Raw genomic sequence first — 72,089 nt, forward strand, 5'->3', positions numbered from 1 at the left:
TAATCTGTAACATAATTTCCTAAATTCAAAGATATAAAAATGAGCTTGTTCAAATAATGTATACTCAAATTGTTTAAATAAAATGAACAAAACCTGATACAAGCATGTCAGAACATGAAAAAAATCATTCATGTCTTCATATCTCCCAGAACAAAAAATAAATTTGCAAACCCCTATTTTTGTCATTATAGGGTTTTTGAAAAAAAAAAAGAAAGAGAAGTGAGAAAACAAAAATGTGGAGAAAAAGAGAAGAATAAAGGAAGGGTGTTTTACTTGCTCCTTGAAGAATTTCAGTGAAGTGAGAGTGAGAGCAACGTCAAATGAGAGCAAATATCGTGAGAGTGATTTGTGAGAGCAGAGGTTACTTTTTTGGTATACATAGTGAGTGAAGAGAGTATTTTAATTTTCAAGGTTTCATAAATAAAATAATATATTAAAAAAATAAAATTAGGTAGGTGGGTTGGTGGGCCAACCCGGCTCACCACGGGTTCAACCCGCATGAGCCGAGTCTAAATGAGCCGGGTTGAAATCTGACCCGCATATAAGTGAGTTGTATTTTTCAAACCCATTTTGACCCATTTTGACGAGTTCGGGCCGGGTTGGCTTGCGGGTTTTGACCCATTTTGACGACTCTAATATAGAGCATTCACACATATAAGCATGCAAGTCATCATTTAACATAAACATAGAAATTATATTCATGCAACTAACCAAATCAAGTATCCTATCATGTTATGACCCCTAGACTCGTCCGAACTTCGAATGAATGTCGATTTAGGGTGGGTTGTGCACTTGTGGTGGCCTCTACTGCCTTGCAAGGCCATTGCCAATGAGTTTCACCCTACCAAACACAAGGTTGGTCTGTTACCGCGCAATAGGCCTTCCAAGAAGCGCCTACACTAGGACCTCCTACTGCTCTCACCACACGTGTCAATCCTCTCTAAGTGAGAATGAAAGACCGTTAGAGTGTTAGGATAATCCCCCATATGGAAGCCTCTTACATTCATCCTAAACACTATAATGATCTCACCTAAAGATCATACTTTGATACTATTTACATTGAAATCATTCCACGTACATTACCAAACAATAACAGACTCAGAAAAACCACTAAACAACACAAAACCCCGTAAACTCATACTTAGATAAAGAAAATGACTCTTAAACCATCACCAACAATTTCAGAAAGTTCCAAAACCCCCCAAAACGACCTAAAGAACGTCCAAAAATGAAACCCAGAACCTCGAAAACCACCCAAAATTGTCTTGGATTATTTTTCGACGACAATAATTGATGATCATATGTCATAATCGATTATTTACGAGAACTTTGAAGAAAATATGACGTTCTAACTAGAATAAGCGATTATCAAGTGAGACAATCGATTATTCTTATCAGTTTTTGACAACAACCTGATTTTTTTGATTTTAGTGCATCTAAAACACTTTGATGAGTTTCTAACACTCCCAACTTGATCTATATGATGAATTAAACTTGCTTAATTGATAACACCTCCTAACCTCATTATCTAGTGGTTATGCATTGATTTGTATTCAAAAACTTAACTTTCATTAACTTAAGGACTCAATTCTAGAATTACCTATTAGAAACTATTTTTACTCATTTTGACACTTCTATCAAGTCCCAATTTACTTACCTAATGTATCTAAAGAGACCAAAACCACCAAAAACACCAAACTCTAAATTTGACTACCTTAGTTCCTCTTTTAAGGCCTTAAAACTCAACTTTTCTATAAATTTCTGAACTGATAACATGTTTAATAGAATTCCATTTTTAACCAATCACTCAAATCAACATCAAGCCTTCTCTATACCAGCTCATAACACCATTCCACAGTTTCCTTATTTATTAGTCATCTAGCAGTCAAATTCACATACATGAATTCCCAAATTTTCAATACAAACAACACTCATACCCAAAACAGATCATGCATGCATTATTTCAGTACATAGTTCACATATTAATAATTTCACTAAAATAGTTTCATATTCACATAGTTACATCACCCCAAGCAATAAACCCCCAATTTCATGCAAACCCCAAATTCCCAAAACAGAAAAGTAAGGAGAACCTAAGCTTCCCTTACCCCTAGGTTGAGGAGTTCAAGTTATTGGACGATCCAAGTAACCCTTGCACCACCATAAATTTAAAGACCCTACAAATCATCAATTGATGATGGAGAACAAACTTTAGAACGAAATTGAGGCTAAAATTGGGAAGGGAAACACAATGGGCTACATGCAACAAGACTTGCTACATGATCATAACCTTAACATTACACAGAAACATGGAGAATGGCTTACCGGAGGGAAAATAGAAAAGTTGATCGGATGAGATTGTTGCTTTTGAAACGTGGATCTCCTTTGTAGCTTCTGATCAACAAACTACTGGTTAGGTTTTGAAATAAGATGGAGAGAAGGTAGAACAAAAAAGAAGAATGCTTTGAAGAGAGACAATGCTTTTCAGATAATGAAAGTGAACTCAGAAATTTACAACATTTTACTAATAATGGTTCAGCCCAATATCTACTGCCACGAGTGCATTCTCCCAATGTTGTCTTTTTATCAGTCTTTACATGTTCAACTTTGTTTACATTGTTCTGTTGAATTAATTAAATTTATATCTTATTACTATACTATCATTATTATTTCTATTTTGTATGTATATTAGTATTTTGATTTGTTATTATATTTAGGCTTAATCACTAGTGCAAAAAGGACATTAGACGTCTGTTATTTTGGGCTTTTAACGTCTGTTCTCTGTCCGACGTCTATACCGATGACGTTAATGAGACGTCGAACCCTTTATGGTCAAAAGTCTCTATAAACGTTAGACCTATATAGGACAAACGTCTATATAGACGTCTGATCCATACAAGTCAGACGTCTTTGAGGTTGTTCCTGACTAATGGTATTTCGAGTTTACAATTTTATATTTTAGTTGAAGAGAATGTATTATATATTTCTTTTATTGGATGGTTTTAAAAACGTAGTAGAGGGAATTGGAGAGTGCAAAACGCAAGAAATCGCCGCCAAAGAACGCCGCCCAAGCACACGAGAATAACTGCACCAAAACCCAACGAAAACGCATTTTAATTAGTTCAAATGAAAGATAATGCATAAAAGAGTGATGTAATCAGAGTAAAACTAATTTAAAACGGTGCAAAAGTGAGAAAACGAACCTGAAAAGCGTAATCCGTAGAGAGAAAACGCGACAAATAATTGCACCAAAACTCAATGAAAACGCATTTTAATTGGTTCAAATGAAAGATAATGCATCAAAGAGTCATGTAATCGGAGTGAAACTAATTTAAAATGGTGCAAAAGTCAGAAAACAAACCTGAAAAGCGTAGCCCGTAGAGAGAAAACGCGACAAAGATGATGGACAATGAGTGCGCATAACGACTACCTCGCGATCGTGATGTTTTAATGCCGACATATAGAAGTCGGATCCCCTATAACAGACGTCTAAAGGGCTTTAGAAGTTGGTTTCCCCCCATAACAGACGTCTAAAGTGCTTTAGAAGTCGGAGTGGCAAGATCAGACGTCTAAATGGAGTCAAAAAGTGACTGAAAGAAATGACTTTTCACCCACCTATCAGACATATAGACGTCAGTTAGGAGGGGCCCCGACGTCTAAAATATTATAAACGTCGAGGCACCTTCTAACTGACGTCTATATGGAGCTAAAAGGTGACTTTTTAAATTTTTGGGTTTAGGGTTTAGACGTCGGTTCCCCCAATAACAGACGTCTAAAGTGCTTTAGAAGTCGGATTGACGGGATCAGACGTCTATATGGAGCCAAAAAGTGACTTTTTAAATTTTTGGATTTAGGGTTTAGACGTCGGTTCCCCCAATAACAGACGTCTAAAGTGCTTTAGAAGTTGGATTGGCGGGATCAGACGTCTTTATGGAGCCAAAAAGTGACTTTTTAATTTTTTTGGTTTAGGGTTTTGAAGTTGGTTCCCCCCATAACAGACGTCTAAATAGAAAAAAAATTATTTTTTATTAACTTTTTTGTTTAGTTTTGATGTCTTTTTGGGGGAGCCGACGTCTATCATATTATAGACGTCGGGACCCCTCTTAACTGACGTCTATATTGACAATTTATTTACGAAAGTGCTACTGGTCATTAATTTACGTTGGGTCCCCGCTTAACTGACGTCTAAGGGGTGACGTTAAAAGCCAATTCTGCACTAGTGAATACCTCTTTTGGTCCCTCGAAAGAGAGGGAATATTCAAGTTCGTCTGACGTTTTTTAAAAAGTTCAATGTAGTCCCAACTTGTGAAAAAAGTGTGCAATTAAATCCTTTTTGGTCACAACGTTAATTTTTTAACGGTCTAGTTGACAGTGTAGAGTGAATTGTGCAACGTGTCTATTTTATGTGATTGTATGCCTTCTGAAATTAAAAAGAAATATTTTGAGGGGCAGGGGTTGCTTGCTCTAGATTGAAGAAGATGTAGATGTTCAAGGCACGATGAAGCAATGAAAGAACCCAAGAATACATTCTACATTATGGAAAAAGAACCTTCATAGAACATACCGTGCATTTAAAAAAAGATATGGAGTTTTGAGTCACACCTGAAGCTCGGTAATCAATTGAGACTCTTCTTCACGGGTCACAAGTTGCCTTGATTCAGAACCCAACAAGAACATGCGCAGGGGATCATTTTGATCAAATCCTTCATTTAATTTCTTTTCAAAACGTAACTTTCTATGTAGAAAAGATTTTCTGTCAAGGTAACTTTCTTCATCAAGAAGATTTGACTTTGATGTTTTTCTCTGTTTAGATCGTCTTTCTGTAATTCGTGTTGATCTCACAATTTTATTCCTTTTTAGTGAAGAGTCAGCCAAACTTGTGGAGGCCAAACTGAATGACATACTTTAGCCATTACTCTCAAAAGCAAATTATCCTATAAACAGAATAAACAAATTGAGGATGTCAATGACAATGAGAAAGATAAAACTAACCCAAAAGAAAGTGGATCATCATCATCATCAACTTCAACTGATTAAGCCGCTTGCTTTGAGGCTGACAAAGCTTGCTGAGCAAGAGAAACCGCATTCCTTGGCAGACCATCTGCAGGCCTCTCTGAATCGTTATCAACAGGCTGAAGAGTCAAAGAAGCAACAACTTCCCTAGTAGGATAACAAGTCAGTCTGCAATAGGTACATGCACCCTTTAAGAAGACAACCTTGGACATACAAAGTATAACAGGAATCCCTCAAATTCAGTACATTCAACCCAAGAATACATCTCCAATCTCCCAATTTCCATTTAGTCTGCAAACTCTACACTAGCCATCCGAACCCCCATCCACATCCTGTCTCCACCGCAACCTTGAAGCTCCCACCGTTGTTGCTCACCACCAAGCTTACCCTTGCGCCATCACAGTTTCACCATCTCCTCGCGTAAGCAGCCAACACCAGGCTTCAGGTCTCGTCGTCGCTTGCCTCCGGCCATTCGAAGCTTCCGTAGTTGATGTCGTTCATCATCGTGGTCGTCGCCGGAGACATGGTGTCTCCGGCCTGCTTCTCGTTCTTCTCAGGAGGCCAAACGACCAACACCTTAACTCACGGCTGGTCATCTTGCCACATCCTAAACGCCTCCCTTCTCTTGTTCATTCTCACGGAGGAAACCTAAGAGGGGTTTGGGCTTGGCCCATCTTCAATGCAAGCAAGCAGTCCTCTGATATAATATTTTTTTTAATCTAAATTTTATACGTTACTGCCACGTAATGACATAAATTAGACATGTTATTATGTTTTGTCCACGTTGTCAGTTGGACCGTTAAAAAATTAACGTCATGACCAAAAGTGATTTAATTGCACACTTTTTTTACAAATTGAGACCACATTTAACTTTTTAAAAATGTATGATGAACTTGAATATTCTCTCTTTCGAGGGACCAAAAGATATATTAAATCTTATATTTATTAAAACTTTATGTTATATAAAATGTATAATATTTTATATGTTTATTTAATTATAAATCTCGTGATATTATTGTTTACTTTTCTATTATGTAATATTTCTCTTTATTATCAGTATTATTATTCTTTGGGTTATTATTAGTATTATTTGTATTACTACCATTTGTATTACTACTGTTATTATTATTATTATTAATATTATTTGAATTATTAATAATAATAGTGTTATCTGCATCATTATCATTATCATTATCATTATCATTATCATTATCATTATCATTATTATTATTATTATTATTATTATTATTATTTTAACATCAAATTCATGTTATTTTAAATTTTTTAATAAGGATTACATTTCATTGTATTTTATGGTTAATACCTTTTTAATATATTTGTGTGTTTTAAGCGGTTTATATAAAACATATGTTTCTATCTAAAAGTATTGTATTCTTTTTTAATGGAATGATATTGAATAATATGCAAGTATTTTAATTCTGATAGTCATTATTTATGTTGAGTTTTTTTAAATATGTTTCTTTTTTATTTTGTTTTAATTGGGTCTCTAAATATGATGTAATTGGGTCTTTGCGGTTAATGAAATTAAAATTAAGTTAAGTTATTGTTGTGAAGTGGATTCATTGACGTGGCAAATACAAAGTAAGGTATGTGGAATATGTTAGATTAAAAACTTTAAGAATAAGTTTTTGAATATTGAATTTAGGAATCACGAAATAAGAGTTCTTGAAAACTAAATTAGGAACCACGATCTCTCACAGTCCAATCCAAAAATAGCTTTACAAATGAAGCTTGTGTTTCTTCTTATAACATTCCGTTTTTAAAATAGTAAAATACTACTAAAATGAGATATTACACGTATGAAAATTGAACTTCTATAAGAAAACAAACCTACGAAAGATAAGATCTACACTTGTAGAATCATCTAACTTCCTAACTGCTTCACCCTCACCTCTTACAGAACAACTGAATAGATTGTCTTCCTAAGCTCATACCATTAAGGTGATCATCTCAAAGAGAAAACAACACATAACAGACAACATAAAAGCAATGTTAAACTAGAATACAAATAATTAAATATATATTAGTACATGTTAAACATTCACCTAAGATACACACATCACATCAAACCAAGTAAACACTTTATGTATGACCACACTTTGACTTGACCATCCGGATTAGTATCAATATTGAGCTATGGCAGTTCATGCACTTGTTGTGGTGAAACATCTAGATCACTCGCCTTAGGCCAAGGTAAAATCCCTAAACTAGGACATCCTGTTATTCTCACGACACGTCTCACCCTTCTCTACTTAGGAATGAGTGACCATTAAAATGTCAGGATGAACTCCAAGATTGAGCTTCTCATATTCATACTTGCAATACTTGAAACCACCACTGAGAAGTTCCTCCTTGGAACTCTCTTCCATACCTTTGAAACCATTGAGATCACGTCACATTCACATAGTACACCAATACATGAGACTACTAATAATACATTAAAGAAATAGAAACACCCATACAAGTCATCAGAAATCACACGATAGCATCTTGATACTCACATTTATGTAAGGAAAACAACTTTGAAACCCTCAACAACAGCTCTGGAAGGGTTCAACCCCCCCCCCCCCAAAAAAAAAAAAAACTACCTAAAGAATGTCAAAAATCAATATCCAGAACCTTGAAAACTCCCTACAACTGTTGCAATGTCATCCAGTGGCGCCTGACCATCTAGGATCTAGCGCTCAGTGTTGGCACCACTTGAAACGAGAGCTCAACGCCCAATTTGGGCGCTCAGGTGCTATCAGTAGATACCAAACTCAATTTTCTCACCCTGAACACTTTACCCTCAACTTCTAAAGGTCCCTAGGACCTCCAAACCCTAAGAAAACTCTGAAAATATTGTTGTAACTTAAAATGACCCATTAAAACCCAATTTCACTTCTATAAGCTACCTAAACTCAATTCTACACTTTTTAACCTCCATACCAGTTTACAACCTGTCTAAACAAGTCTAAATACACTTGCTAGCATATTCTAATACCTCATTTTCATCCCAACTCTCCTATTTTCTATTTACAACCCTTAAAACCTCTAAAATGGACTAAAAACTCAACTTATGAAGTCATGAACACTTCCATAACAGATTTTACTGGTTTTAGCTCCTAAGCAAGTCCTAATAGGTATAGTAATAGACATCTAACCTTCCAGAACAATTTATACTCATTACTCCAAAATCTCACTACTCAAAATCCCTTTTTTACACTAAAAACACTTGAAAACTTCAACTACAAACCCTTCCTTTGCTATATAATAGTTTTCAACCATCTAGCCCTCCAAACAAGTCCCAATTTACCTCATGGTAGTATCAAATCAGTTACCATAACACTTTCATGCCTATTTCTCAATTTCATTAACCAAAACCCCCTCTTTTTAAGCTTGAAACCTAAGTGACTTAACCAATACTTTCAACAACCATTTGAATTCAATTTTAAACAATGAAACATCATTTCATACACAATTATAACAGTATCCAACATCACCATTTCATCACACCAATTGTATACAACATCATATTATCAAAACATCAATTTAACATACATAATGTTTACCCAATCACACCAATTTCACTAAAAAGTCTATAAAACGTAAAAATACCAAATTTATACTACAAACACAAGTAAGATAAGGTCTAGCTTCCCTTACCTCAAAAGAAACAACCCAACTCAAATAACGCTCCGCCGATTACTTGAACCGCAAGGAATACCTAGATGAACCTATGAAACACCAAATTGAAAATGGACAGAGTCCTTAGAACTCTAGATGAACCAAGAACGAGTAGGAGAGGCATGATTACACTTGCAACAATACCAGATTTTTCTAAAACAGATTTGGAACGGAAGGGAAAAAGGAGTTGAAACCTACTTTTTTATTCTTGAAACTGATTGGATAGGAATGTAAACCTTGTCGACGTGATCAATTAGGCACCTCCTGATCGTCAAAGAGATGACTAGGAGTTAGAAGTCCTAGAGAAAAGGTAGAGAACTCTAAAAAAGTGGTTTCTAGAGAGATGGTACGTTTTAAAATAATGAAACTCGTTTATAGCAAAACTATTTATAATAAAACTCTTTAATATTAAAATAATCGAGTCTCACTATTTTTAGACTACCATCATTTCTAAAATACCATTTTCTTGGATTTTAAGTTCTTCTCCCACGTGCTGAATTCAACAACTTGGAATTTCCCAAACACAAAAATGAAAAGGAAATCAAGCCAATTGCGACTTTTGGAATTGAACTCGAAAACCCAACACCAACCAAACACCAATTGTAGAAAAAAAAATCCAACAAAGACGAAGGTTGCCAATGCTATCACGATGGATTCTCGCCTCTCGCTGGCCATCAAAACTTCCCTACAACTCTACCTCTGGTTCGTGGCTAAGAAGGAGCAGCACGCCTCTAGATTAGCTCCACCATGGCACCTGAACGAAGAGCAGATCGTTGTGCCGCAAAGAGGACCCTAGATTGGGATTTTACGAAACTCACCAGATCAAGGGAGGAAGAACCGGTGGTTGGATCGCTGGGTTGGACGTTGAAGATGAATGAACAATTCATGGCTCCACCATTGCGGAGCGAACCGTGACAAGGAATGAAAAAGATGAGAAACAGTGCTGGCAAAAATTGGGTTCTGAACCTGTGAGGAAGAAGAATCAGATATGATTTTTTTCAAATTTTAGGGTTTCTAATTGAGATTAGGTTCCCTTATATAGGATTTTTATTTATTTAATCAAAACAACTCAAAATTAAATCCTAATGAGCCAAATTAGATTTCAAAAACATATTTCTTTAATTTTTTTATTTTACATATTTCATTGTCACATCAATTAATGAATCCAGCTCACAACCACAATTCAGTGTAATTTTAACTTTGTTAATTCAATTTAATGGTAAGAACGCACTGATTTTTCATATTTAGGATCTAATTGAGACAAAAAATAAGAAATGAATCTATTTAAGAAAACCCAACATAAATAATGACTATCAGAATCATTAAACCTTCATTTTAATATAATATAACTAAAAAAAGTTTTATTATAAATTTTAATCATATAAAAAATATTATTTTATTATACATTACTAATCAATTATAATTTTATAGTTTAAAACAATGAAATTCATATCTAAATATTATGTTTTAATCTTATTATTATTGTTTGTATTATTATTTTTGCTGATTTTATTATTAGAATTGTTATTATTGTTATTCTTATTAGTATTAGTATTATTATTAGTATAATTTATTATTATTATTATTATGGTTGCCATTATTATTTTTTTATAATTCATTAACTTAACAAAAAAGAATATTAAAATAATATTATTTATTTTTAATTAATTTATTATAAAAGAAAAGGTATCCTTAATTAATTGTTTAATTATTATTATATTATCAAACTTTTTATTTAAAATTATATTTATAACTATACATAATTATAATACTTAAACATAATTATATAATTAAATTGTTTATTCAACTATAATAATTATATTAATTTGTTTAATACAGATTAAAGAAAAAAACACTGGTCCCATACCAGTTTATTGTAGAAATCAACCTAACAAAAATATTGGTTTGGGACAGGTATTTCCAACAACATACCCTAACTCACCTTCATCAGTAAAATCATAATAACAAGAAGGATTTCGGGCAGTGAAGATTTATTTTTAATATATTATTTTAGTTTTTAGAAAGTGGAAATGATGGCGCTTGCACATCACATGGTTGAGGAAAAGTGTCAATGCAATAGCTATCCATTAATGTCACTCTCATAGCTATCAAGCTGTTTTGTCAATTAAAGGAATTTAAGAGTATGTATTTCTCAACGTCAATTATTCCTTCTATTCTTTCTAAAGTCCTGCCTCTTACCTGCATTTATAATATTTTATAATATTTTTCCTTTTACGTATGTATAATCAAATTTGTATTATTATGAAAAAAAAATTATTATACTAAAGTTTATGAGGTAAAAATAACTATTAAATTAATAGAAATAATAAGTTTGTCTTTTAACTTTTGTTTTCTCTGTGAAGAGAAAATGTGAGAATGAAATGAGCATAAACATTATGAGATTCAAAAGACAAGGGAAGAAAAATTAAAAAATAAATATATCTTAACCATATTTTTTTATTTTTTATAATATTTAAATTTATGTTTCACTGTTTATTAACTTTAAATAGCTGTTTTATTAAAAAAAATAAAAAAATTTCATTTGTAAAACTTTATACTCTTTAAACAATTTTCATTAATTCTTAATTGTTCAATTAATTTTACATATGAAAAGTTTTATAAGATTTTTCATATATTTTTCATTTTATTGTATCACTAATTATATATATTTGTTTTTTTATATAATTCCTTTTAATGTTGTATTAAATCACTTATAATACATAATTTAATTATTTTTATTTTTTTAATATTTTTTTTGTACGAGATTTAGTTCAAATTAGTTCAAGTAATTTATCTTTATTAGTATATAAAAAGTAAATATTTTATTATAATTTAGAAAAGATGTATGGTTCATTTCATTAATGTTTTAAAATTTAATAAATATTATGGTTTTTATAAAATTTATTTATATGTAATTGTATAATCTTTTATATAATTATTTACCTTTTTATCAATTATTATTTAATATATGGTTTAAAATTTATATAATTATAATTTTCTTAATATTTGATATTAAAGATAAAATTAGGTAATTTTAATATTAAATATTTGATAATATTTTTTTTTCGGTAATTTTTCTTCATAAAAGTTAATTAAATGATATTAAAATAATAGAAAATATATCTATTACCCAGTAAAATAAATAATTTATACTACTACATGAAGAAATTTTTTCCCTTTTTGGTGTTTACATTTTTTTTTCTATTATATAACTTTATAAGTTACTTTTGTAGTAGATCCATACATTAGGGGAAGAACTTTTTTGTAAGTTTTGTCCTTTAACGTTCGCTTGTATTTAATTCATCATTTGATATAGACAACGTATCCCAAAAATCTCAATCTTTCATCATCATCTCTTTGATCCTTTGATTCAAAAGGCTGATGAAAAAGAAACAACTCACTAAAACAAAAGTGTTGATCCAATTACGGTTTTTACGATTGAAGACACTTTTGATGAATAACTTCCTTCTTGGACAACACTATGGGTTTGAACAAAGACAAGTCACATAGCTCCATCACCAAACTTGTTAAAGACAAGATCGTTTATAAGATTGAACTATCAAAATATTTTGAAATTTAACAAACAACAATACATGAAATGAACATATTACAAAGTCTTAACTTTGGAAAAACAATAAAACTAAAAGATAAGTGGTTTATAAAAAAGCTATGTGAAAACTAAATATCTTGAGAAAAGCTTTAGTAAATACACCAATATATGAACAAACGCACTACTAAACGATTCCCCTTTTAAATGCTTTAATGAGAATCTTGTTAATGCACTCATGTTATAAATTGCTAAGTAATGCTCAAACAAGCTCTCAATATGTCTTGATAGATAAAATATCAAAAAATGTTTATGGAAGGTACCATATAAGTCTTAAACGATGATATAAAAACTTGTGTTGAAAGACACTTTGCTAAATGCGCTTTTGAATGGAACAAAGATAACTTAAAGAAGTGTTTTCAATAAAAGCCTTACACAGGCTAGCCAATACCTTGTGCCAAACAGTTTCTTTCATCCAACGATGAAATCTTCATAAACTACTTGATATCTTAGTTAAATGCTTAAACAGTCAAATCCTTCCTGAGCAACAAAAAAATGTAAAAAACACTTTATCGTTCTAAACACACATTAAATGCAATTAAATGCACAACGTTTAAAAAACAAAAAAAACAAATGTTCAGAAAAAGGACATATCTGTTTGCATGCATATCTACTATACTTCGTGCAAATTACCTATGTCAAGTATTTACCTGCTCTAGAAGTGGATGTTAGAGACTAAGAAGACATTTACGAAATGTTTTCTCTATCAAAAATCGTGCCAAAAAGTTCGCATAACCTACTTTTTGATAAAGAACTAAAAAAGCACATATGCTCTGACAAGTTGACTTTAACCAGCGACTGCTACCTACAACAAGGCTAAGAAGATTCGAAGATCAAAGCAAAGTATTATCTAATGACATTTTCTTGAAACCTATAAATTGAAGAATATCGAAGAAAAAAGCAAGAGAATAAGCACATGAAGAAAAAGGAAAATATCTATGAAAGAAAGAAAAACTCAAAAGAAAAAAAAATACACTCAAGCTTCATAAAATCATAAGCTTATTATTGTAAGAGGAGAAAAAAAACTCAGAGAGTCTATTAGATTGAATTATATTATATACACATCCTCTCTATGAGACCGATCATCTAAGGACTTGCAAGCAATCTATTTGATTGCAAATTCTAAAGAGAATTCAAACACTTAACACTTAACTTAGTGGAGTTAAATTGTAGCTAGACAAGTTTGTCAAGTGGAAACAAGGAGTGAGTGAAACTCAACTAGACAATGTATTGGGAAGATACCAGGAGTGGTGAAATATACTGCACAACCAGGAGTGGGTGAAACTCAGTTCTAGTCATAGTATCGGGGTTACTTAAAGTGACTAGGTGATACCAAGAGTGGTGAGAATATACAGTTCCAATCTTATTGAAGATTATAGTAGAACGATCTAAGACGTCTTAGAGGTGAACTGGACGTAGCTCGATGGAGTGAACTGTTAGCAAAAAGAAAAAGATGGACATCTTGCTTCAATAAAGGATTTTGATTATGATGTTTCATGGAGAAGTGTTGAAGAATTAAAGAAGTGTTTGGTTTTAAGAAATACTTTGAAGACTCAATATTTAAGTTGTTAAAGACTTGCAATTTGTGTATTGTAATTAATTTAGTAATTCAAGAGTCAATAGGTAGAAACCAAGTAGTAGGGCACTCAGAAAAAAAAAATCATTAAAGTCTCTGTGGTAATCAATTATCACTAAGGATAATTGATTATGATAGTAAGAAATTATTATTTGAAAATATTTCGAGAATAATCGATTATCAATGGCAGTTGTGAACCCGACTCTTAGTTTTTTGACCTAATTTTCAAATGCAAGAGTCTATAAATAACAAACTTAAACCATTATAGAGTACAGAGAATAATCTGGGGAAACTATTAATGTTTAAGAAAGCTTGAGGTTTGGTGCTTGAAGAAGGAGAAGCTTTACTTAATGTGCCTGAGTTGAAAGTTGTTCTCTACCATGCAGAATCAAGTTGTTCGTTCCTTCGTGTGTCGAAGGAAGGTGTTATGTCATCTCTTATCGGTTAAGAGAGGTGTTTGTTAATCCTTCTTTGTTCACTTTATATTGTATTTTGAACTACATTTTAGTGAAATGTTAATCATTCTTTTTGGACGAAATAACAATTGGACATAAAATCTTTTGATTTGAACCCGTATAAAAATTACTTGTGTGAATCTTCTCATCCTTACTCTATTTCACTTATTTCCACCGAAGATTTTTTTTAAAGAAAATCAATTTTTTAATTAGAACCAATTCACCCTTCCCTACTTGGTTTTGTCCAAATACACTTTTAAACATTACGTTACGTGATATCGATTCCAACAATTGGTATCAGAGCTTGTTTTGATATTCTTTCAAACTTTTCGAAAATGGCCGGACAAAGCCAAATGTATGCTCAGGGTGCCTCCATTAACATATTCCCTCTTTTTACTGGTGACAATTATGCATTCTGGAAAGTCTGAATACAAATATTCATGAAGTCTATTGATAGAGACATCTGGGAAGGAGTTATAAATGTTCATATAATTCCTACTATAATTGTAGGTGGTGTAGGAAGAAAAACCATATTTTTTGTGGACTAATGAAGAAAATAAACGAGTTTAATTTGATACAAAATCTCGAAATATAATTTCATTTGTTGTCCAATTTGGAAATCACAATAATTAATGATTTTAATTTAAATTATTATAAAATTTTAATCATCAAATAAGTGTAACATAATAATTAATAATTTTAAAATTATTATAAAATTTTTAATTATTAAATAAGTCTGAAAATTAACATCATAATCAATAATTTTTTTTATTATTATGCGAATAAAAATCTTAATAATTAAGTTCAAGATCTAAAACATAATAATTAAATACATTTATTAATTCATATATGTATATATATTGATGTACTTAAAAACTATATATTATAATACGTGTAAAAAATACGTAAAGCATATTTACCAATACGTATTAATATATGTATATGCATTATCTTTTTGGTTTTTTTAAATAAAAGATTATTAGTCAGGTACAGAATGAATGGAAAAAAAAGGCATAGAATGTTTCTTTAGCTTATATGTACCCAATTTATCAGCCATTGGCTTCGTATTTGGTAAAACAAAACATGTGAAAGACGTAAGAAGGAGAGTTATCGGCAAGAATCAATTGGGAAATGAACGCAACAAAAATAATAGAATGAAAAAGCCTACAACATTAGATAAAGTTTCTTTCTTTTTGCCTACCGTTTTGGCCTACTTTCTGCCTGGCAGTCTACTATTTACTTTTTCCGTCACTTCTCTCTCTTCTTCTTTTTTTTAGTATTTTTTAGTCGTCTGTCTAGCTATTAGGTTCAAATCTTGTACCACCCCTCTACAATGGGATGGACCTTCTTTTCTTTAAAGACCAATTTTAATATATTTAAAAAAACACAGAAAAAGAAAACTTATGCCAATCAAGAGATTTTTTTTTTTACTTTGTCTTATATTTAAAAATAATTATATATGAATATACTACTTCTCTTTAATATTATTTAATATATATATATATATATATATATATATATATATATTATTTAAGATAAAGAAAACATTTTTTTATACTTTCATAATTTTTTGTAAATACTAAATACTAAATATTTATTTTTTTCAAATTAATGTTATTTTATTAATCAAAATCTTTTAGAACTAAATTTTAATTATCCAAAAGAAATTGGGTACTTCTAACTCTATGGAGAACATTAAATGTTTCTTAAAAAAAAAAGTTGAGTTGAAAGTTACTTAATGAATAAAAAATCAGGACATTTTTAACCTATTAAAGATTAGGATGGAAAAATAGGTTTGGCTCAACGGACCAACCCTGAAGAAAAAGATGGGTTGGGTCAGAATTTTAACCCATTAGTCCATATTAATTTGATTCGTTTGGTTTGTTAAATCAATGGATCGGTGAGTTGCTCCCTCCATCATCTCAAGTGCTACCTAACACTTCTCCAATTTTTCTTTTATTCTAAAATTACTTTTTCTTACATTTACTATTTACCTTTTTAACTTTTAATGTTAAAATCCTAATCCTTCCCTCACTCCTTATTTTCACTTTCACTCTCGAATAGTAATACTCTCACTTTCTTTCTTTTTTTCTTTGCAACCTCACCCCTCATTTTCCCTTTCTTTCTCTTTTTCTCTAGAACCCTCCCCCCTTCCTTTACTTTGTTTCTCTCACTTTCTCTCTTTCTCTGCAACCCCCCCCCCCATCCACTTTCCCTTTCTTTCTTTCTCTTCCTTTTGTTATTTCTCTGTAGGCCCACCCTTCACTCTCCACTTCTCTCATTCTTGTTTGGTCTCTAAGAGGCTAGTGTTTCTTTGCTCTTCTGTTGTAATTGATTGTATGATATGTGTTGTTTGTGTTTTGCATTGTATGATATGTGCTCTCTGATCGCTTCAACGGATATGGGGGATCTGTTGGCCCTTCAACGGATGTCAATATATGTTAACGGATGTTGACATCCTTTGAAGGCCCAACAGATCTCCCATATTTGTTAAGTCTTCACTTTTCGTTTTCTTGATTTTTTAGGTTATTAATTTAATTATATTTAGGTTGTTAATTTTTGTACATTTATTATTCTTTATTTATAATACATAATAGTTGCAGGTGATGGAGTTGGGGTCCTCGGCTATAGAAAAGAAAGTGTGGTTGTGCAGGTATGTATAAGTGTGCGTCAAAAGAATGGAAGAAGGGTTCATAAAATGCATAGGTTAGATTTTAGTAGGTATAGAAATTTGAATGTTTGAAGAGAAGAAGGATGTGGGAGAGTTTATTGGGTCATGCAGTATAGCATATGCAAATGGAAGAGTGAGAAAAGAAGGAAGTTGGATAATTAGATGATGTTATGTTGTGGTTGGTGAGGGAGTTATTGTTACGTGAACATTAAAAGTTAAAAAGGTAAATATTAAATGTAAGAAAGGGTAATTTTGGAATAAGAGAAAAATTGGGGAGGTGCAGGGAGCACTTGGGGTGGTGGAGGGAGCAACTCTCAATGGATTGTAGGATAGGTTGGGCGTTGATTGATCTGTGACCCGTTAACATGAAGTAAAATGGGCTAGCTTGTGACTCGTATCAAAGTTTTTTGTTTAGAGTTTTTTCAACTTTAGTAATAATTAACATAAATAATGAAACCAAATTTTTTAAGAATTAATTTTCATCTATGAATATGTGATTTTTATCTCCATATATATTAGTGTAGTGCACTCTTCTTTATCTTTTTTCTTCTAATTAATAATTTAGTAATGATATAGGACTATCTCTTAAACATATGTGACAAGAACTTGAAGAAGAACATTTACAATTCAATAGATCTATGACAAGGTCAAAAATCAAAGCACGTCACCTTGAATATTATAATGTTCCATGAAGGAGAGAACTTAAAGAATATTTATATTAGTTTGGAAATAATGAATTCAATTTTTTTTTATTAAAGTTTTGTTGAAACCGATTCACTTTTGACAAATAATAATCTATATATTCTTTATATGGTGACTTCCTATTATGAATCCTTAAATATGGAATTGCATGATATGAAGCATAATATTCTTTGAGGATATTGAGTTTGGGGGGAAGAATAAAGTTTAGAGGAAGAATCGTTGGAAGTAATCTGATTCACAAAGTTCAAAACCTCTAGTAAGTTTATAACTTCTATAAGAACAAACTCAAGATCCTTATTTAGCATGTGCTTCACAAGGAGTATAAATCTATGCAAGACAATAAGGTTTGAGAACTTATCCTATTACCATAAGGTATGAAACCCATCGGAAATAAGTGAATATTTAAGACCAAAAGTGATTCTAATGGTAATATGGAGAGGTATAAAGTTTGTGTGATGAAGGACTATACTCAAAAGAAGAGGGCTTGTATGTTGATGACATCCATAATGCTTTTATCCTGAAGGATAATAAATTAAGGGATTCTATAGTTACTAAGGAAGACAAGTTTAGTTTCAATCAATGCCCAAAAAGAAATGTAGAAATTCAAGAAATGCAGAAGATTCACTATGTTTCAGCAGTAAGGAGTCTCTGATGTATATCCAAGTATGTATGTCCAAGTATGTATGCATCTGGATATAGCATACACAATTGGGGTTCTAGGCAGATATTTAAGCTATTCATGAATGGATCTTTGGAAAGAAGCCAATAAAGTTATGAGATTTTTTCAAGAGAATAAAGGTTTATAAGCTCACATATAGAAGGTCAGACCAGTAAGAGATCATCAGGTATTCTGAAAATTTTGTAGAATGCTAAGATAGTTTAAGATCCACTTCAGGTTACATTTTCATGATAACTGGTGGTGTAGTTTCTTGGCCCATTACCAAGCAAACTCTTATGGCTTTATCCACTATGATTGCAGAATATGTAGCAACTTATAAGGTATATGGCTGATTTTTGTCACAGGGTTGCGTATTATGAAAGGAATTGAAAGACCAATCAAGTTATATTGTGACATCAAATCAATCCTTAAAGAAAGAGTACAAAGTGCATGGATTTCCATAGAACACTTAGGGACAAACTCCTTGATAATATATCCTCTTAATAAGGCAATTACACCCAAGGTCTTTCATGAGCATATTGCTTATATGGGTGTTTTACAGTTTGAGGAATCTTTGGTTCAGTGGGAGTTAGTCATCTTTGTGTGTTTGTGTTCTATGTTTGGCTTTCATGTATGGATACATTATAGTTTATTATTCGGATATCACACTCTACAATAAGGTTATATGTTGATCTCATTAAGTTAAAGTAAGAACTAGTTGAAAATAGACGTGTGCAGATCACCTTCACGTAACTTTTCATGCTACACATTTCATGATGGATCCATGTCATTTGGTTCTGTCAGCATTAGTGACCACTGTTGGTTTGGTTACGATTGTTGCAATTAAAACTGCTTTGGTTCTACATGCGGATATAATCAATGGACGGGACTTTGGGATATGGTATATATAATGACATTTTTGAGCTCGTAAAGTCTAACACATTTGTAAGGATTTATAAGGATATATATATTTTTGACCAATGGGAGATTGTTAGCAATTTGGGTCACTTATATATATATATATATATATATATATATATATATATATATATATATATATATATATATTAAATGTGTTAGGATCATTATATTTTATTAGTCAACTTTATAAAGTGGTCTAATTAAGATAAATATGGCTAAGGGTATATTTGTCATGAAAGGTATATTGTGTAGAGATCAGCGATAATTTTAATTTGTTGAAGGGGCCAAATTATAATTATTAAAACTAAAGAATATTAACTGTCAGAGGTTATTTAAAGGGTCATGGTCCCCATCAGTGAGCATATCATATCATTCATGTTTCTTTCTCTTTATCCCCATTAGAAGAGAAAATCTAGAGGGAACTAGGGAAGATCAAAGACCAATTCAGGTTCTTTATAGAGGGAAGATCAAAGACCAATTCAAGTTCATTATAAAGGGAAGATCTGAGACCAATTCAGGTTCTTTGTAGAGGGAAGATCAGGGACCAATTTAGGTTCTTCAATAATTGTTCCTAATGTCTAATCCTTCAGGTGCGCTTCCACTTTAATGTTCTAAGGGTATTGGGAACTGCTTTGATTAAAGGGTTTATTGTTCATTGTTAATCTGTCAATCATAAAATTTCTAACACCACGAAAAAAGGAAACAAATATATACTGAAAGAAAAAGAAAAAGAGAAAGTAAAGATCCATGAGTAGAATTTTTTTGGTAGATCTAAACACAATTATTATGTTGCATTATTATTTATAATTGTTAATCTAATGAATTATATTCAGTCTTTTTTTTAGGGTCTTCGTGTTGTCTCATTTAACTTTTTTTAGGGTCTTCGCGTTGTCTCATTTAAATTTTAAAAATCCTTTGTAGATTTGTCTAAACTTTTATATTTTCTTTGACCTTTTGAGTCAATGTTTAGATCTCGCAACGTTTTCCACATTATTGGTCCACTCTTTGCGTAAGCTACTAAAGTTTTGTTGTCAAACGCTAAAGGGAATTTGAGTGGTAAAAGGTAAGAGAGTACATTCAAGAAAAAGCCTATAAGTGTGAGACACAAATGAAATTTGAGTGAAACACTTAGACAAGTAATGAGTATCATGAGCACAATTAAAGAATAATTTAGGAAATTAAATAAGTTTTAATTTAATTCTAATTTTACATAATGTTAGATTCGCTGGGTGAACCAGTTTGTGTTCGTTGGGTGACTGGCCTTGCTAGGTGAAAGTTTATGTCTATAATTTTTGTTTTTTGTTATTTTTATGTGTTTATGGTTTTTAGGTTTTTGTAAACTTATGTGCCTGTGTATAGAGGTATGAAGAGCTTATGTAAACACTTTTTGGTCATATTAGATGCATTTGCATTTTCTGAGAGAGGATTATCTTGGTTCTTGGATTAGAATTATGATTCTTATCAAAGATCAACATCTTTGTGGCGAATCTTCACATGACTTATCAATCTGCTAGATATTGTGGCATCTTCATCCCTACCTTATTCTACATTTTTTTCTAATTTGTTTTTGTTGTGTATCTTGAGGATTCAAATTCAGAAGTGATTGTATTCTTTCTTGAATAGGATTATATAAAATAGTTAATCAAGGACAATCAAGTTAAACAAACAAGTTTTCTTAAAATAAAGGATGGGTCAAACAGGCTGGCTCGTTAGTTGGTCAGCCTATCACGGGACGGAACGAGTTGCATTTTCTAGCCCATGATGTGTAAATAAGTTAGCCTATTCCAGCCTATTTTCAATGGGTCAAAACAAATCGGACTTTACCTATTTTGTTACTCCTAATTAAAGATATTATTTGAAGAATAAAAATAAGTAGAACGATTATCATTTTTCATTGTCAAAACTCTATTGAATTTTTTCCTTACCCATAAAACTTTTGTAAGAACATTATTTGTCTTCATCCTAATAAATTAGTGGGGAGATCCTAAATCTTGTATGTGCTAAGAGACATTATCCTCTCTAGTGAGAAAAAATAGTGATATTTAGATTACATAGAATTTGTATTTGTCTTCAGTCAAGAGTGATCTACTAAAAGAATACTTAATTGAGTTAGATGTGACTTATAAAAATAATACTTGAACGAGTTCTAAGTGAGAGTCGAAATAATACTCAGGTTGAGTGAGAATTGACTTGTTGATAGAATACTTGAATGAAGTTAACCAAAAACAGTCTAAAGCTAAAAGAATACTTAAATGTACTTCATAGTTTTAGTCTTCTTAGTGGAACTTGACTAATTGGTTGAAAATTGTACATAGCTTATATGATAAGGCAAACTAGTATAAAAATATTGAGTATTTATTTTTTTCCTTTATTTGTTATACTGTAGGCTATAATTGTTACATTAACAAAAATAAGAAAAATAGTTAAAACTCATTGCAAAAAAAATTTGATAGATTTTCAATCTTCATTCACATATTGTCTAACCATACATCATTAGACGATACAAGTGAAAAACTACAAAAAAAAAAAATTACAACTCAAACCTATCTTGTTGTGTAATTTTCTTTTTTTACACACACATATATACACACAGACATAGAGACACACAAACACACATACATAGAGACATAAAGACAATGGCACACATACATGTAGGCACACAAACACACACAAAGACAAAGACAATGACACACAGACAAATTGACACATAAACACACACCGACAAAAAACACACATACATAAATATGCACACATGCGCACACACATGAGATGTTGGGCTTTCTATTCTTTCATAATTCATATAATGTTTTGTGTTGGATTGACCTTAAATAAATCCTATTTTGAAGATAGCAAACTATATTGACTACTTCAGCCCAAAAGTGCTTAAGGGTGTTAGAATCATTTAACAAAGCTCTGGCTATTTCTTGTAAAGAATGATTTTTTCTCTTAACAATCTCATTTTGTTGTGGTATCTTTGGAGTTGAGAAATTGTGATTTATGCTAAAGTTTTCGCAAAATTTTTGAAAATGTTAATTTTCAAATTCTCCGCCATGGTCACTTTTGATTGACACAATCTTACCGCCTTTTTTATTTTCTACCTTCTTACAATGTTTATAAAAGGCGTCGAAAGTATCATCCTTATAGGTTAAGAACTTCACCCATGTCCATCTAGAAAAGTCGTTGACTATTACCAGTCCATAGCGTTTACCTCTTACAGACGCAGTTCTTGTAGGACCAAATAGATCTATATGAAGCAGCTCAGGAGGTCTTTTACTTCTTATCTATACATCAAACTTCGTACTTCATTTCTTCATTTACACTAAAAATTAATCAACATACATCCTTTATCATTATCGCAACATCATCCTTTTCATGTTCCATATATCTCCATAAAAAATTGTTTTAAACAAGGTCTTTCTACATCATCATTCTCCTATCATTTTTCAATAAAGTACACACATTTTTCTTATTCCAATTTTTCCACACATTTTGCTCACTTTTCTAAGGTTTTGGATTTTTCTTTTACTTTTTTTTACTACACTTATTTCGTTCTCCGTGTACCAATATACTCTTTTATAATTGTGTATCTCACCTTTTCAAACTCATTTTTTTTATTCTAAAAAACAAATATAAAAATAATAAAAATTATAAAATTAAAAATGAAAAATGATTTTTCTACATTTTTAAAGGTACGAGTACTAGTGTGATTGTTTGCATGGTCGTATTACTTAATATCTTTATTTTTCTAAATAACTAAATGACGTTTTAAAGGTATAAGTACTCGTGTGAGTGTTTTCGTCTCCCTAGTACTTAATACCTTTATTTTTCTCAACAATGTCAAAATTACCAAAAAAATACAAAATTTTCAAAAACTAAAAACACCAACATTTTTAATGACCAATCTTTTCACAAAGAACTATGTGATCCCTATTTCTCCATTCTAAATGGTGATACATAGGACCAAAGTCAATCCTTATTAGGTTCACTTTCCAAAAATCTAAAATAATTCATAATCATTTCCAAATAATTTTCAAATACTTTTTCCAAAATAAGAACTATGTGGTCCATGATTTTCCATTATGAAGAGATACATAAGAGGAAGACTAGTCCTTGTGGATTCACTTATAAAAATCAAATCAATTTCAAACAATGTTTCATAAAGAACAACGTGATCATACTTTCTCATTTTAAATAAAAATAATGGGAGTAAGGACAATCCTTGTCAAACCTAAAAAATCTATTTTTTTTCTTTATTTATTGAGTTTTAGGAAAAAATAAACACTTTTTAGAACCAACTCAACTTTAAATATATCATCCTTTAAATAACTTTTTTTTTATAATTTAATAATTATTTTACCAAATTTATCCCTTAAATAATTATTTTTTAAAATTACTGGTTTTATTTTAATATTTGACTTTTTTTTTTTAATTTAATCATTTTTAACTGAAATAATATATAAATACAACTGTTAAAATTATTTTTATTTATTTTTATAGTTTTGATAGTAATATTATTAAAAAAAATGGATACATGTTTGCAAGTATAAATAAAAAAAAGTAATTCTACTTACACTTATATGAATTATTTTAAATAACGGCTTGATAATTATATTTTATTTTACATATTTTACTACCGATTTAATTCTTGTCAATACTAATTATTTTATAAATTATATTAATTTTAAAATTTTATATTTATTTTTTATAATTAATTTTTAAGAATATATTTTTATAAATTAATAACATTTTTATTTTAACAAGTGAAAACATGCGTGTATATTTATATTTTTTTATGATAATAAAAAATAATAAAATTAAATATAGATAATTTTTTAATTTTATCTTAATTATTTGTCTTATAGGTTATTTTTATAATTAAAAATAATTAAATTTAAGAAATGATCAAATTGAAAAAAAAATATATTCAAAGAAACTGTTACTTAAAATTAAAAGATACATATGGACATCAAAAAGAAAAATTCACTATATATATATATATATATAAATATATAAAAGATATAAATAATAATTAGAATAATATATTTTTTTTTTTACTTTTTTATAATCATATCTTTAAAAGGGAGGTAGTATTTTTCACCAGTGTAAATTAAAAATTGAATACCATAAAAAAAAGTGAAGTGTTTGTTAATGATGACCTATTAAAAAGATGTTGGAATCAGATGCACCTGCGAACGCGGGAGAGAGACTTAAGAGCAAAACAAAATCACCAAAAAGGAAATCGGAGTCGGAGAGAGAGGTTAGTCACCTGAATCTTGCGGCGGCCCAACACCGCCACTTCTTTTTCCCTCTCTTTTCTTCTCATACCATTCCTTTCAATAACGATTTCTGTAATCGTTACGCATTCCACCACTTTTTCTATTTCTGATAAGCATTTCCGTGCCTTCTTTCATCAAAACGAAAAACCCTAACTCTTAACCACTATATTCTCTTTCTTCTATACTTAATTCCTGCAACGAGTTCGTGATTTTGTTCGCCGCTTCCCCGTTTCGTTTTCGTTCCATTTTCCGATAATGTGTTTCAGTTTCTTACTGTTGTTGTCTACTCGTTTTCCTTTGGGAAGTAATTTTCTGTTTTCTTAGTTTGGTTTCTTTGACTACGCTTTCTCTCCTTAAAGTTCAAGTTACAACTGAAGCTAAACCTAAATGAAAATATGTTATGGGTTTTATAAACGTATTGTCATGCTATGCCTAGAGATATAAGATGGTCATGATTGGTATAATGAGTTTAATTCTCAACGGGTTTTTGGGGGCGAAACGAATGATGTTAAATTTTGCGTCTACTAATCATGCCGGTTAATCAAAATTTTAGGTCCAGTCAACTGATGTGCATTCTATTCCTATGTAAAATTTTAATGAATGCAAGTGTTGTAATTTGATTTCCATGTAAACGTATTCTCTCATGCTTGTTTTAAGAGATATATGCCTCCCTACCCTGCTATTTGTGGATTATACCTTAGGTTCAAAATTTAGCTCAGTGACATTATTCCTTTTCAACTTTAAGCTGTTTCTAAAGTTGTATTGAATGCAATGTTAGCATTCTAATAATTTTTTAGTTACTTGTTTAATCTGCCGGCTCATTTTAGTTACTTTGTTACATTATTGTTTTGTCATCTTAACCTGCTTTCTTATAATTTACTGTGATTATAGGGATAAATATGGGCCCTACAGAAATTGTGGATTTATCCAGTGATGATGAAAGTGAAACAGTTTGTTTGAAAGCTGTTAAGTTGGAGGGAGATTTTGTTACGGATAAGAGATATCAAAGTCATACTACTCGACAAGATTCTGAAGAAAATCTAAGTTCTACTGGTCCAAGTACAGGTCATAGTAACTCCAGTGTATTGGAGCAGGGACCATCACCAGTTGATGACACAGGCATTTCTTATGTGTCACCCATTGGTGCAGCACCCTTGTGCAGGCAGTTTTGGAAAGCTGGAAACTATGATGATAGGATTGGTTCTAAAGTTACAGTCCAAAGTAATCCAATATATTTTTTTGGTCAGATTAGTATTTGTTTATAATTTGGTTCTATGGATGCAACTCCTCTACTCATTGTTCTGTGTACAAATACATATAAATACATCTTTAATTGTTGATAATTTTTCTTCCTGCCTGACTTACATGGGGTTCTTATCCCTTTGTTATGCTTTTTGGGTTGCAGATGCTAAAAGTTATCTACACGTGCACCCCATGTTCCTTCACTCAAATGCAACTTCCCATAAGTGGGCATTTGGTGGTATGTTCTTACCATCTTTATAGACTCTTATTATGACCATTTTAATTGACCACCTTTGGTGATATTTTTCCAGGATCTGATCTTTTTATTTTTTTTTTCTGTTTGCAGCCGTAGCGGAGCTTCTTGATAATGCAGTTGATGAGGTTATTATTCTTGATGTTTGAACTATTGAACTGCATGCTATTTTAAATGTCATTACCTGTCATTTTCTTTTGTCATCTGCAGTGTACTAAGCTAGTCTATGCCTGGTGATAGTACATTACCTGTACTTGTAAACATAAATGTTTGTTGCTGTTATTGTTTTACGCCTTTTCCATCTTTTAAGCCATCAATACATATTTTTATTTGATTTTTGTTCCTATTTTTTTTTTTTGCATTGTGAACATTTGTTCTTAGGATAGATCCAAAGTGGGGCTACCTTTGTCATTGTAGATAAAACTTCAAACCCAAGGGATGGGAGTCCAGCATTGTTGATTCAAGGTATATTTCTTTTGGAATTCTTTGTATAGGAACATATTTTTTGAATCTTTATTGTGGCTTTAAACTTGTAGCCTGAATATTTCATATTCACACCGGATACATTGATTCTAATTGTTTTTATTTGATCCTAACACTTGGAAATTAGATGATGGTGGTGGAATGGATCCAGAGGCGATGCGTCGTTGCATGAGTTTTGGATTTTCAGATAAGAAGTCACAGTTTGCTATTGGACGGTGTACGGATTTTGACTTATTTTTCTGCTATTGTTTTCATATTCCCTTTCATATTTATTTTTCAATTGGGTCTTTTAGATGGAAATGGCTTCAAGACCAGTACTATGAGGCTTGGTGCAGATGCCATAGTCTTCAGTTGCCATCTAAATAATAGGTATGCATCTACTAGTGAATGTAACAGTACCCTAAAGATGGTGAAGGCAATGTGTTGCCTGCTGTATTTGCTGTCACCTTATTATGTTGAAGAAAGGACAAGTATTATTATTGATTATTTATATTTTGAAGTCAATACCCACTCAGATTTATTTGTTCATGTAATTTTTTTAACTAATTATTGTTTATAAAAAAAATGAATAAATTCGCCTTTATTTTCCTTTCCTTTTTATAACCTCAGAGAAATGTGAAGATATAAGGTTTTTGAAAAATTGAAATAATCTGCTTTCTAGTGTTAATTCGTTCTATTTACGCTCATTATTATTGATCTTTAGCGGATACCCCTTTTCCTTTTTGACTAATTGCTGCACTTAATTTCTTGGCTGGAAGATAGGGAGACTTTTCAGCAGGCTAACAATGTATGAGGTTAGAGGGGGAACAAATTATTATTTTTTCTTACTGTTTCTGTCCTGAACAGGATTTTGACTCAAAGCATTGGACTTCTGTCATATACGTATTTGACACAGACACAGCTTGACAGAATTGTAGTGCCCATGGTAAGTGGTATTTTTCATTTTTAACTAGTTGGAGGTTTTGGTACCTCTACATCCATCTCCTGATAAATTTCTATGGTAAAAGCTTCTCTTAGTTTCAATTTACTCTACTAACTCATCTTTTTCAATTTCAGGTGAATTATGAATTTGATACATCCACTGGATCATTGAAAGTATTAAATGGAAATGAGCATTTTATGTCTAATTTATCCTTGCTGTTGCGCTGGTCACCATATTCATTAGAGGCAGATCTGCTGAAACAAGTTAGTTTCTACATTTTCCCTTTCACATTGATAATTGTCTAATTTCAGAGTGATTTGTTTTGTAATTTGTGTTGTTTCTACGAGAATGATCTCTTTGAATGTGGCTCAACTTTATACACCCTTTTGGACTAGTATTTACATGCAATGTAGATAGTTACACCATTAGGTTGATAAGAGCCCACCAAATTTAGAAGGTTATTAGGGCTCAAAGTGATGATTTTCTCTTCATCCGTGAAGAGTACATGTGGACAATGGGTGATGAACAGCACCACATCGACAGTATGTGATGAATGTAACCACAAATGCATGATAAATTGTGTCACAATGAACAATCACTATATATTAAGCAATGAAAATCCAGCTCCCGAGATTGGGTGCTTTAATACTAAGTTGAAAGAAACAAAATTTGTATCTTAGTTGTATATGATGTACAATAATTAATATGGCTTTTTGAAATGTAAAATCCATGAAGAAAAAACGAAAAATAGGAAAAACAAATCTCTCATAATATCCTAAAGATAAACTATATGGTATCCTAAAGATAAACAACTATCTTATGATATCCAAAATATTAGTCAAAGTGAAAGAAAATTATTTGAATGTGCTGGAGTATCTTTACTACTCAACAAATGGATTTCTTTGTAACAAGAATGATCACGAAGATTGATAGGGATTCGGTTAAGAAAACCTTACCAGCTCTCACTCTCGCTTACTCTTCAATCAACAAGAAAGGAAAAAGAATGAGAAAGTATGTTCTGTATTCACAACAAGAATTCAAGGATACACTAACAGTAGGAGCTTAACCTCCTCCACCTGGTGCCAGGACCGGTTTACACACTCAAAAGTCATTAACTACCTCCCCAAAACAGTTAAAGGTCCTTATAAAGGGCCTTTCCCGCCCCCACTTAACTGTTTACAGTTTAAGTATTCTGTTTCCCCTTTTTCCTTTCATAAACTCTCCACATCCTAACAAAGATGCTAAATATCAATTACTAGTATTAAGGGAACAATTAAAACAACAAAACTCCCTAAGCTACATTGAAGTATGCTATTCATTAACTGAACGAACTACTTGAAGGATAATAAATATTAAATGTTCCTATTTCCATTTGTTCAACACATCACATGATTTTTACGACAATAATGTACTAATGTGTTTCATGATATTGGTTGCTATCTTTATGTATTAGTAGCTTATTTTGACTAGAAAATTTTCATCTCTCTTGTAGTTTGATGATATTGGACCTCATGGTACTAAAATTATTATCTACAATTTGTGGTGCAATGATGATGGGAGTTTGGAGCTAGACTTTGATACAGATTCTAAGGTTGTATTTGTTATTTTATTGGTTTTATTTTTTCTTGCTTTATTCAGTTTTTATAATCTTGCTTTGTTGCTAATGAGGGGTAATTCTTATATGCAGGATATTCGTATTGCAGGGGATATCAAGCGTATTGATACACTTAAAGCCTGGAAGAGTATAAATGAGAATCACATAGCTAATCGGTTTCGTTACTCATTACATGTATGCTTGATTTAGCAAATTATGGTGTAGTGGAAATTTAAGGTTGAATTTTCTTGATTCTAATATTCTCATGTTGCCCAGGTATATTTGTCCATATTGTACTTGAAGATCCCAGAACCTTTTCAAATTATATTGCGAGGGCAAGTTGTGAAGCTGCACAACATTGCTGATGATCTTAAATATCCTCAATTTGTTAAATATGCACCAGCTATTGGTGGATCTGCAACGGTTATTGCCTAACTTTCAGAATATTTTTAATTATACGTATTTGAGTATATACATTACTTGACTATATCTCCTTTTTTGTTTAGGATCAGTTAAAACTCTTAATTTGTTATTGTTTATTAGCTTACCTAAACTTTGTTAGTTACAATTTGTTATCCTTACTCTAGTTAGTTTCTCTGCTATAGTTAGTTTACTAGCATAGTTTGCTCATCTCTATATAATTATAAATAGTTGAAGCTTTGGTAGTAAAGTCAATTTCTTTGCCTGCTATGTAAATTCTATTATGGTATGCAGATCCATATCTCTAAACATTGACTAGATTTTTTCTCTTCCTCCACCTCTGCTCCTCAAACATTAATTTTGGCAACTAGTTTTTCTCACTCAATCATGAAAAGCTTGATTTCAAAATCCGATAAATAAAGGTTGAATCTATTATTAAGGGATAAAATTTTCCTCTTCTCCTTGTTAATCCTTAAATTCCTAAGAACTGTCAATTGAGGATTGTGATCCCAATTGCGTGACTGCTGAGTATTTTGTCTGGAAACATAATTAATTTCTCTCGCTCCAATCTCCATGTCACAAGAAATGCTCGCTTGTTCTATAGGAGGCAAATCAACGTGGCAACTTTGGGATGAGATTCCATTCACATAGTAATTTGAAAGCTTGCCAATGATACAACTCGTGATAACTGCTCTGTTTCTGAACATCTTCTCCACATTCAAGTGCTGGTTGATGTGTTAACCACTAACAATGATTGTTGTTTTTGCCAAAGAGCAACTTGATATTATCATTGAAGGATTAATCAATAGCAAATTTCTTCCATTCACAATTGATGACGGGAGATTCTCCTTTTACATGAAGTGTGATTTAAAAAGTTTGATCTAGTTAGAGTCTAGATTCTTGGTAAAGACAAAATTCCAAGAATAAATGAATTAGTAGCTATGGTCAAAAGTGAAGAAAGCAGAAGGGGAATAATGTTGGAAACCCCAACCATGGAAAAAAGGAGCCACCTAGTATTTATTGGGGATCCCATAATCGTGACAAGGAGTGGGGAAAAAAAGGAGACAACACCAGAAAGGGAGGACCAGCTCACATAGGTGCTGCAACAGATGAAGAAAACATAGGAGTTATTCAACTTAACCAGTATGAAGTTGAAGTACAGCAGATGAGGTCATTCCTCAAAAAGATGGATACAAGTCACCAGATAGTTTTTCCCTGACATTTAGGTATGCTTGGTGAGTTTTCTTCTTTTGGACTTAATGCCTCAGATAACCATAACCCATATTGGATAATAGATTATGGGGCTATCGACCACATGACACCCCTACCTAAACATTTCTCAACTTACACCCATTGCCCTAGTAACAAGAAAATATCCACAACTGATGGTTCTCTGGTGGATCTCTGGTGACTGCAGTAGATCAAGGAGAAGTCCAAATAAGCCCATCCATAACCTTAAAAGTGTCCATCATATTCCTAAATTTGTGTCAGTTTGATTTTCATAAAAGAACTCATACAAGATCTATCATGTAATGTTATTTTTTATGACAATGTTTGTATTCTACAGAACACAGGGTGGACAATGGGATTTGTTAGAGAATGGAATAGCTTGTATTACTTGGACCATCCAAATCTGCCACTAGAACTGGAAAACAACACCTCTTTTTTCTTTGATTCAATAAAGATCAACAGGAATAAGGCCTTCCTACATCATTGCTGCCTTGGACATCTTTCCTTTAGGGTCATAAAATCATTATTCCCTTCCCTTTTTAGCAAGTTAGATGTTGCAAGTCTCAATTGTGAAATGTGTGAGCTTGCTAAGCACAAACATGTTCCTTTTCTAGTTAGTAATAATACAAGCACTTTTCCCTTCTATTTAATTCATACTAACGTGTTGGGTCCCTCGACTGTCCCAAATGTTTTTGGTGCCGCTTGGTTTCTTACCTATATAGATAGTGTACTTGTATCACATGGGTTTTCTTACTAAATCAAAAATCCGAAGTCAGCTATGTGGTTCAACACTTTTTCTCCATGATAAAAAATCAGTTTAGTGTTAGCATTAAGAGGATCAGATCCGATAATCCAAAGGTTACTTTAATCATGGACTTATTTCCTCTTGTCAAAAAGAAGGTGTCATTCATGAGTCCTCCTGTGTCAAAACATCTCAAGGCGTTAGTCCACAACTAAGGCCATCCCCATCATCTTCGAACACAAACCACTCAAACTCACCAATGCAAACACACCCAATGCAAAGTCATTCCAATTATGGCATAATACTACCTATAATTCACCCTACTCTTTTCATTAGTATGCAGTCATAATCTATATAAACAAGAACTCTCTCATCCTACTAGGAATGAAGCCTTGAGGTTTAAGATTAGGGCTCCACTCTATGATACTTGGTCCTTCATTTCTCTTTGATAAGATTACAAATTCATTGGATGCAAATAGTTTTTCAAGTCAAAGAGAATCTATGGGTTTTTGTGGTTAAGGGGTTTTATCAACAATTTTGTAATGGCTACAATGCAACTTTTTCTCTAGTCACCAAACATGTTTGTTTAATTTTCTCCCATGTTACATGTCAATGGTTTCTTAAGAAAAATGAATTATGTAATGCCTTTCTCAATCATGATTTGTTTGACAAATCCTTTCACTAGGATGTATGTGGAAAGCACACCCAACAAGCCTAGTTTGACAAAATGTTCTACTAATTGTATTTCCTTATACTTTGTTTAAGTATTGTTATTTGGATTATTTTTGTAGGGAACAGCTTTGACAGTCACAACAATCGGATTTCTTAAGGAAGCTCCTCAAGTCAATATCCATGGTTTTAATGTATATCACAAAAATCGGCTTATACTGGTAATTTTAACCTAAAATATTCTAATATATATTAAGTGTGTATGCTTATATATGTTTGTGATTGATTAATTGGTAAATTCTTTATAAACTTTAGTATGATTGGGTAAAATTTTATGTTTCGTGTAAAGCATATGCTTTTCCTTTCTAGGGTTGGGAGGGAAGAGAGAAGGGGTCTTGGATTCAAGCTTGTATATATTTGCTATTTACCTTGTTTGTTGTGTTGTGTTTGGGGGGAGTTCCCTAAACATGCTTGAAAATGACAACAATGATTATAAGTTTCTTTACGAGGAAGTTAAAGGTGAGTGGAAATAGGTGAAAAACAAAAGTGGAAGTTAAAAATGTTTGGTCGTTTCAAAATTGTTATTCAAAACGACCAAACATGTCAGAACACTGGCAAGGGAGCTTAAAGGGAAGAAGGGCCAGCAAGTGCTGAGCAAAGAAATCTGGATGTTGGAGGGACACAATGCCACTGATGGAATAAACTCTTGAACACAAAAGTAAATGGAAGATTGTGCTGTGTCTGTCAAAGCTAAATTTTGCTAGTTAATGTTTGGTTTAAATTTAAAGCCACAACAAGAGAAAAATGTAGTATTAGCAAATGAATATGTTAAAAGAATGTGTGGCTATACAAGAAAGAGTAAGGATACAAATATTATGATATAATAATATCTATCGAGAAAAAAAAATATCAAAATCAGTTAAGTTAGTTTGGACACATGAAGAAAAGGTTACTAGAGTGTAGGCAGACACTAGTATGGAGATTCTGGAGGCAATAGACTTATATATATGGATAGAGAGCCCATGAAGGATACAATAGCCATTTGTTTAAGGGATTTCATGCTGAATAATAATATCCTTGAGGACTTAGTTTTCAACACAAGTTTAGCGGCATTGTGTGACCCCATGTAGCCAATCTCACTTAGAGGGAGAACGCTATTCTTGGCATCGTCATATGTTTTACTTTTCCAAAGGATTCCTGGACCAATTTTGTTAGCAATCCAGAATTGAAAAGAGAAAGAAGAGTAATATTCTTTGTTGTATAGATTGAAAAGAACACAAAAAATAGGAGAACACTCTCTCCTCCAAGGGTTTCCCTTTCACAAAGAGCTAAAGCTCAATCTACAAAATTATCCCCCAAAAGTCCCCTGCATACCAGGACCCCCCCAACTATATAAAGGAAACCTCACTTACCCTAACAACCTAACTCACAACTACCTCTTACCTCTTAATCTGTTTCCTCACATTATATCCTATCATATTCATAGTTTCCCCTTTTCTCATTTTGAATACATTCTGCTAAAAATATTGTAAAATAATAGTATTTAGACATTTTAACTCATTCTGTTTATTTTGCTTTAACATGGATTTATCATTTTGTATTTTGTTTTTACTCTCTAATACTGTTGTTACCCTTTCCATATACTAGCCATTTTGGCAGGTTGTAAGCTATTCAGACAGTAGAGGTAGAGGAGTTGTTGGTGAGTAATACTTTACTACTCACTTTCAAGTTTTATCTGATGTTTAGAGACGTACTGCATCTGCAGTATATGGGTTCCTATTATGTTAATTAATCTCTGGTAATTTCAGGTATCCTGCAGGCAGATTTTATTGAGCCAACACATAACAAACAAGATTTTGAAAGAACTTCCCTGTTTCAAAAGCTTGAGGTGCGATTGAAGCAGATGACATGGGAATACTGGTATAGTGTTTTGTAGTGATCTCTAGTCTTACTTGTCCTGCTCTACTTTGAAACATTCCAAGCGTTTGGTTTGTGTAATTTAAGTTGTGTGCCAACCAATACACATGTATGTTTAAATATTTTTTTTGAAGTATTTAAGAATTAATATCTAAGAGGGCGAGTCCTGGTGCAACAGTAAAGTCGCACCTTGGCACTGGTTGGTTGTTTGAATTCGGAAACTACCTCTTTGCCAGGAGTGACAAAATGGGTTGAAACCATAAAATATGCCATGCATTGTTATGTTGTTCAACCCACAACATGCCCTGCCAACCCTGGTCTGCCAGTCCACCTTCTTTAAGAAAATGAAAATTTTATTATGTTTAGGCTTAGGATTCTTGCTTTGTATTTTTTTTTTAATTTTTTAGTACTTTTAGGAAATCAAAAGCATGTTTGTTATTGTTACTTTGTTTTGTAGACTCAATTTCTCTGGGCTAATAACAAAATTTATATTTAAATAGGATTTAGGCTTAGTTTTTGATATACTGTTGGTTTTTTAACTAAATTTGTCAAGTTGGAACTTTTTTTCCTACTTTTGATGGGCTCCTCCTCGGGCCATCCAACCCACCCTCCTATGTAGGGTGAGCCATAATTCCAGCCAGCCATTAGTTGTTGGGTAACGTGCCCTAACCAGTTTTTGGCATGCTGGTGGTGGCCAGGTTAAAATGGATTGGGCTAGCTTGTTTGGCCACCCATACTCTTTACATAAGCAAGGGTAAGACTGTGTGTACTACACTACTCTTCCTCTTCCATGCCTTTGCCCAAATGAAGAGCCTTCTGTCAGTGTGTTGTAGTTTAGTTTAGCATTAATATCTGACATGTCTAGTATTCTATTTAAAATTCTGCAGGGATACACATTGTACATTGTTTGGATACAAAGTAAAGAGGAAGATTAAACCTGGGATTATATCAATGCAAAAACCAGTGGTTGTAGAAAAACCAGTTGTATCGAACAAACGTTCCTCCTCTCTTTTCAATGCAGAAGCATACGGGAATTCCTTTCAGTGTTCCAAAAATCTGCAAAGATTGGAACAAGGTAACTGCTTTTCTGAGGAACAAAACCTTATAACATTAGCTTACCAACTTTATCTAGCTAATGTTTCTTCATTCAGGTTCTCAGAATAAGAGGAAGAACACACGTGAACTGGTAAACCTTCTGGATGCACAAAAGCTTGCGAGGACAAATATTGTAACCAGTGTTGGGTTTAATCAGAATAAACAGGTCGGCATTTGCTTCATCATTATGTTGAAATTTGTTAGTGAATATCATTTAGTAGCATATTTTCAATGGTATCATTTCTAATTTACTTAGGGAGTATGTAGGGTAACTCAAAACCATGATAATTGTCAAATTTGTTTCCATTATTGGTACACCTTAGCTACATTTTTTCCTGTCGTTATGTCAGAATTTGATAGGTACCCAGACTTTACAAGAGAACTCCAAGACAGATTCTTGGATGTTTAAGAAACCAAACAGCACTGTTCTACCAATGTGGTAAGAACAGGAACAATCCTGTACAATTTTCAAGGTCTTCTGAGAGGACCTGTCTCTCATAATTTTTCCCTTTACAAATTATTCCAAAACTGCTTGCTCACCTCCTAATAAGACTATTTATAATAGTCTGTTACAGTTATGTAATTACAACTGTACTAACTATCTTCTTTTTTCCTTTTGTAAACTGTATCAAATCTATCAATACCTCTTCCTTGAAGATTCACATTGTCCTCAAGGTGAAAGTCTGGAAATTCTTTATGAATGCAGGTAGCGGATTCCGAACTATTCTCAATATCTAAAAGATGTTTCCATTTGATAAGAACTTCTAAGTCACTTGAGTTGTCTTTCTAGTATCTAGCAGTTGTTTTGGATGTACTTCTAGAATATAGTCTTCAGTAAGTGGAGGAGCCATGGGCTGGGTAGATGTGGCTGGCTGCCCTCCCTGGTGACTAGTGATGCTACTTGTTATGTCTAGGGTCTCCCTTTTTGCTGTAGCTCTGATTTTTTCCTCAACCATCTAAGCCTTCATCATCAACTAAAGAAGATTTCTGGGTTCATACAACTTGACCTCAACCTTGATATCCTTCTTCAACCCATTCAAGAAAATGCCTACCAAATAATCCTGTTGAATCCTCTTCAAGAACCCAACATAATGTTCAAATTGCTCAAAATGTTGCACTAGACCCCTTTGTCACAAGTTAATCAGAATTTCAAAGGGGTTTTGCAGCATTGTTGGTTGAAACCTGTGGACAACAGCCACCTTGAATGCCTACCACGAAGGATTTGGGTTTTGCACCACTGAAAACAATTCAAGGCTTTCCCTTCCAAAGCAACCATGACAGCCGGCATTCTTTCTTTCTCACTGACTTCCTTTAATCGAAAATACCTTTCTAATCTATCAGTCCATCCATAGGCCTCCTCTCGTGCAAAGATAGGGATGTCTGATTTTCCCCATTTTGAGGAGGGCACTACCGATCTTTTCTCCTCATTCTCTCTGCTGCCCTCATTGCCTCCATTTGGACCGAATCCTCATTGGTCTGTTTCGTTGTTGAACACGGTTTCTCCTCCACCACTGTAAGCCCCTGAATCATGTCTTCCAAAGGTTGGAACCTCCTATGATACTCGTTATCCTGTTCTTGCACCATCTTTTCAAGCCCATCCAATCTTTATTCCATTCTTGTATTCACCATGCTCCCAACAGTTACCACAGGATCAGAAAAGATGCTCTGAATACCAATTGATAGGTACCCAGACTTTACAGGAAAACTCCAAGACAGATTCTTGAATGTTTATTAAGAAACCAAACAGCACTGTTCTACTAATGTGGTAAGAACAGGAACAACCCTGTACAATTTTCAAGGTCTTTCGAGAGGACCTGTCTCTCCTAACTTTTCCCTTTACAATCAAAACCGCCTGCACAGCTCCTAATAAGACTCTATTTATATTAGTATGTTACAGTTATGTAATTACATATGTACTAACTACCTCCTAACAAGACTATTTGTTAGGTATCCGGATTTGGAACCTAACAAGAACACACTCAGAAGATAGAAACAGTAATGGAAGAATGGGTTTTCTATATTATTCACAGTAAAAGAATTCCTCTTTACAAAGAATGGGTTAGGAGCATAATCTCCCTCTTCTGGCCAAAGTCCAGACTTATAATGAATTCACTCAATAACCCCCCTGTACAAAACCCACTCTCTATTTATAAAGTTTCTCTTCCCCTTCTCACTAACTAACTAACTGTCAAATAACCTATCACCCTATATCCTATCAACTTGCATATGGAACTTTTGATACAATTGTTAGAAAAGGAGATGTTATGATAAACCAAAATCTAATTTTGAAGGATGTTTTGCATGTGCCCAAATTATTTTTCAATTTGATTTCTATTCACTAGCTTACAATGGATTTACACTGTTTAGTGTTTTTTACTCCTACAACCTGCCAATTTCTGGATTAGAGAACAAGTAAAGATGATTGGACTTGCTAAAGAAGACAATGGGCTCTACCTTCTAGAGGATGCTAACAGAATGCGTAGCACTAAATTTCTGTCTTTGCTGTCTGAAATGTTTCTTAATTTATTTCAAAAAATTGACAAAAAAATCTTTCATTGTGATACTTGGGAATTTGGAAAGTAAAAGCGTGTTGATTTTTTCCCTAGTAATAAAAGAATAGTTGTTCCCTTTGCATTAATACTTAATGATGTGTGGAGACCCACTAGTATTCCTAACTAAGGGGGCGCTCGTTGGCTTGTCATATATTGATGATTGAACTGGAGTGTCATGGTTACTTATTATATCCAGTGTTTTTTGGAGAAACTCCTCATTTATTCATTGTAGTTATTTACTTGATTTCTTTGGACATCAGACTCTGCCACTATAAATATTTGAAAAGTTTTTTTTTGCCAACTTTACCCTTGCATTTTGTGTAGACCACTGCAACTCCAGCTGGCACGGTGGAAGACCAGAAGAATTTACATTTAATTCAACAAAATGAGCGACTGCGTGCGAAGTGAGTATATTTTTAATTGCAGTGACTTTGACGTGTTTTATTTTTATGAAATACTATTCAGCAAGTTGGACCGGTTTCAAATGTTGCTCACTTTGCTGGCAAACAGCAACTATGTGCAATTATATTCATTTTGATTCTACAAATATTTGCCGAACTTAGCTATGGCCTCCATCTTTTCCCTGCAGATGTCTAGAATTTGAAAAGACGGGAGAAGAACTTAATCTCAAGGTAATTTTTACAAAGTAATGTAGTTTGGTGTAATTGCATTGGCATAATAACTAGAGAGCGCGTTCTTATTTCTCTCTGGCTTTTTCTAATCTTTAAAAGCCAGACGTACAAAAGTATTTTTCTTGGACCATCCCCATCTAAATGTAAAAGAAAAGAAAAGAAAATATAAGCATAAATGGGTATTGAAAAAGTGTGGTTTGTTAAAATTAGATAGTCTGGTGCATATTGAGAGAATGATTATGATTGTACAGGTGGCGAATCTTAAAAGTAAAATAGAAGAAGCCAAAGATGAGTATAAACGGCTTTTGGCAGAAGCAAAGGCCCTGGACGTGAAAGAAGAGTAGTTGTGCAGGTGTAACTTTTTCTTTAATTCTTGGTTTGTAGAAATGTTGTATGTATAGGCTAATCAATCCTTTTTGAAGTCTGGGGCTCACTAGGTTTTTGAGGAATTGAAAAGGATTATAATAGGGTCTGAGTCTTTGTTTTTCAGGCTTCCTATTCCTGTATCATCATCATGTACATGAAAGTGAGCCACAGCAATCCCAACTTCCACCTCTTGTAAAGTACTTTTCAAACTTTAAATATAACCCATTCATCTTTTCTTTTCACCATTGGGAAAATAACACAAAAATATACCCTTTTACATAATAATTAAGATATAAGTCACACTCAGGCCTTGCAACATCATCTAAATTAAGAAATATTAATTATGTATCAAATCAAACCCAGTCATTAAATGACAAATTAATTTTTCAAAATTAATTATTTTAATAAATTTGAATCAGTGGAAGAAGTTTTCTAAAAATGCAAGACAACAAACTATTATTAAAACTATGTTGTTTGTGGTATTTGTTTTCTAATAAACACCACAATGTAACATCGCGAAATGATCTTTTTATTTAACAATAAAAGGGCAAAAGACTTACCGTATATTTTCTGTTTGTTCAATTTTTAAGAATATTTTTAAAATTAAACTTTTAAACATTAAATTATTAAATTGTAATAATTTTACTATTAATTAATAAATGATGTTAATTTTCTAATTATTTAATTAATAAAAATTCACGATGAATAATTAAAATTTAATTTCTAATTATTTAGTTATTGAATAATAAAATAAGTTAACTACTAAAGTTAATAAATAGTATTAATTTTACTAATTATTCAATCAGTAAGTATTTTTACTTAATTTATTTTAGTTAAAACTGTAAGCAATAAATAAATAATATAGTAAATGCTATTGAATATTTAATTAACATGAATGTAACGAAGATTAAATAATTTTAATATAATTATTTAAATATTTATTTGATAACTAAAACTTAAATAGTTACAAGAAGTACAATTTAACTTTTTAAAAGTAAATTAGAAAAAAAGTAAATGTTGCGTGAATTCACTTCTCCGAACCCGGTTCACAGCGCTACAGTATCTGTTAGAAAATGAAACATTAGGAAAAGCTTTTACTTCTGGAAATTTTTTATTGTTTAATAATAAAAAGATCTCGTGAAATCCACATATTTATTGTTAAATCTCTTATTATTTGCACATTATTTTTTCTTTTATTTCATTAGAAGTATAAATATATGATATTTCAATTGGATTGACAACTCATATTTTAATAATTGATAATAATATACATTTTTAAAAAATGATATTGAAAAATCGTACAAATATATGACAAGAACAGAATATCAATCAATAAAACATATTATTTGAAAAAGTTGGTAATACATAATAAACCTCCCTTTTTCTACTCATCCAAAATAAAAATTAAAAGGTGTATTTTCTTTTCCGTATGAAACCTGTTTTCATGTTCACTGTCTTCAAACTTACCCTTCTGAACACCAACCTGCCCGCTGCCCGCTGCCCGCTGCCCCTGCCCTTAACCTAAATTGTTTGCCCTAGAAGCACACTTGGTGCCTCTATAAAATCATCTCTTTCTTTCTCAATATTCTCCCACCTCTCTTTTCTTCTTTTGTAAGTCCATCTTCTTCTACTTTAACTTAATTGCATATTCTCCTTTTCACTTTTCTTTTCAAGTCGTGCAAAACACTTCCATCCGCATGTGACACATGATGAACATGACGGCCATATCTTGCACAAATTGAGATTTCAGAGTTTGATTCACTAATTCAGTGCTTCAAGCTGCTTATAATGAGAGGTTCATGTGATTTTTTCAAAGTTTGCATAACCCTCTTTCATATAAGAAGCATACACTCTTTTTTACCATCAAACTCTTTTCTTCATGTACTTTCTCTTCTATCACTACGAAGTTCGTACATGAAATTTCCATCTAACATCAGGACAAAAAAATAAAAAGTATAGTTAGTTTTGTTTGATATCTTTTCTTACCAAGCAAAAGGGCATGTAGATCCGCCCAGAAAAGACCCTAAAAGCAAAGAAAAGTATATTCTTTCACAAATATTCCTTTTCTAATAAACATTCTCTAATCTAATTTGTATGATATTTGATAAATTTATAACAATATTATTATTATTATTTAAAGGTTTGAAAACTTATTTGTTTCTTTTGTAAGAGTAGAACTAAGGTAAAGTAAAACCCTAATATCGGCATGTTATAAAGAATGTCAGAATCATTATTTTTTTTGTCAAAAATTACTTGAATCTCTTTGTAGCATTGTCAAAAGTATCTGCATTTGAATGGATTCTTTTTTAGTTTTTTTATATGAAAAATGTCTGTAACATAAAAATCCTTCGTACAAAAGAATCATTCACGTTATAATTCAAAATAATAATATTTTAATTATATTTATTTTATTTTTTAATCTAAAATTTTAATATGTATTATTATATTATTAAAAGAAAAAAAACAAAAGTATAATGAATTTACTTTTGAGACTAAAAATCTAGTTTATCTTATTTGGAGAGATTAAAATATACTTAATTCTTAATTTTTAGAAGACTTTACACGACTTTGAGACCATACTAGAAGAGTTTGCAATACACAAGTGCATGTATGAATAAGAATGTATATATGACATAAATATTTAAGATAAAAAAATATAAAACAAAATAAAATAAAATAAAATTTAATATTTATGCTTGTTTGATAGAGGTAATATATTTTTAAAAAATATACATTTTTTATTACCACCCACGGTCTGTTTAAAAGAGTATTATATGTGGCAAATGTACATTTCTTACAATCGAGTAGGGTAAAAGGTAATTTACTTCTTAATGTAATTTTAATCTCTTTTTTCATACCATTTTTTTTGTTAGATAACTAAATAACTTAAACAAACTGTCGTTAAAGAATTTAAATGTCCATTCTATTTGATAATGGGGTAAGACATTTAAAATTGAAGTGAAGTTTTTTTATACCGTAAAAATCAAATGAAAAGAAAAAGACATCATCTTAAAATTTAGTTTTAATTACTTTTAGTTCTCAAGTTGAGAGCTGAATTTTTGTTTTGTATCTGCTTTTAAAAATGATATTATTTGGTTCTTACGCTACTAATTTTATTATTTTGGTCCCTTCCGTTAAGTAACTAAGAAAGATGTTAACTTCACGCTTACGTGACAATATTTTTTTTTTCTCTCCTCTGCTATTCGTGACACTTCTTTCTCTCTCTTCTATTTCTCATTCTCACCATTATAACTACTTTTGACATTTTTCTCTCCCACCATTATAATTACAATTAGGAAAATGATATGTGAATAACAGTTTTTGACAACATTTAGACACGGGATGTAATGTCCCAATAAATATAGAACAAAAGCTATAATTTATTGTAGGAGTTAATATGAATAATAAATGAGAACAGTGAGGATTTAGTTCAGATAAGGATCAGAAATATGACATTTCATATAGAATTAAAAACTTTTAACAAAAGTACAATATATATGTACAGAAGGACCATACGGTCAAAGTACAAAAAGTAGACCGGACGACCCTATGAAACATAAGGTGGACTGAACGGTTCTATACATAAAGGAAATAATAAAATCTATCCTAAGGACCAGACGGTCCTGTCACATCATCCGGCACATCTTCCTGCTGAACGGTGTGAAGAACATCCTCCAACGTATCTTCAAGGACGTCTTTTGCTCACACCTAAAGGATGATCATTGCATTTGAAGAAAACAATCTGAACGGTCAAAAATATCGAACGGTAACATGGGCAAAATAAAACAGATAAGGGTAAGCTTATGTAAATTCAATTAATCATTTCAAACATATCAAACACTCAAATAATGCATACACCAATACATTCTTATATAAACCAAACATTAACTATCATAACCGACCCCTTAGACACAGTCCGGACGGTATGAACATGTAGCCCGACGTCCCTAGCACCCGGTGTGGTGTAGTAGCTGCTTGCACTATCAGCTGCCACCCGAGGTTAGTCCTACAACGATCATCTAACTTATGACCGCGGACCTCCTGCCATTCCCACGCATGAATAATCTTTCTCTGCATGAGAGAGGTCACCACGGAATATCAGGATCAGGACGACACCAGGACAATAACTTTGTTCATACTTTACTAACCATAATCAGTCATGAGATATTCCTCCCCTGGAATCCTCTTACTCAATCGTACTTAACCAATCTTTTCATCATCACTTATATTTGAATATATCAACGTTAAAGAAATAACCAAATGGTCTAATACCGAAAGAAAGTGGGGTATCACGAGAAGACTGCAATATGTGACCGAAAGGTCTGAACGGGAAGGAAAGAACCGAGAAGCATTTTCAACAATGAAAATCGGACAAAAATCAATAATAAACTCGTCCAGGTGAACCAAACAGTTTCACCAATGAAAACCGGACGGAATTAAATAGGAGAATTATAACTGGAAACCGAACATTTTGTAAGTTAAGTGTTTGTCTAATATTAACATGGGTAGGACAGAACGTATAGTTTATGACCGAACGTTCTTAAAATTCAAATACTGATACAAAGTCAAATATTTATTCGAATAAAGGATATTTTAAACCGGACGTTTTAAGAGTACAAGTATTGGTATAAGACCTAGTACTTAATAAATAGTATTTTAAACCGGACGTTTTAATAATTTAAGTACTGGTGTAAGACCTAGTACTTTTCAAATGAATAATATTTTAAACCGGACGTTTTTAATAGTTTAATTAATATAAGACTGAATACTCAGTTTATGACCGAGTACTTTAAAAATCAACATATACAATATTTAACCGTACGTTTCAGGGAAACCAAACGGTCCTAATGACCTTTCGATTACGGATTCATATTTTTACTAAGTTATGTAGTTCACTCTGAATTTCTAGTCAAACATCAAATAATTTCATAAATAGCATACCACATTTTACATACCATTTCAATCATCACACATACATTCAATCATGCAAGAAATCTTAATTAAATTTTTGTAAGCTTCCCTTACCTCAATTCCAGCTAGACTTTTAGGGTTCTTGACAGCAACTACTCCTTCAAGGGTTTTCCAAAGATCTAAAGCCAAAGTACGAGATACAGGTTCAGAGAAAAGGTTTAACTAACACATGCAAGCTTAGGATGGGCGTGCATACAGGAACACTGAGAAGTTTCTAGGGTCAGAAACATTTAGGGACACGTGTCTAAATATTATTGATCCATCTAGAAATTCGTTTTTAAATAGTTAATGACGTGGAAAAGAGAGAAAGAAAGGGGCAAATTTTGAAATTGCTTTTCATTTGCGAAATACACCAAATCTCTGCACCATTTGAACGAGAGAGGAGCTCCCAAACCAACCACCACCACAAAGTCGAAGTCGTGCGAACGAGCCACCATCGTCGCTGGAGAGCCGTCGTCCATCCGAAGAGTTTTCTTCCCTCCACCTAGCCACCCAGTCCCGCCGCAGTGCCTTCTCATTGCCGGCGTAAAAAAGGGAAACCCTAGACATCGGAGGTCCGCCGTCGTGTTCTCTCCCCCCAACCCACCATGCCACCGCCGTTTGAAGACAAAATCTTCACGTTGTCTTTAGTCCTCCCAACCACCCAGTACCGTCGGAGTGTAACCGAGTGATTTGATTATGACTCGGGTAGGCAATATTGACAATATGGTTTATACAGATTCTGTTGAGAAAAATCAGCTTTAATTGACCTTTAGTTATATTGATTATTATACCTTGTGCAAAATTTTCTTCCTAAATTGCGTGAATCTTATATGTCTTAGGCGGAATAGGAATTCTAGAAATTGTGAAATTGAAATAGTGAAAAATGGGGGCTGGTACGCCAAAAACGATACAAAAACTATTAAACGATACATGCACCCTCTTAAACTGACCGAATCAGTTCATTGTTAAACGATACAAAAACTAATTTTATTGCAACAGAGTAAGCTTTGCTTCTAACCATACAACAACAACAACAATAGTGCTTGAAAACACAATCAATGAAAGGAGAAACTCAAGCAAATCGTAGTTAAAAGGAAGAAAATACCTTTTTATCAAGGTACTCCGGCGGCACTGCGGCGAAGCTCCGGCGGTACTAGGTGGTTGGGAGGATTGAAGACAACGTGAAGATTTTGTCTTCGAACGGCGGCAACAGGGTGGGTTGGGGGGGAGAGAACACAATGGCGGACCTTCGGTGTCTAGGGTTTCCTTTTTTTACGTCGACAATGAAACGATACCGCGACAGGACAGGATGGCTGGGTGGAGGGAAGACAACTCTTCGGATGGATGGCGGCTCTCCGGCGACGGTGGTGGCTGGTTCGCACGACTTCGACTTTGCGGTGGTGGCTGGTTCAGGAGCTTCTCTCTCGTTCAAATGGTGCGGAGATTTGGTGTATTTCGCAAATGAAAAGCAATTTCAAAATCTATCCTTTTCTTTCTCTCCTTGCCACGTCATTAACTATTTAAAAACGAATTTTCAGATGGACCAATAACATTTATGTCCCGTGTCTAAATGTTGTCAAAAACTATTGTTCACGTATCATTTTCCTTACCATTATAACTACCTCTCACCTTTTACTCTCTCAAATTCATCACTGCGCTTTTCTTCTTCTTCTTCTTCAGCTACACGTTCCAATGTGTGCTGTTCACCATTCCTTCAGATGCGAGTGTTGGGGAATGCTGAAAGCTTTTCAATAAAAATAATCAATTAAAAAAGCATTTACAAAAATCAGATCAATGCCAGAAAAAAAGAGAAATTAAGCTAAGAAGTGAGAAAATAATCTGCAACAACCTTCCACAATTTCCGTAGCATCAGTGAAGGGGAAGGATCCGTTTGATTTGAAACTTTATTTTTTTTTATCATGATGGGCAAATATTTGTTTTCTGGGATCCATGATCTTCATTTTCCTACAATCTAAAACAGTTAAATATTACTTTTAGTGATATTATATTTTGCTATATATCATTTATATTCCATCTTCATACTTACAAATTCATAGACTTTACTCACTATGATTATTAAATCTGCTCTAACTTATGGTTAAGTTGCAGATTCAATTTTAAATTAGTTTAAAATAATATTTAATATTTTCAATGTTTCATTTATAACAAATTGCTTTATAATATACTTTAAACATGAAAGTAGGTGTTGTACCCCTCTCTAATTCAATTATGGATTGTGTATTTGATAATAAAGAGAAGGAGAAAAAGACAACAAAAATGATAAAGGAGAATGAAGACTAATTTTGTATACATATGAAGACTAATTGAAAGAAGACTAATTCAATTATGGACCGCCATATTATGTAACAGCTTTTGTGCATATGCTTATGCTAAAGGCGCGCCAAAATCTTTTTCCTTTAAAAATGCAGAAAAAGACTGTTCCATGTAGTATTGGTACAAGAATAGGTTACATTTTTTTATCAATTCATCCAGCACATGTTGTGGGTAAAAAACATTCAAACACAATAAAGTTCAAATGTATAGAAGAGCTACCTGTTGGGATTGCATCTGCCAAGAACGGGCTCCAAAAGGTGTACTTGGAGGCTGCATTATTCCTTGAGATGCCATGGGATAGGGGTTGGAGGAGGTCCAACAGGAGGTTATGTCACACTGGCAACAGGAAATCGTTGGGGACCTGCCAAAGCACTCATTGGTGGTGAAGAAAAAGGACTCGGGCTAGGACGAACACCATGAATCGCTTGAGGTGGCACTAGCGGACGAGTTTGTGGAGAACCACCAGGAGGAGGAATCCCAGAAACAGGCGCAAATGCACTAAGCGTCGGTGGAATAGAACCAGGAGGGGGTCTTGACACAAAAGATGGAGGTTGACTAGGAGGTTGCCCAGTGGGCCTTTAAGGAGCAACATTTGGTGGAAATGTAGACAATGGTTGTGGAAATGTAGACAATCAGTAGAAAATTTATCTGTGTAATCACCCTCACCGACTTCGTTTATAAAAGAAGAAAATTCTGACATAAAATCAGAATTCATTTGAGAATTCAAAAATGGATAGCTATCCATCTTATACAAATAAATACAACCTACATTAAAAAAATTCAAAAATTAAACCAAAAGAAAACTACTAAGATATTAAGAAAAATTTTCAAAATTAAAATCAAATTACAAATAAGTTGGTTAAGCTATAAACATTCATTAAATAAATGTCGTAAAATAAAATTGAATTTTTTTATCTAATTAAATAAATGTTTGACTCCAAAATTTTTATTTCAGATAATAAATAATTATTTATAAATAATTAATAATTAAATTTTATTAAAAATATATCGTAAAAATAATTTTTTTTCCAAGTAATCCCAAATTACAATACATCTAAATTATATCTAGAAAATATTATTTTCTTAATATATCACAATCAGTCATACACTAATATATAATGATAATAATATAAAATTAATATGTTACATGAAGTTAATATAATTTAAAACTTACAGAACCTAACTATAGATGTTAAAGAACAAAATTGTTCCAAACAAAGTGTCATAAACCAAGCCATATTTCGTGTTAACAACAAATAAAGTAAACAAAGAAAACAAAGTTAATTTGTGTTAAAGTTGATTGCATGCAAATGAATTTATACAAAAGAAGTTAGCAGCTAACATCTAAGTTCGTTACGAGTAAGATATTTGCATAAAATGGTTATTTTAGGCTATCAAACTACATTTAGTGGATCCAAAGGAAGCAGAGAAATCTATCTCACGAAACAAGGCTTTTACTTCTTCACGGGGTGCATCAAATCCATTTTTAAACTTAAATCATAATCCATAACTTAAAACTAATATAGATCAAATCATAATCCATAACACATTCCAGAACAATCCCATAACAAACAAAATTTTCGAAAAAAAATAATGCATGTATAGTAAAAACGCACTTCATAGTGCGACCACACGTAACCGCAACACGAAATGCGGTTGGGTGACGCCGCAACTCCGACATGCGGCTGCAGGAAATGCCGCAACTCGGACATGCGGCTACAGGAAACGCCGTTCGAAATGCGGCATGACTTAACCGCAACTCGAAGTGTGGTTAAGCGCAAACGCCGTTCGAAATGCGGCATGACTGAACCGCAACTCGTAAATGCGTTTTTACTAACCTGTTTCGAGTTTTTCTTCTTCTTCCTCGCACTAGCAACCACTACTCTTCTTCTTCCTCGCACTAGCAACCACCACTCCGATCAGCTCAACTTAGTAGTATGAAACAGAGAACTCAATGTTTGTAAGTGGAAGGACAACGAAAACTCAATGCTTGTGTAAGTACAACGAAGAACGAAGAAGGAGGGTGCATGTCTTAGGGTTTTTAGGGTTTATAACATGAGACAGGATGGTTGGTAGTTGGGAAGTATTAGTGGTTAACAAATCATTAATACATCATTATTACATTTGACTTTTATTAAATGAAGGATAAAATGGTAATTTGGGAGGTGCAGGGAGAAAGGGGTGAGGTGCAGGGAGAAGTACTCTAAATCGATTCATGATAAAAAGCAAAAACAAACCATTAAAAAGAAAAGGAAAAACTTGCAAACATTATCTACCTATTGTCCTGAATGTTCAACTGTACTTAAAACCTAGAAATCTCATACTCAATAAACCAACGACAAAAAAGAGAGTATAAAAGCACTTCCAAAAAAGGTTCATGGGAAAAGCAAATTGATGAAAACCACTGGTAACAGTTACTACCACTACCACTAGTGATTCATGAAGAGACGATCAGACTAAAAACGTAGCCGCAATAAATCCACACAATAGATCATATTAATTATAAAATAGATTCACCGTCGTCTAAGTTCAAATTTTTGTCGAGGTCTCGCGGTTTCAGATTTCGACTATTGTCGCCTTTGTTGGTTCACGAGATTTGCAAAGGGATGATCTCACGTTTCTGGTGCGTTCCTCGCATGGGAAGTGAAGGATGGTTGTTTGGCTGCACGTAATGGAGCTCATTTGCGTGGTTCAGGCGATCTGGTAGATGCAATCAAGGCTTGCGATCTCGCCTGGCTGGTTGAAATGGGAGAAGATGGAAGATGAAGATAGACACATGTGCACCACTGTTACATCAACATAAAAAAAATTCCACGTAATATAACACTGCCACGTCAACATTTGAAGGGTGCACCACATCATCACAGGTAGACGATGTCAGTGATAACTTAATGGAGAGGGCTTAATTGGCTCACTTTTACAAGTTTTTGGACCCGATTGAGACCGAAAAAAAAAAGATGACTCACTTGAGATTGACACACAAATACGAGGACCAAATGAGAGTTTAAACCAAAAGAAAAAGTTGAGTGTTACAGAAAATGCAGAGGAGAGAGGGAAAAAGTGTTTCACATCAGACGAAATTAACATGGTTAGTGTCAATTTAACAGAAGGGACCAAATTCTAACAAAATTAGTAACGTGGGAATCAAATAACATTATTTTTAAAAGCGGGTACAAAACAAAAATTCAACCTCCAACTTAGGGACTAAAAAGGTAATTAAGCCTAGAATTTATGATTCACATATTACCAACTAAGAGTAATAAACAATTATAGTTGATATGTATTAAACCATTTAATAGGAGCAATTCTAAATATCTCTTTAACAATAAAGTGGTAAACCATTAGATATTGAAAATTATTAAAAAAAAGAATGACACGATGTGCTTACAAAAGGAGACCATGACCTTTTAAGTAACCTCTGGCGGTTACTTTTTTTTTAGTTTCAATAATTATAATTTGACCCCTTCAACAAATTAAAATTATTGTTGAAATCTACACAATATACCTTTCATAACAAATATAATCTTAGCTATATTTATCTTAATTAGTTAACTTTATAAAGTTGACTAATAAAATACAATGACCTTAACACATTTAATAATTATATATATATATATATATATATATATATATATATATATATAACCCAAATTGCTAACAATTTCCCACTGGTCACAAATATATATATCCATATAAATCCTTACAAATGTATTAGATTTTATGAGCTCAAAAATGACATTATATACCTTAAACATATCCAAAAGTCTCGTCTATTGATTATATCCGTATATAGAACCAAAACAGTTTTCATTGCATCAATCGCAATAAAACCTAACAATGATCACTAATGCTAACAGAACCAAATGACAGATTCATCATGAAATATATAGCATGAAAATCGCGTGAAGGTGACCTATACACGTTTATTTTCAATTGGTCCTTACTTTATCTTAATGAGATCAACATAATAGCATTATCATACAGAGTGTAATATCCGAATAATAAAACATATATTTATCAAACCAAATATGTCCAAGGACAATGTATGCATACATTAAACCAAACATAGAACACAAATATAAAAGTGACTAACTCTCACTAAACTAAAGATTCCTCAAAAGCTAAAACACCCATGTGAGCAACATGTTCATGAAAGACCTTAGGTGTAATACCCTTAGTAAGAAGATATGCTAATATGAAGTTTGTCCTAAAGTACTCTATAACAATCTACCCATTCCACACTCTTTCTTTAACAACCAGAAACTTGATGTCAATGTGCTTTGACTTGCTCGAGCTCCTATAGTTGTTAGAATACATTACAATTGATTTGTTGTCATAGTATAACTTGAGTGGTCTTTCAATTCCTTCCATAATGCCCAGCCCTGTGACAAAGTTTCTTAGTCATATACCTTGATTTGATGCCTCATAGCATGCTACAAATTCTGCAGCCATAGTGGATGAAGATATAAGGGTTTGCTTAGCGTTATGCCAAGAAACCACACCACCAACCAACATGAAAATGTAACCCAAAGTGGATCTCAAACTATCTTGACATCCTGCAAAAATTGAGTCAGAATATCTAGTGATTTCTAACTAGTCTGATCTCTTGTACGTGAGCATATAATCCTTTTTGGTACGGTGTTAAGAAAAATGAATTACAAGATGGTGCCAAAGAAATTTCGTCACAAGACCAGTTCCTTTTTTGGTACGGTGTTAAGAAAAATGAATTACAAGATGGTGTCAAAGAAATTTCGTCACAAGACCAGATCCCTTTTTGGTACGGTGTTAAGAAAAATGAATTACAATATGGTGTCAGAGAAATTTTATGGCAAGACGAATTCACTCGTCTCTTTCCCTCTGTTGTTCTTCGAGGGATAGGTCCAGTTGGTAATCATGATCAGCATGATCATCATGATCACTCAAAATCAAGTATATTTTTTTCAGAAGAAGGATTGAAGCGGGGCGCAAAACTGGATGCGCAGTTCCCTAAAAGAAAATATTTAACGCCGTTGTTGCCACGCGAAATTGCTGAACACTTACCATTCTCATCAGAAAAGAAAAATGAAATATTAGAGATTTTGGGTGTGAAGCCATAGTCTAAGAATGCTGAGAATGTGGAGGAAAGTCTGAAGATCTGTGAAGAGCCTGCAATGAAGGGTGAAGAAAAACATTGTGCAACTTCATTAGAATCCATGGTAGACTTTGTCACTTCTAAACTTGGGAAGAACGTCCATGTCACTTCTACAGAGGTAGAAATTGAAAGCAAGTCCCAAAAGTTCATAGTGAAAGATGGAGTGAAGATTTTAGCAGAAGAAGAGATAGTTGCATGTCACCCAATGAATTACCCATATGGTGTGTTTTACTGCCATCAGATATCAAATAGCACTGCACATTTTGTGCCATTGGAGGGAGAAGATGGAAGTAGGGTTAAAGCTGTAGCAGTGTGCCACAAAGACACATCAGAATGGGATCCAAACCATATTGCATTCCAAGCTCTCAAAGTCAAGCCTGGAACCATTCCTGTTTGTCATTTTTTCCCTGAGGCTCATCATCTTCTTTGGTATGCTAAATAGGGTAATTAACTAAACCTATCATGCCAGGAATACTATCCTTAAATTAAATAAGGCATTTCTGGATTGTGTGATCATGTACTCTTTCAGCTTTGTTCAGATTTATGTAAGATATCATGAACGTAAAAATAATGATGATGTGATGTATGTTTTGTGTTTGCTTTATGGTGCTATTTGAATTTTTAAACTTCCTTTCTCATCATTTTTAAACTTGAGCGTGTCTTAAATTGCTTTATTGGATATACGATACCACTTTAATTCCGATTATTGAATTTTAAGCAACTCTTAACATATAATTAGGATTTTATATTCCCTTTATTTACACTTAATTTAATAAGGAATTAAAATACTAATTTTATTATTTTAGTTCCTTTAAATTTGTATAAAACTTAAAAGTTCAAGGATGTGGAATTAACTTTGTATTTTGTATCATGAAACAATTCTTATTATATGAAAAAAAAAAACATTCGATTTAAAAAATAAAAAAAATTGAAAAGAATGAGGAATAGCCCCCTACAAGAAAATAAAAAACACTTCAGCACCATGTTATTTACTGTCTTTCCATTCCTTTGTTCAACTTTCATGGACCATTTTATAAACATTATATAATCTATGCCTAATATAAAGAGGATTTTTTTTTATGTTTATATCTATTTTCCAATTTTATTTTTTAAATAATTTTTTATTAAAATTAAAATCTCATTTTATCAATTTTAGTATTTAAGTGATTTTTTTTTCTAAATTTAATTATTTTTTCAATTTATTAGATTTTTAAATTTAATCATTTTTTAATTTAAAATCACTTACAAAATAAATAAAAATTATTTATAATAAAATTATAGAAATGATTTATATTTAATTTGATAATTGTAATAATAACAATAATAAAAATTTTATTATTTTTTTTTCATAAAAAAAATAACACATGTATTTGTTTTCAATATTATTATTTAAAAGAAATAAACTTTTTAGACAAAACAGGTATGGAGTGGAGTGCCTGGTATCATAATAATGATAATAATGAAAAACATAATATTATAACTTCATAAGACTAAAATTTTTAAGTTATACGCTACAATTTCTAATTGTTACCTTTTATATTGGGAAGCTATTAAAAAAATATTAATCTTTTCGATTTATAAAATCCGTGATACTAATTACTTTCACTAATTCTAAAGTGAAAGTGTTTATATGGTGAGCAATCTCTCATGAGCACGTAAAATATTGAGCTTTAATTTCTTATGAGTGTTAGACTATGATGCACTTTAAAATTAAGGTTATATACAATATACTTGTCCTCTCACACTCCTTGTGTAACTATTAGAAAAAATGCATGATAAAATGTAAAAAATAAAAAATATAAATTAAGTCCTATTTTTTCTTTTAGAGTATAAAATGTTGAAGTTTGCTTTCAATTTATTCTACAGAACGTTCTCGTATTGTGCTTGTGTGATTGATTTACATATCCAATTCAAATGTGTTAAACGGTGCAGTTTAACAAAGATTTATTACTAAATTTTAGTATTTTTGTTATATTTTTTAATACTTATTAATATTTTTTAATATCACATAAAGATATTACCTATTTAAATCACATAAAGACATAGGATCTAATACATATGTTATTTTCTTAATAAGGATACTCCAAAACTTATACTTCTTATTATATATATAAAATATTTAAACTCTTTTTAGTAAGTTGAGCATTAGTCAAATTTAAAGGTACATATGTACACATACACATGCTATTCTCAGATTTATATTTAGTTTGTCCTTTGTATCTACAAATTTTTCCTTTTTTTGTATATTTATTGTTATTGTTATATACTTTTTGTTGCATCTGTTGACTTCTTGATATTATGTTTCGTTTATAATTCTACAATGTTTATCTTTATTGGTTTATTCTATTGTTATTGACTTGTAATTCTGACCATCGTGTGTATGTAAATTTAGAGATTTACTATCATTATCCGTGGAAGAACGGCTTAAAAAAATACTTTTTTTACTTTTTTAATATCTCAATTTTACTTTTTTAATTTTGAGGTAAACATAGACCCTTTACATATCTCAATTTTACTTTTTTAATATCTATTTTTGATAGTATGAGTTAGTTTAGATACCATATTTTATTTCTTCTTAGATAATAGATAAATTGGTTTATGTACAGTTTTATATTGATGAAAACAATTTGTTTAGTCTAGCTTGATTGTAGTTTTGTTTCTGTAATTGAATTTTGCTAGTTAACATGGAAGAAGAAGAGTAGATGAAAGTAGATGATAATGTTATATATTATTAAAACTTTGCAGAAAAGCAGTGTCAAATAGTATTGTTATTTCAGGATTTCCTGGTGACTGTTTATAATTGTTCTAAAGCTTATATATATATATATATATATATATATATATATATATATATATATATATATATACCAATAAGGTTTTTGTAATTCTGCATTTGATTTATGAATATGGAGTGTTATTGATTTTCTTAGAATCTACTTGGAATATAGTAAAATTAACGTGAGAGCATGAGTGATTTTACATAAATCTTTGCTAGTTTTGAAAATAGAAATTGGAATCTTTGTATGGATGTTTGATGTGATCTGAGTATGTTGATGTGATCTGAGTATGTTGAATGTGGTTTAGTTCCTGAAAAAGTCCATTGGTTATTTTAACAAATTCATTTTTTTTTCTCACTTTTGTTTCTTTCCAGCAAAATTCTATGAGTATAATTATAATTGTTTATTTCTTTTTATTATTTCAGCAAGCTGATGATGCAAATGAGTTTGAGTTTCTTTTAAATACAAGATAATCATATGGTGGAAGCAACATTTAAGAAGTTTATAAAATTTTTTTAGGACAAAATTATATTTAGTTTATTATGAATTTTGAGTACTTATTGATTAAGGTGTAAGAATGAGTTTTATTTTAAATTGATTTTGTTACTATAATGATTTTGACAATGAAATTATATGAATTTGTGATGTTTTTTATTACATTAATATATTTGAATATTGTTACAAATAAATATTTTTGGTTCAAAAATATAAACATTTCAAATGATGACATAAATTAAACAATTATAACAAAATAAAGTAATAAATCTTAAATTAAATAATACAAATGGGACAGGTTATAATTTCTAAAGTATAATGGTTAAATTGAATAATATATATTAATACCAAAAAATAGTGTAAAAAATATAGATATTTTTTGTAATCAATAGTTGAAAATAAAGGAGGTTAAAAACTTCCACAAAATAATAGTCAACAATAGAGGAGGTTTTTACCCTCCGCAGAAAAACCTCCGCAAATTGAATATGATACCAAGCGTTGTAGAAAACTTCCGCAGATAAATTGTGACGACTCAAACGGTGCCGGTTTGAAAAACTCGCAAATTATTTTGCGAAGAGTGAAAACTCCCGCAAATCAGCCCATTTCTATAACATAAAGGTAAAACTTTACGTTATAGAAACATTAAAAAAAGATAAAATTACGTCGATAGTGCAACATCTGACATAAGTTTATGTCTATTAAGGTTCCACCGACATAAAATTTTACTTTCTTTTTTTAAATTGGTGAAATTGGTCTCAAATTGATCACTTCAACAACATATCTTAATTTACATGTTACAAGGTGTGTCCGATGTAAAACTACATGTATTGTTACCTTCAACATCAATTTACATTACCCACAATAACGTGTACATTTGTTAAATGTAAAAGATAAAAAATAACATATGTAAAATGTCTTTTCTATATTAATGTATTGTAATATAAATTGTTCAAAGTAGTATAAATAAATAAATAAATAAATATATATATATAAATATATAATTTTATTTTAATATTTATTATTCTAAATATTTAAAAATATTTATTTTTATATGTGTATGTGTTGTTTGAATAAATTTTATTATAAATATTTCTAGGAAATGAAAAAATAAAATAAAATTTTCAATTAACGATTTATATATATATATATATATATATATATATATATATATATATATATATATATTATTTGCTAATTTGCGTATCTTCTTTTTTTAGTGAGTACATTTTAACAATGTGTATTGAATTTTAATAGACAAAAATTTCCTCATATATATTATGGATTCTAAATTTTAAGGTAAAAAATATTATAATAATTTTCATTCTCAAAACTAAAAAATAAAAAATAAAAAATGCCTAAACCCTTACATACGCCTCTCTCATCCCTGATTCCTCTCAACACTTTCTCTTTAGAATTAGTAGTTTATCTTCAAAGAGATTTGTTATTTTGATTATTAAGTTGTTCGAAAATATTTTTCAGAAGAGAAAAACCCTTATGTGAAAAGAGGATTCTGGAAAGGGGATTCTGGGAAGGGTAAGTTATTGTCCAGAAAATTGATTTTTGAAATCAGCTCTTAAAAATAATTCTAGAAACATATTTTCCGCTGACAACAATATTTCGGAATATACTTTTCACCTTCCTGCATATAACCAACGTCAAAACACAGGAAAAAAAATGAAGCTCCTACACATCGTACTAAATGATTTAACATGAACAAATTATTGAAGAGAGTTATGAACAAAGAAAAATGTTGTTGTTGACTTTGTCCCCATATTCAGAAAAGAGAACACTGCTCATCCCCTTTCGAATGTTTCATATTGATAAGCATATTTTCATTTCATTTTTGTAAAAAGAATAAAAATATTCTAACAAATTACACATCTTCTAGATTTGAGCAGATTGTAAAATATTGAGTAGTTTCCAAGAAGAATTGCATTGATATACCAAGTAATTAAACATCAACCGGAAATTAGTAAACTAGTCGTAATGAACTTGTTAACTCTCAGTTGGACCAAAAAATTACTTTCCAAAGTAAATCACATCATGTAAGTTTATTTTAAATAATTCACATCTCCAACTTGCTTGTTTGGTCAATATAAACATGATGGTGTCATTCTGATTCATCATTTACCACAAAAGTGAAATTAAGAAAAAAAAATGCAATGAATTTCAAATGGGAATTTAAACTTAATAAATTTGTTACCATCACACTTATAGTTTAATTTCTATTCCTTTCATTTATATAATTTTACCAAATTTGGTAATAAGAAACTAAATGCTTTGCAACTATTATGGGTTGATGCTAACATCTTTTCCTGGGAGGTTTCTTGTTTGTTTTTTTAGTTTTGAAATTATTGAAATTATTGTAGACTTTAGTTTTTTAAAAATTTAATAACAATCAAAAGGGAAAAGATATAACACAACCCTCCAATCAAAAATCAACATCAACATTATCAATTATTTTGTTATTAAAGTGAAAAACAAATGAACAAACAGAGGAAGAGCAACAAATTGCAGTGTCGTAGGTTGCTGCGTGTGGATGTGAGAGAGGATGGAGATGAGAGAAACAAATTGGATAAGTGAGGAAGGTGGATTAGGGTTAGGTAAGTATTTGTGATTTTTTCAGTTGGGACTACTCTAGGGATAACAGAGAGAAGGTTGGAGTGAGAGAGATGAAAGATAAAGAGTGGAGAGGAATGAGTGATGAGAGAGAGGTGAGTAAGGGTTAGGGTAGGGATGACAAAAAAATCCGTATCGCAGATATCCGCGGATAAAATTCACGATGGATAGTTGGTACCCGTGGATATTTATTATCCACGAGTTGCAGGTAGAAGATATTTTAATATCCGCATCTAAACGGGTCGGATGCGGGTATTATACTATCCGTAAATATCCACTACCCGTAAAAAATAAAAATAAAAATTTAATTTATATTTTATTAAGTTAAATTTAATTAAAACTAAAATTAACATTAATTTATATTTTAAAAGATTAAATTTAATTATAATTAAATTTTAATTTATATTTTATAAGATTAAATTTAATTACAATTAAATTTTAATTTATATTTAATTTAATTTATATTATATTTTATATATTTTTGTAATTTTATTTTAATAATTTATAAAAATATATTTTTTTTAGATATTTGCGGGTATCCACATGTATCCATGGATTTTAAAATACCCGCGAATATTTTTAAGCGGATATCCGTACGGGTAACGGGTCGGGTAGTAGATGTATTATTTTTTTTGTCGGGTCAGGTTGAAGGTAGACACTATCTGTACCCAACCAGACTCGTTGTCATCCCTAGTTAGGGGTTTCTTGTTTTTTTTTTCATTTAGTTTTAAGAATTAAAATTATTCAAATACCCTTGACTTTAAAACTTAAATCCATAATGTATGGGGGTGTTTTTGTGTACTAAAACTCGGTACACATTGCTATAAAATGTACCAACTGAAAACAAATATATATATATATATATATATATATATATATATATATATATATATATATATATTAATTTTAATTATTCGCTTAGTTTTTCTTTATTTTATCATGAAAATGCTTATAAAAACAGTTTATACAAACGTACTTACGTTTATCTTTTAATCCTCACAAAACACGTTACGTGGACAACATTAAATAGCGATTTGTGTTATATGATCTTAAGTATGAATCAGAACAACATTACGACTTAAGAGCTTTGTAAAGGTAATAATAACATGAAATCCCCACAAATCTTGAAATCACAATTTTCCACAAAAGCCATGGCAGCCACAAAAAGCTGCGAATATTCAACGGTCTTAGTTTTTTAGGATTTAGTCACTGAATTTAAAAAAATCATAAAGACATTGTTATTATCTCCTAAAATAAGGGATTAAACCAAAAGATTGGCTCCTGAATTTTGTTGTCACATCAATTTAACAAAAACAAAGTAGTGACAACCGAATCACTAAGATTGGCTCTAACAAGAGAACTTAGGTATATCTTGTAACCCTTTTGGAATTCAACCAATTCGTTGATGATTTGGAATTGCATGAGTCGACTTTTATTATATGAAAATGGTGTGTTAGATGGAAGAAGATGAATGGTGTGGAGATGAGTAGGATTCCTCTTATGTGAAGAGTGGTTTCAACATTGGCAAACACATTCGACCCGTCTCCAATGTGGGTTGTTTCATATATAATACATGTTTTGAAATATGCTAAGAGTGAAATATTTTGTGAGAGATATAAGAAATGATGAGTGTGGTGAAGGATAAATAATGGGTTGTTATTACTATAAACCGATCGGGGAGGGTGAGGGATTGTAGGGACAAAGTGGAGCGGGTAGACGTTCAAGAAAGTATCTCGAAACTGGTCGGTCCCGACAATTTTTAAACAGAGTTAAGGCGTAACTAATGTCATAACTTTTATGGTCAAACAGTTAAGGTTTACATTAATGATCATTAAAAAATAAATTAATTGGTCAAATTCTAATAAATTCTATAAATAGGGGTTTACTTTCGCGGTAAACTTACTTTGACTTACTATTGAGTTACAAAAGACCTACAGAGAAAAATTCTGACTTGAGAGTTGGAGTGTATTCTGCAGGTCACTCCCTTTGGACCGATCGGTTGGTTGGAGCACGAAGCAAGGAGGATGTTCAACACAAAGTTAACACACATACGATTATCTTCGTCCCATCTTAGCAGAAACAGTTGTGAATGTTGTTAAGAGAAGCAGATAAATTTTTTGTTGATTTTGAAATTGATCACAATGTGAGAGAAGTGTGTGTATGGTTGTATTCCAACAATTGAAAGGGTGCATGAATGGTTACCTCACTATTAAATAAAGCACATCTATTCCGTACGTGATTGCATCATTCTTATCAACTTAGTACATTTTGTTTCCTTTCATATTTTGTTTGATTGATTATTTGAGCACGGTAAGCCAAATTGGGGAACAACTTTTCATCATAAGCAAAGGATATCCACTCTTAAGTTGTGTACATTTGAACGGATATTATTGTACACACAGATTGGTGAGGATGAAAATGAGTGATATCTAGTGATTGTATGGATTAATTTTAAAATGATATCGCAAACGAATTTGTGAGATTAAGTGTTTTTAAGTGGTTTTACCTTATTATCTCTGCATTTTAAAAGAATTTCGTGGCTCACCATCTGTGGTGTTTGTGAATTGGGGGTTACTTTTTCCCCTTGTTATCTATCACATGAACTAACAATGTTATTTATACTTGTGTCGTGAAATAAAAATAATATATTATATATATTTATAATATTATTAATAACAATATAATATATATATATATATATATATATATATATATATATATATATATATATATATATATATATATATATATATATAATAACATTAATATTAATAAATAATAATAATATATCAATTTTTATCCCAAGGATAAAATAGCGATATTATATTTTAATTTATTAAAACTTTTTTTTATCTATCATATCAATAAAATCACTCACAAAATTTTACAAACTTTATTTCCAAATCTATTTATTTTCACTTTCAAATCTCATCAAAAGAAAACACTAGAAATCTATCCACTCAAATTCATCCAAATTCATTCACACTCTTGAGTTGTATATATCAGATTTCAAAGTCAAATTCCATCTACTTTAAGTTGCTCTTATACCAAAATTCGTTGCTGCAATAAAAGCTTTAAACTATGGTGGTTAGTTTGGATGATGAAATGACTTTCAAATAAGCATTGTTTCCATTTTTCAACTACAAAGAAGTCTTGCATGATAGCAAGTATCCCATTCTTAGGTCATGAAAGTATCATACATTGAAGAAAAAGAAGTGTGTGGCATTGTTTTGTAAAATCATGAGGGATGAATTGGTCTTAAAGCTCTTTCATAAAAGAATCACTTTATTTTTTTTTCAATTGTTTTAGTTTGAAGGCCATATAATGTATTTAGTTTCATAATCCAATTGATACAAAAATTGAAAAACAATACAAAGGAGAGATAAAACAATAAAAAGATCACACAATAAATTTATACTAGTTCATATTGAACTAATCTTATATCGAATTCTTAGTTTTTCTCTTTTGAAAAAATTGTTTTCATGGTAGAATATATATTTGTACAAAGCAAAACAACAATTCCAAACACAAGACAATCAATTCTTGATTTACTTAAGAATATATCAATTATAAGAGGGTATCAAACCTTTATCCACTCTTGATCAAGAGGATATATTCTTTATCAACTCTTGTTATAAATGTTTGTGAAAAGTATATATGAGATTAATCTTCCTTATGTTTAATTTACATATAGGTCCTTTATTTATAATAGAAGAAATATGGACTAAGCCCAAATTACAAATAAGAAATAATAAAAAATTAATTAAAGATAAAAGATAAAGATAATATATTTAACATTCTCCCTCAAACTTGTGCATACAAATCATATATACCAAGCTTGTTACTAATAAAATCCATAAAGACTTAGTGAAAATATTTGTTTTTGCACTCGAGTGACACCAAATTTTTAATAATTTGTGAAGACGAAATACTAACCTAGAAGACTCTCCTGAGCAACAAATATGGAAGGTTGCTCCATGGAAATCTCTTCTTGTAAATCGCCGCTAAGGAATGCATTGTTGACATTTAGGGGATAAAGAAGTCATTGTTGAAGAGTCACCACAACTATAAATAAACTAACAAAAACCATCTTTTCTAGGGAGAAAAGGTATATATGGACGGGTCAAATGTAATGGTAACAAAAGGGAGGTCAGAAGAGAAAGAAACAGAAGAAGTCATGGATGAACAAGAGAGAGAAACCTTAAAAATCTAAGATTCTCCAATCAAAGCACTTGAAAAAGGAAAAAGAACAAGATCACGACAATATCAACACGGAAGGAGTGAAACAAAACATGAAAGACGAGTGAAAAGAGTGAAGGAACACGATGATGGGGCTTCTTGACGGCGGGAGTGAAGGAACAACCCTCTGCCTCTACGAAAGCCTCTAACTGAAAGAGCGAGACAACCTCTACAAATGAAGGAACCATTATCTACCACCGCAAATGGGCACGCTCTTCAAAACGACGTTGGGAGAGGAGAACACAAATGCGAATGAGGTTGCTAGAATAGAAAGAAGGCCATCGGAAATCGCCGAGAAGAAGGAATGAAGGGGAGGCAAGGAATTGCTCTAAAATTCAATTTGGGCAGGGAATACTCCAAATTTTGATCTTATTTCACTGATAACATTATCGATGGTCTCAAATCCGTCGATAAATTATATCACCATTTCATTACTGATGGATATATTTGTCAGTAAAAAAATCAATGCAGTCCTCCAATAGAAGAATCAGTGTAATCCACCGGTAATTTCGTCAGTAAATCATGCTTACCGACAAATCCAAGGCCGTTGGTAATTTTGTGCCAGTAATTAACATTTTTACTATAGTGAATATTATACTTTTTTGTTGGTAAGGACTTGGTTAATAAAATTATATGGTGTAATTGAATCTTTTTAGTAATTTATCAGTAAAATGGATGCTAAACTTTTCATCAATGATGAGACGCTAGAGAAGAAGGAGGATGAGATGAGGAAATTAAAAATGAGAAAGAAACATAGGAATATAAAGAAGAAAAAACAAGAATAAGAACCAAATCACAATAATTACCTATCAATAATCATCAATGGATAAATATTAGTGTGATCTTAGTAATTACCAACGAATGTCTCCTAGTTGTCGGTAAAATTGACTGACAAACATTTTATCGACCGATTTTTTATTATCACTTTTATGTCAAAAATATTATTTTATCAAGAGAATTCCATCAATAATTTCATGAAAGATTTTATGAAAGATACAAATGAAGGTTTTTAGTTGTTTTATGGGTAAAACATGGATAAAGTTGCTTATATGTGGTGTTACATGTTATGAGAGATTACTCAACCTTACAAAATCAATTTGTAAGATGTGATTTACGTCTATTTATATATTATAAATTAATTTTATTAGGATGAACTCTAACTCATGACATTATTCTAATACTATGTTAAGAAGTGTAAAGTTTAACTCAACTTCACAAAATTGGCTTGTAAGATAAGGTTTGCACCCACTATATACTAAAAGTTAACTTTATTTTTAGTCGATATGAGACTTCCAACACATCCCTTCATGCCGAGGCATATAAGTCTCAAGCTTGAGACTAGATATTAATAGATAGTCCAATAGCGGATGAAACAATATATCCAACAAACAACAAACTTTCATAGGATAGAGTCTAACTCATGCTATGACACAATGTTAAGAAGCAGATTTTTATATAATTCAAACTTATAAAATTAACTTATAAGATGAAATTTACATCTACTTATATACTATAAATTGATTTTATCTCTAGTTAATGTTAGATTTCAACACACTTCAATTCTTATTTTGAAAGTAGTAGACTTCAAGTCTAATTGGAAAATATCAAGAATTATAGCTAAATTTGGTCCGCGCATTGCTTCTACTTCTACACGTATTCTTAATTGTAAGACATGGGAGAAAACGTGTGGATAAGAAACAAGTATCTATCTCACTGTTACGGCACAATGTATGCAGTAATAAAGGTGGGTGAGAAAAATTAATTTGGACAACTTAAACTTGATCAACTCATTGTCACATTGAGTGACAAGTGGTGGTGAAAACAAGAATGAGATAAGCCAACCAACTCTTGCTGAATGAGAGCACAACAATGAAAAGACATAGTTTTGTTCAACAAGTTTTGTGCCTAACTTCCTTTGAAGTTGACAGATGGGACGAAGGACTTTGTGGAAGGACAGCATAACGACAAGAGCTATCCTTTGCGTTCAACTGTGTTTATTCAATTCTTTGGAAGACACATCAACTATTCACATACAAATTTTCTCTTGTTTGTCAAAGTTAGAAATCAAGTTTGAGTCTAATGTTCAAGTTAAATATAAATGAGAAAATTAAACAATATATCAGAATATACAAGAAAAAATAAATTCACTATTTTAAAGTTTTTGGTTGAAGATGGTACGAGGCTATCCATAGTAGATACTGTCCCGAAGTGATTTGAAATTTTGCATGATTGGGTGCTATACATTGTGAAAACAACAGCATATAGCCATATATTACATCTTTCAAATGGAAAAAGAGAAAACTATACGAGAACTAAGAAAAAATAATTATTATTATCAGAAGTAGGTTTTATCTAACCAAGGTATTTTCCCTGGCTGCTGCATCAATTTTGAGATTACAAATGCAAGGTGTAGCTGAAATTTGTATATCTGGTGAAGAAAACAGCTCAGGGGAATTCATGTTCCAGTACTCTCCATTTCTTGTCTTCTGCTCAACCATGCCACTATCTTCACTTGAAACAGCTACTTTTTTCCAGTTGCACCAGATTCTCAACATTATATACAATAATACTAAGCATATCAGAGTTGAAGTAAGGACAATGGCTACTATGATTGCTGCTACTTGCGAGTTTGACAGCTTCATTCGCGTAGCTTCTGAGCATAATGCTAGTGGAGGGCCACACAAGTGGTCATTATTCAGAAAAGAGCTTAGTGGGAACCCTGAAAAGGTTGATGGAATGAGGCCATGAAGATGGTTATTTGAGAGATTTAGCACATGAAGGCTGGTAAGTTGACCAAGTGAAGGAGGAACTTGTCCTTGAAGATGGTTAAAAGAAAGATCAAGTCTTTCTAGCTTCATGAGATTTCCCAGAGATGACGGAATCTCACCAGAAAAGAGGTTTCTACTGAGGTCCAATATGACTTGCAACTCAGTGACTGCTCCTAGTCCAACTGGTATAATACCTGAGAGGAAGTTCTCTGAGAGCCTTAGCTCATACAGCTTAGAGCATTGCTGAATTGTTGATGGAATGTGGCCAGAGAGACTATTCCTTTGCAAGTTGAAAACATTGAGTGAAGTAAGGTTTCCAATCTCTAGAGGGATTTCTCCAGAGAGATTGTTGTTATGGAGAGAAAGCTTAAGCAACTTTGAGCAGCCTCCAAGCTCGGCAGGAACTCTTCCATGGAAGTTGTTGAATGAGAGATCCAGCTCACCAAGTTCTTGCAAGCTTCCTAACCACGGCAACATTTGGCCACTCAATCTGTTATTGTTCAGTAGAAGGTGTTCAATTTTCTTGCAGTTGGATAGTTGAGGTGGCACATGTCCTGTTAAGTTGTTGAATGATAAATCAAGGAAGTTTAGCTTAGTGAGGTGGCCAAGTTCAGAAGGAATGGTTCCTGTGAGAAAATTGTTTGCAAGTCTGAGACGGGTGAGATCTCCAGAGTTGGCTAGAATAGAAGGGATGGAACCTGAGAAGCTGTTGTTTGTCAAGTCCAAAACAGTGAGAGAATTTGAAGCAGTCAGAGGAAAGATACTACCACTGAACTTGTTATTGGAAAAATTTATGATTTTAAGGTTTCTAAGAAGAGAGAGGGAATCAGGTAGTGGTCCTTCAAAGTTGTTGTTGTAAAGGGTAATGGTACTAAGTTGTGAAAGGTAACTGAATGTGGGGGGTATGGAACCTGACAACTTGTTATCTGCTAATGCCAATAACTGAAGCCTTTTACAGTACCCCATGCTTGGTGGGATTGGACCTGACAGATCATTTTGCCTTAAATGGAGAACAGTTAGGTCCTTTAGCTTACCTATAGTCTCTGGAATTGGCCCATAAAAATGGTTTCCAAAGAAGTCAATTCCAGTTAAGCTTGTGCAGTTTGTTAACTCTCTTGGAATAGGTCCAGACATCTGGTTATCATAGAGGTAAATGGTGTTCAACCTCTTTAGCCTTCCAATCTCAACTGGGATTTTTCCTGTGAAAGAGTTTCCAAACAAGAAAAGACTTCTCAAGCTACTGATATTTCCAATTGCTGGAGGTAGAGATCCAATGAAGCTGTTATTGTTGAGCATAAGATCTGTGAGATTCTGTAGTTTGTCCAGGTTGGATGGAAGTTCACCTTCAAAACTGTTGTCAGAAAGGTCAACCTGTTGGATTGAGGAGCAGTTGAGTATCCCCAAGGGAAATCCTCCAGAAAGCTTATTCCTAGCCAAGAACAGTTGCTGAAGTTTAGAACCTCTGAGGCAGAAGTTATATGGAATACCTGTTAAAGCATTATCAGACAGAACCATAGTTTCAAGATTCTGTAAGTTGACATTAAGGAGGGTCAGTGATCCAGAAAGGTTGTTTCTGGATAAGTCAAGCTTCTGTAGCTGGCTCAAACTGTTAATCCCTGAAGGAATTTCACCATTTAGCTTGTTTCCAAGCAAATTGAGGTATGTCAAATTGGAGAGAAGACTCAAAGAGGTAGGAATTGATCCAGATAGAGTGTTATTAGCCAGGTTCAAAATTCTCAATGATTTCAGAGACCCCATTGAGGAGGGTATTTCTCCTTCAAGCATGTTGTTTGATGCTGCAAAATTCTGGAGCTCTTGACAGCCTTGAATCTCTTTAGGTATGAATCCGCTAAGATTGTTCATTTGTAAATCAAGAGACACAAGATGCTTCAAGTTACCAACCTCAACAGGTATGCTTCCACTTAAGTTGCAGTTGGCTACACCTAATACTGTCAACTCACTCAAGTTGCCAATGCTAGGTGGGATTTCATCTGCCAAACTGTTATCTCCTAGTCTAAGAACTTGCAACATACTCAAATTACCTATCTCTTCAGGAATATTGCTGGAGAGATAATTTGAGTACAGAAGCAGTATTCTTAGATTTTGAAGCTGCCCAAGTTCAGAAGGGATGGAGCCTGTGAGGTTATTTGAAGACAAATCAAGTGCTTGAAGAGAAATTAGGTGACTGAACTCACCTGGAATGGAACCTGATATTCCTGAGCCAGACAAATTAAGGCCTACCACATGTGCCTCATCAACATCACATGTTATTCCATTCCAGCTACAAAAATGAGTTGTTGGAGACCAGTTTCTCAGGGCTCCTAATGGATCAACCAGTTCTGATTTAATCTTTAGAAGCCAGTAGGATTCTGCTGTGTTGTCTCCTAGAGTTACAACAACAGCAATGGTTAGTGGTAGAATAAAATGGCACATGCAAATGGAACCCATGGAAGAACGTGTGATCATGAACTTCCTGGTAAATAACTAGACACAAGATATAATGGTCCAAAGGGTATGCTTTGGGGGGCTAATTCCATATAAAGGAATGGAGAAAGGCGAAGTTTTGCAGGGTATAAATACAAGAACTAGGAAGTGATGGAAGAAATGATAAACAACAATTATACAAGTTCAAGTGCTAAGATGTAAAATCCGACTATAAATAGTTCCGATGAAGCTACTCTGCTCAAAATGGCATACTACAATCGTGCACTTACACGTGGAAAATGAAGAATTTCACATCAGAACTAAAATATTCTGCAACATTTACTTTTTAGACAACACCACAAGAAAACACATACTCTTGTTTATTAATATTTTTCTCAAACATGGACAGTGTGATGATAATAGATTTTCTTTTGGCTTTAAACGGATATTGGGTAAGCACACCTTTCTACTTTTCTCAGTTTTACCAGAGATTTGGCAATACTGGTGTTTCTTCACCAACTCTCAGCAATAGAAAGAGTATTTTAAGATTCTTCAAAAAAAATATTATTGAGTTGTTTGAGTTCTAACATTTACCATAGTCAAAGCAAACTTCTTGGCTCAAGAGAGTCCTCACAAGAATTATAATATCGCTTAGGAATAAAGTTAGGAAAAAAGGTTGTTGGGAATCTAAATATGATTCTAAATATCATATTAAATAGAAATGAGAAAATAGAATACTAAATAAAAAATAAAAATTCATTAATTTATTATCTTAAAATTTTAAATAGAAAGTAGTGTCAGTCTCTCGTAATGATTACACTCATATTTAATTGATATTGTTTTTTTCTTGATGAATTTCTTCTTCCATATACCGAATAGTGTGAAAAGGATATGGATTTAATTTGTGAGTAAAATGAAAAAGACAAAAGAAAAAAAAATAATTACAAAATGTTTATCAATAAAGTTTTCTTAACGATTATAAAATTTGAACTCATTTTTTTATTATAAGATGCAAGTTTCATCTTGTGCAAGGGAAGTACCTTTTCCCAGAGCTTCTTATGATTCTTTTGTGGTTGGTATGATTTGAAAGTAATTATGCAGAGATAAGGGTAATGATGGTTTTTTGGTGTTAGAGTTAAAGAGCAATAAGCTAATAAAGATATCCACTAATCCCTTAGATAAAAAGGTGACAGAAGTGGGTGACTTTCTGTAACCTTTTGTTGATCCTGAATTTATATTCACACAGCCACTATGTAAATTCATCGAATATTCACTAAGATGAGAGAGAAAAAGAAACATAGTATGATTTGACTTTGGAAGAGTTTTGGTGAAATGAACTTGAAAAATTGTCAACGAAACAGGTATAAGGGCATTTTGACATGAGAATACTACACACGCGCACTGGTCTGGCTGGCCATTACTGTCTGCCAAAAGTGACAAAATGCTTCTACTTATCTCAGGAAATGACAACAACAACCTTTGCTTCCAAATCTGCATCATGATATCTCAGAAAGTGAGTTATTCATCATGATACGCGCGAAAGCTTACCAGTAATGCAATCATATCCACACGTAAGAGCTATCATGTTTTTTTTTTTTTTTTAAATAATATTACTATGACACATTTATTTAACACAAAATATAAAAATAAAATGATTATAATAATTATAAAAAAAATCAATTTTTATATTTAAAAAAAAAGAGAAAATGAAAAATAAAATAGTTTCAAATAAATGTAAAAGTTTTAAGTCCATCAAAAAAAAAAATTTCTAAAAGGTTAAATAAGAGATTTACACATACTATACTTTAACTTGATTTGAATAAAGGATTACCAATATTTTTAATCCTAAATCTGTTTTATAAATCTTGTTTTAAAGTTTACTTTTATCATTTCTATTTTATTTAACTCACACTTACATTATTTTTAACAAATTAACTTTTTAAAAGTATCCACTTTTATAAAGATTTGATTAATGCTAAGTAAACAAATACAACAACAACAATAAAATTTGAATTGAGTGAGATCACTTTTAACATAAAATATGAAGATATTTATCTCTTTTTCTGTACCCAACAACAACGAAATCAATATCATTCAAAATACCATATTCGAAGTTTAACTTTAAACAAGTCCATACCATATTCAAAGTTTGGCTTTAAACAATCCATGAAAGAGTGGTTTATTTATTCAAAAAACTGTACAATTATACAAATTGGTATTTATTAAAACCATCATGCATGTCGTTATTAAGTTTAACTTTGAATATGATCATGAAAGAGATGTTTATACCTATCCAAAAGTTTCATATTAAAATTATTTAAGTTCTGACTTTGAAATTAAATAATATCATATATATATATATATATATATATATATATATATATATATATATTTGTTTTTTTAATTCATTGCTAGAATTAATATAAATATATAACGAGAATTAAAATTTTTTGTTATTCGGAAAATTTCAATGCATTATCGGTGATTAATTCCCTTCAAAGTGGAAAAATCAATGGACTAAGTTTTCTCTTTTACAGTAAACATATTTTCCGTGCATGTGGTGAAGAGTTAAATTTCTGACAACGTGCTAATCCAGTTATTATTTACCAATTGTGAAAAGTGGGATATATTATTATTATTATTATTATTATTATTATTATTATTATTTATAAAATTAATTAATACAAATAAATAATACGTATAAATACAAATAAACCTTTCAAATTATCGTTTGTGCATATTAGTATAACTTATAATTATATAATTTTTTACCCCTTTTGTTATACGTATACAACCTGTAATTTTCTATATTTTTTTATTAGGGAATATTAGAATGATGTAGTTATTTTGACAAGCAAATAACATTTCTCAATATTGCATTGACAGAACTTTTAAAGTTGTATTTTTCACTTTTTAAAATTTTTTTATATAAAAAACAATAATACTTATTAGGAATCTAAAAGTAAGTTGAAATATATTAAATGGAGGTGAAAATTTTGAGCTACATATTAAAAAAAAGGCATTTAAGGTTTCAGAGAATGTGTTCATAATTCAATAGGGTTGAATTTGATGTTGAGTGTCATTTGCTTTGTCCACGTGTGAAGCACATTACAGGCATAAGTTATTGACATTATTATTGAGCAATGAAGTTGCCTAAAGAGGATGCATGCGTGTTCCTTTTATCTACTTTTGTGTTAAAGATGGTGCGAAAATGAAAGAGGAAAACTATGCCAAACTATGGTCAATTCCATAATTGAGACCTTCAACTTGAATATTGAAGTTAAAAGTTGTTTAGAAAATAAAATAGTTAATATGGATTTTGGTGATCCTTGTGTTTAGCATAGGTTATACATAGAAGTTTTCATCACTAATTCCTCAAATTTTGTAGGAAATTTGTGTGTTTTGAAAGAGCATCCAAACTATCAAGAGTGAGAGTCCAAGAAGAGCAACAAGAGCAAGTAGATCTGCAGAAAAAGAGAAAAAGATACAGTGCAGAAAAATCAGGCTCTGGCCCCCCAGAAGGGGGCTGAGCGCTCTTTGCTTCGCTGATCCAATCAAAACTTGGCGCCTGGGCGACCCAAAAGGGGGCTAGGCGTCCTTTGCTTCGCACTTTTTGTTTAATCTTGGCGTTCGAGCGCCCCAAAAGAGGGGGGTTGGGCACGACTTTTGCTGACATGGCACCCTAGACCTATTTAAGACTCCCATGCAACGAGGGTGTCATCTTCTTGGCGGCTGAAGCTCGAAAACACCCTTTTGGACCTGTGGGAGCTGATTTTGAGCAGTGGGAACTCTCCTTTCTTCTTCCTTGGGTCTCCACCTCTTTCATTTTCTTCCATTGTAAGCTCAAACTCCCCAAGACTATGGAGAGCTAAGTTCATTTTGTTGGGGAATGATGTAAACTATGAAACTCACTTGTAAATGCAATTGTTTTGAATGAATACAAGCTTCTTTCATTATTTGCTAATGTTTATGCCCTTTGCTTAAAGCTTGTTGTGACTTGATCAACTATAGCATGATTTTAGGGTTTGCTTGATATTGGGAAATGTTTTGTGAACCTTGAATTGGACTAAACACCTAAAGGAAATAGTGTCTAGGGGTAGAGCTTGGACCTTTAGGTGTCTTAAATCTCTAGTCTTAATGCAGATGAACTTGTTAGGTTGCCAAGGGATTGGGATTTAATGAGTAAATCTAGGTTCTCTCACCAAGGATTGGGTTTGAGTAACTTAGTAGGTTGACAATAGCATTTAAATGAAGAAGAAGTAATGTGCATTTCCATGAGAGTGTAATAGTTGAAATCATTCTCCAACATCTCCATTCCATAACATTTCTATCATTTCATTTCTTCGTGTTTTGACCACAAGAAGTTCAATCTTTTACTTATGCATTATGTTTATTTTCATTGCACCAATTCATATTAAATGGAATCATTCGTTAGTCTAAATTAGTTAGATAATTATACGATAGTAAAGTGTTATTCGAGTCTCTTAGGATACAATATCTGGTCTTACCGATTTATTACTTAGAACGATTTGGTACGCTTGCCAAAGAGTTAACAACACCCATATTCCTCAATGATTATGTAACCAAATGATTACGTGGCAGTATTTGTGGGAATTGGTTAGACAGGAGAAAACATACCTAATAAACTTTATTCTTTTTACATTACACATTGCTTGTAGGGTGCTATAAAGGCATTGTTTTTGTTTGAGAAGGGGGTGACAAATGAAAAATCTACATAATTCTCCTCTGATATTTTGTTTTCTCTCTGATTATTCCCTTCTATTTTCTGTTCTAACCTTTCATTGGTGCTTTCATTAAGCCTCTTCCTCCCATGGCAGACTCTCATGACATCTTTTCTTCCCTCAACAAAAAGCTGGAGCAAATTCTTCTCTCCTAGGCCAATTTCTCAAACACATTACATGACATAGCTGCTCGCACCTCTTTTTTGGAATCCAAACTCCCTGTATCCCCTCCCCATAACCAAAACACCTCTGCTCGCCCTCTTAAGTTCGACCTTCCTTCTTTTCAACAGTGATGATGCTTTGGGTTGGATCTTCAAGATCACCCAATTTTTTTATTTTCACATGACACCACCAGAACAGAGAACCCAGATTGTTTCCTTTTACCTGAAGGGACCTGCACTTGCTTGGTATCAATGGATGCACAATACTGGCCTCCTTACCTCTTGTGATGCTTTCCTCTGTGCCTTGGAACTGAGATTTGCACCATCCAAGTTTGACAATCTGATCACTGCACTTTGCCGTCTCACCCAAACTCAGACCCTTCACGATTATATCTCTGAGTTCAAGTCAATCGCCAACCACATCTCAGGGTATCCAGCCAGCTTCTATATTAGTTGCTTCATCTCCGGCCTTAAGCCCTACCTTCGACGTGAGGTCACCGCCCTCCAACCTGCTGACATGCCACAAGTTGTGGCGCTCGCCAAACTACACGACGAAAAATCCAAACTCTCCCCATCTCCTCTGTCCTTCACCAAATTCTCCAGACCGCTACCATTAACCACCACTCCCACCACCCCGAAACCACTTCCACCACTACTCCCCACACCTCCCTCCAAACTACCCATCAAACGCCTCACTGAAGCGGAAATGCAGGCACGACGTGAGAAGAATTTTTGTTATAATTGTGATGAAAGGTACACACGT

The 72,089-nt window shown here is 32.2% G+C and overlaps 3 protein-coding genes across 8 annotated transcripts; 2 read left to right on the forward strand and 1 right to left on the reverse strand.

Annotated features, from left to right (window-relative positions):
- The first annotated feature begins 24,439 nt into the window (after positions 1-24,439).
- On the forward strand, positions 24,440-38,928 carry LOC106762492 (protein MICRORCHIDIA 6). Of its 6 annotated transcripts, none has more exons than XR_002667730.1 (21): positions 24,456-24,675; positions 25,458-25,787; positions 25,972-26,046; positions 26,155-26,189; positions 26,448-26,526; positions 26,672-26,761; positions 26,838-26,913; positions 27,391-27,469; positions 27,601-27,729; positions 28,959-29,057; positions 29,154-29,255; positions 29,337-29,483; positions 32,244-32,342; positions 33,769-33,820; positions 33,930-34,041; positions 34,926-35,113; positions 35,190-35,299; positions 35,484-35,572; positions 35,791-35,839; positions 38,010-38,089; positions 38,275-38,319. XR_002667730.1 is itself a non-coding variant. In XM_022780549.1 (21 exons), the coding sequence occupies exons 2-20, from the start codon at positions 25,466-25,468 to the stop codon at positions 38,659-38,661; spliced, it is 2,010 nt and encodes a 669-aa protein (XP_022636270.1). In that variant the 5' UTR covers positions 24,457-24,675; positions 25,458-25,465; the 3' UTR covers positions 38,662-38,669; positions 38,808-38,928. The 6 variants fall into 6 exon arrangements, 4 of the variants coding, with proteins under 4 accessions (XP_014501924.1, XP_022636271.1, XP_022636270.1 ...); XM_022780549.1 differs by lacking the exons at positions 35,484-35,572; positions 35,791-35,839 and adding exons at positions 38,569-38,669; positions 38,808-38,928 and having other exon boundaries at positions 24,457-24,675; positions 38,275-38,317; XM_014646438.2 differs by lacking the exons at positions 35,484-35,572; positions 35,791-35,839 and adding an exon at positions 38,569-38,928 and having other exon boundaries at positions 24,440-24,547; positions 38,275-38,317.
- A 12,063-nt stretch (positions 38,929-50,991) lies between these two features.
- LOC106761685 (BURP domain protein RD22-like) lies at positions 50,992-51,699 on the forward strand. The gene has a single exon (XM_014645255.2). It carries the CDS (start codon positions 51,121-51,123, stop codon positions 51,541-51,543), a length of 423 nt encoding a protein of 140 aa, XP_014500741.1. The 5' UTR covers positions 50,992-51,120; the 3' UTR covers positions 51,544-51,699.
- Positions 51,700-63,441: 11,742 nt separating this feature from the next.
- On the reverse strand, positions 63,442-66,698 carry LOC106760010 (LRR receptor-like serine/threonine-protein kinase GSO1). Its single transcript, XM_014643450.2, has one exon. The coding sequence runs from the start codon at positions 66,463-66,465 to the stop codon at positions 63,580-63,582; it is 2,886 nt and encodes a 961-aa protein (XP_014498936.1). The 5' UTR covers positions 66,466-66,698; the 3' UTR covers positions 63,442-63,579.
- Between the last annotated feature and the right edge of the window lie 5,391 nt (positions 66,699-72,089).

This window comes from Vigna radiata, chromosome 5 (assembly GCF_000741045.1).
Source record: "Vigna radiata var. radiata cultivar VC1973A chromosome 5, Vradiata_ver6, whole genome shotgun sequence".
Lineage (NCBI taxonomy): Eukaryota > Viridiplantae > Streptophyta > Magnoliopsida > Fabales > Fabaceae > Vigna > Vigna radiata.

Coding starts and splice junctions, on each gene's coding strand:
- LOC106762492 (XM_014646438.2), top strand. CDS start 25,466: ATGGGCCCTACAGAAATTGTGGATTTATCCAGTGATGATGAAAGTGAA. Junction 26,047..26,154: donor CCATAAGTGGGCATTTGGTG/GTATGTTCTTAC, acceptor TTCTGTTTGCAG/CCGTAGCGGAGCTTCTTGAT. Junction 26,527..26,671: donor TCCAGCATTGTTGATTCAAG/GTATATTTCTTT, acceptor CTTGGAAATTAG/ATGATGGTGGTGGAATGGAT.
- LOC106761685 (XM_014645255.2), top strand. CDS start 51,121: ATGAAGGGTGAAGAAAAACATTGTGCAACTTCATTAGAATCCATGGTA.
- LOC106760010 (XM_014643450.2), bottom strand. CDS start 66,465: ATGATCACACGTTCTTCCATGGGTTCCATTTGCATGTGCCATTTTATT.